At 49.4% G+C, this 71,361-nt stretch overlaps 1 protein-coding gene and 1 long non-coding RNA gene across 2 annotated transcripts; one reads left to right on the top strand and one right to left on the bottom strand.

The window, feature by feature from the left end:
• Window positions 1-43,702: 43,702 nt before the first annotated feature.
• LOC139185723 (uncharacterized) lies at window positions 43,703-51,362 on the top strand. The gene is made up of 2 exons (XR_011569201.1): window positions 43,703-49,411; window positions 51,141-51,362. It is a non-coding gene; the product is annotated as an uncharacterized lncRNA (long non-coding RNA).
• A 4,519-nt stretch (window positions 51,363-55,881) lies between these two features.
• On the bottom strand, window positions 55,882-60,822 carry POU3F3 (POU class 3 homeobox 3). The gene has a single exon (XM_070798389.1). It carries the CDS (start codon window positions 60,788-60,790, stop codon window positions 59,291-59,293), a length of 1,500 nt encoding a protein of 499 aa, XP_070654490.1. The 5' UTR covers window positions 60,791-60,822; the 3' UTR covers window positions 55,882-59,290.
• Window positions 60,823-71,361: the final 10,539 nt, after the last annotated feature.

The following is a 71,361-nucleotide window of genomic DNA, read 5'->3' as shown; positions in this document are numbered from 1 at the left end:
AAGAGTCCAAAATGCAGTACTTGGATGCAATCTCAAAAATGACAGAATGATCTCTGTTTGTTTCCAAGGCAAACCATTCAATATCATGGTAATCCAAGTCTATGCCCCAACCAGTAATGCTGAAGAAGCTGAAGTTGGATGGTTCTATGAAGACCTATAAAACCTTTTAGAACTAACACCCCAAAAAGATGTCCTTTCATCATAGGGGACTGGAATGCAAAAGTAGGAAGTCAAGAAACACCTGGAGTAACAGGCAAATTTGGCCTTAGAGTACAGATTGAAGCAGGGCAAAGACTAATAGAATTTTGCTAAGAAAACTCACTGGTCACAGCAAACAGCCTCTTCCAACAACACAAGAGAAGACTCTACACATGAACATCACCAGATGGTCAACACCGAAATCAGATTGATTATATTCTTTGCAGCCAAAGATGGAGAAGCTCTATACAGTCTATACAACAAACTTAGACAGCATATTAAAAAGCAGAGACAACACCTTGCCCACAAAGTTCTGTATAGTCAAAACTATGCTTTTTCCAGTAGGCATATACGGATGTGATATTTGGACCATAAAGAAGGCTGAGTGCCAAAAAATTGATGCTTTCAAACTGTGGTGCTGGAGAAGACTCTTGATAGTCTCTTGGACTTTAAGGAGATCAAATCAGTCAATCCTAAAGGAAATCAACCCTGAATATTCCCTGGAAAGACTGATGCTGAAGTTGAAGCTCTAATACTTTGGCCACCTGATGTAAAGAGTTGACTCATTGGAAAAGACCCTGATGCTGGGAAAGATTGAGGGCAAGAGAAGGGGATGGCCTAGGATTAGATGGTTGGATGGCATCATTGACTTAGCAGATGTGAGTCTGAGTAAACTCCAGGAGATAGTGAAGGACAGGGAAGCCTGGCATGCTACTGTCTATTGGGTCACAAAGAGTTGGACATGGCTTAGCAACTGAACAACAGCAACGACAAATGTCCAAATAAAACAGAATTTAAGATTTCCCTGGCAGTCCAGTGTTAAATGAAGGAGGAAACAGAACAGGTTGTATCTTGAAAGCAGGACTCCATCTTGGGCCGGACTGTGGACTTTGAGCTCTATGCCCAGTATCTATGGAAATGACATATCCACTGGGAAACCAGGCCTCTGGAAGGAAGAGACCCAGGGCTCTCCATCACCTAAAAGAATACCCTAATTATCTGTGTAACTGAATAGAAGCATACATTCTATAATGCTTATTGGTGAATGACCGCAAGCCTATTAATAATTGTCCACTGTTAACTACCTAGGTTTAATGCAGATGAATCACAAGTTGACTTTGATTGCATCTTTCTTTTTCCTTTGTTCAGACTAGTTTCAGGGAATTTGGGGAGGTGGATTTGGGCACGTACACTTAAGGTATGTAAGGTTTTCACAAAAACTGGTCGGGGTCCTTGGCTAAGAGGAGACTCTGCCTTGGGCCCGCCAGTGTATGAACTGCACTCCACTATCTGCATTGTCCTCCTGGGTGAGTTTGTTTCCCGGAACGCATGGCTACAACAAAGACTCTGCACTGCTAATGCAGGAGGCACAGGTTTGATCCTTGGTCGGGGAACTAAGATCCTGAATGTTGAGAGGGCAATAAATAAACTACAGAATTTAGCACCAGAGGGGTCTAAAATAAACACATTGTCTTTGTGGTGGACTCCGGTTTCAAGAACTCAGAAACTGCAGGCTGGGGGGCCAGTGAGCCTTCCCACAGACTGCAAACCGTGGGCAGAAGCATCTCCTGGGATAACCTGGGAGTCAGATCACATAGCATCACGTCCTAGCTGGAGGGACAGTGGGCAGGAAGCTGAGAACTCCAGTGGATTTTGGCTGCTCCTTGCTGCTCTTTATAGCAAGAGGCCTGGGAGAGAGGGGGACTCAAGCTGGAGGCAGTCGGCTGGCTGGCAGGGATGGACAGGGATTTTGTTCTACAGAGGGCAGGACTAGATGTCAGAAGCCTAAGACCTGGGTTGAGTGAGAGATTTGAGGGAGAAGCCAGCTGTTCCTGTGGATGTAAATAAAGCCCTCATAAGGAAAGTGACCAGCTGAGGAGGGGCTCTTGTGCCCCAGGGTCCTTTTCAGGAAGCTCTGGTGAATTTTTTTTTTCTTTTTGCTAGACACTGAGAGTGAGAGGAGAAGACTAAGGAGCAGAAGAGATAGCAGGACGGAGCAGTGCCTGTCCAGGGTGAAATGCTGGACAGCGGAACACAGCCTCCTTCTTAAGCTCATTGATCTCTGGCACTGAGTTGATGGAGAAGGGGCTGGAATACAGGGCTAGTCATGAAAAACCAATGGCTTAGAGCTTAGAAAGTCTTGGTTGGAACCCTTAGGGACTCTTAGGGCTTAGGAACTCTTGGAGAAATATCAATAAACACAGGAACTCGTGGTAATTGGAGTTATTTGTACCTGGCCTGACCAGAAGCAAATAAACCAAAAAGTGATGGGTTTTTCCAGGTCACTATATTGCCAAAGAATTCAGATGTTTGGCTGGCCAAAACCTGCAACCATTCAGCTCCTGAAGCCACTCCAGGGCCCCGAGAGGGTGCTGAGGGAAGTGGGCCATGAAAGCCCAAGGACAACTTGGACCCCACCTTGGAGGAAAAGGGTGACTGCAGAGGTCAAAGGCTAGGAGCTGGGGGATGGAGTGCTGGCTCTCCCAGATGCAGGCCGGGCTGTAGGTGGATCCACAGTGCACATGCCTGTGAGTGCACACATACACACACACACTCAGCTCCACGCAGGGTAGATCATTCTAGGATTTTTTTTAATGAATGAGTGACCACTGTAAATTTCCCACCTTTCTGTTTTTAAATCCAGGTTATCACAGTTACTCTATTATCGGTTTGCTGCTGCTGCTGCTGCTAAGTCACTTCAGTCGTGTCCGACTCTGTGCGACCCCATAGATGGCAGCCCACCAGGCTCCCCCATCCCTGGGATTCATGCCCTAAAAATAGCATCACAGATCTTTACTGTGTTGCTCTGGAGGCCAGGATGTCAGCAGGACTGGTGCCTCTGACAGCTCCGAGGAGGGGTCTGCTCTGGGTGCCCCTCGTAGCTTCTGGAGGTTTGCTGGTCAACTCTGGCTCACTCAGTGTGGATTCATCACCTGTCCCTTCTCATGTTCCCATGGCCCGGTGCCTAGATGAATATCTACATAAAGGAGGTTGTCGGTTAACACTGGCTGAATGAATGATGTAGGAATTAATGGGTCTCCCAGGTGTCACTGGCGGTAAAGAACCTGCCTGCCAATGCAGGAGATGTAAGAGATGCAGGTTCAGTTCCTGGGTTGGGAAGATCCCCTGGAGGAGGGCATGGCAATCCACTCCAGGATTCTTGCCTGCAGAATCCCGTGGACAGAGGAGCCTGGCAGACTACAGTCCATAGGGTTGCACAGAGTCGGACATTATTGAAGCGACTTAGCACGCACACACTAATCAGAAGCTCACCTGAAGCATCCAATCTTTCTGGATCTTGAGCTCTTCAAGATGAAAATGATTAAATAAAGTCTTCTGCGTGTGAGTATCTTATAAACTGTAAGACATGGCACAGATATTGGATTTACTTGATTATTTGTGTCTTCTATAAGAGTTCTGCAAGTGACGCAGGCCCTGGGTGGTTTTTGCTGCCTGGGGAGGGCTGCCTTGTGGTCAGCACACCCTCCACCATGTGGCCTGAAGTGGTCACTTACTTTAAACACTACTTCATCAGCTAGGAGCTGTGTGGTCTTTGTGCACATTTGCTTTCAATGAAAACCCTGGGAAGGGCTATTTAGCATTTAAAAGACCCTCATCAGAAATGCACACCCCAGGGCGAGTAGTTATAAGGTGTAGACTTTGATCAGGAACCCACATTTCAGAGGCAAAGTCTTCAAATTTTTTCTAAGTCTGCTCTCCGGGTCTGCCAATGAGCACAATAGATGCTGTTAACAGTGTGTCTTTGCTTATCTCTATTGAGCAACATCGGAGAAGGCGATGGCACCCCACTCCAGTACTCTTGCCTGGAAAATCCCATGGATAGAGGAACCTGGTGGGCTGCAGTCCATGGGGTCGCTAAGAGTCAGACACGACTGAGCGACTTCACTTTCACTTTTCACTTTCATGCATTGGTGCAGGAAATGGCAACCCAATCCAATGTTCTTGCCTGGAGAATCCCAGGGACGGGGGAGCCTGGTGGGCTGTGGTCTATGGGGTTGCACAGAGTCGGACACGACTGAAGCGACTTAGCAGCAGCAGCAGCAGCACTGAGCAACATCGAGGTACATGGTTAGCATGAAAGATTGGGGGTCTCCTTTGCCCTTATGTCAGCAAGGCTCTGGAGAGATGTGAGCCCTCGTGCCCCCAAGGAGGACTCTGTCCGCTGAGCCAACTCGGAGGTTGAGGCCAGCCGGGCTGTTGTTGAAACTGAATCCGCCTCTGTACCCCAATGCCAAATTAAATCTTAGAGACAGAGTTTTGGGTAAAATAGAAAGAATGGGCCTTCCTGGTGGCTCAGATGATAAAGAATCCACCTGCAATGCGGGAGCCCTGGGTTTGATCCCTGGGTTGGGAACATCCCTGGAGGAGGGCATGGCAACCCACTCCAGGATTCTCACCTGGAGAATCTCCATGGACAGAGAAGCCTGGCGGGCTACAGTCCACAGGGTTGCAAAGAGCTGGGCACGACTGAGCAACTAAGCACACAGAGCACAGAAAAGAATAGCATTATTGCTTTGCCAGGCAAAGGGGGCCACAGCTGGATAACACCCTCAAAACTGTATGTTCCACCCTGGAGGGGGTAGGGAGGAGTGTTACAGTCAAGGTTCAGAGAGGACGTGGTCAGCTCTGGACAGTCTTCTGATTGGTGGCTGGTGAGGTAAGTGGGAGTCAGCATCATCAACCTTCTGGTTCCAACAGGTCTGGGGTCTCCGTGCCTGTGGGCAGCAGACAGTTAACCGCTCCCACCTGGTGGGGGTTTCAGTGTCTGCAGAGCAGCTCAAAGGTATAGTTGTGTGTGTCCCTTGAGGGGGAAACCAGGACCTGTCCCAAGGCTGGATTATTGTTTCTTGACTGCTCCTCCCTTATCTCTGCAGCCCCTCCCTTCCCTGATTAGCACCTGTTTGAACCTGCTCATTGGAACTCAGGGAAGGACCCGGGAGATGAACAAAGCCTATTTCCTGTCATCAGGAAATGGGGGACACAGAAAGGCTTTGTGCCCAGGGGCCCCACACTGTCTTACACAGCATCGCTGTAAACCCCACACACCAGCCACAGAGCGAAACTCTCAATCAAGTTGAGGACAGATGACAAGGGCTTCCCTAAGCTCATCAGGATGGGCCTCTCTGATGTTTTCATCCTTTTAATACATGCTTTGCCTGAGTCTTGCTTTCTCTGGGGAAAAAAAAAAAAAACGATTGCGGGCAGAAGAAAAATAGCCTTTCTCTACCTTTGATCACTGGCCAGTACTCAGAGTTGCCATATAGCCCTGATGTTGCTTTGACCACTGTACTATCTCTGATTAGTTCACAGAGATGAGCCTGGGCCCTGCTGGCTTGAAGGCAGTGTTACAGGAGCACAGTACACTCCCCCAGACAGGGTACTCTCAACACTAGTGAAAACGAAAAGGTGAAAGTGTTAGTTGGCCAGTCATGTCCAACTCTTTGCAATCCTGTGGACTGTGTAGCCCACCAGACTCCTCTGTCCATGGGGTCCTCCAGGCAAGCATACCCAAGGGGTTGCCATTTCTTTCTTCTCCAGGGAATCTACCTGACCCAGGGATCAGACTCGGATCTCCTGCATGGCGGGCAGATTCTTTACCATCTGAGCTACCAGGGAACGAACTCCACTTGCAAAACGAATGAATTATTACTTAATTAACTCAACCTGCTGTCAGTTTTCTCAGAGAGTGAATCCTGGTAGGGATTTATTTGCTGGAAATAAATCAGATTTCCATCTGGCCTCTGCATTTATGCAAGTCCTCAGCTTGTGACACGTTGGTCCTGAGGCTGGCTGACCTCCTGGGTGACCTTGATGCTCCGCCACGTCCATTGCTTATTGCCGATTGCTGGCCCAGCTGTGTCAGCTACCCCCATGGGCTCTGGAGGTGTGAGTGCCCCGTGCCCCAGGAGCTCAGGCTGCACAGAGAGGCTGGCAGTCTGTCCCCTCCCCAAAGCCACCGTCACCTTAGTCCCCTGAGCCCTGTGTCTCAGGGCGTCTCTCCCCGTTTGTGGCTTGTGCTGCTGGCAGCGTGGTGAGGGTTTGGAACTCGTCTTGGTGGGAGAGAGGAGAGAGATGGTATTTTCTCCTCCCTCTCCAGCCCCCTTTCCAGGGAATTTCAGGCCACAGCTCGCCCCTCCCCTGGCCTTCTCAGTCAGCTGCTGCTGAGTCTACATGCAGCTTGGCTCTCTCCAACCTGTCTTCTCATCACCAGACATCTCCAAATACACTCGAACCCTCACCATGCACACAGCCCAGGCTCACGTTGACATCTCTGGTCCCTAGTGTGATTTGATAGACAATTCTCCAAAAACATCAGACCCAGAAGTCACGTAAAGGATGGGAATTTTCTCTAGTTTTTACTCATGAAAAAGAAGTTTTATTCCTTCATTCTTTCTCCCTTCAACTTCCTTGATATAAACTTCTTCTTTTTAAAATTATTTAGTTAGTTTTTGATTGTGCTGGGTCTTCACTGATGCAAGAGTCTTTTCTCTAGTTGTGGCAAGCGGGGCTATTCTCTAGCTGTGGTGAGCGGGCTTCTCTTTGCAGTGACTTCTCTTGTTGCACAGTACCGGCTCCAGAGCACAGACTCAGTAGTTGTGGTGCACAGGCTTATTTGCTCCATGGCATGTGGGATCTTCCCAGACCAAGGACAGAACCCGTGTCTCCTACATTGGCAGGTGGATTCTTATCTGCTGGACCACCGGGAAATCCTCAATATAAGCTTCTAATGTTTGAGAAGCAATGATCCACTCCTATCATGAATCAACCCAGCAGAGGAGCTAGGACGTGGAGTAGAGAAGGTTTCCTCAAAAATGTCAATAACACAGAACAGAGGCCCCGAGACTTAGCATCAATCAGTGGCCCTCTGTGGAGTCAGCAAGTGGATTAACACCTGTTTTAAGTATGAACCCTAGAATGTGTCAGGAAACCGCTTCTCCGAGTTGTATTGGGACAGAGCCATGGTAACAGATTTGCAAATTCTGGCCAGTATTCTGTTGTCTGACAAATCTAATAAAATAGAGAAGCTCAATGAAATGGCTTTCCTACTAAACAGAACTATCCCAAGAACATATGCTGGGAGGACAAATAAGCATGCAGCTTTGTCAGAAGAGCTCGAACGCAAGTGTGAGGGACACTTTCATTGAGATGTGTGAGGGACAGAAGACAATCTAGCTGTCATTTCTGCATCCTATATAGGTTTCCCCGTGACACTAGTGGTAAAGAACCCACCTGCCAACGCAGGAATATAAGAGACGCGGGTTCAATCCTTGGGTCGGGAAGATGGCCTAGAGGAAGGCATGGCAACCCACTCCAATATTTTTGCCTGGAAAATACATGGACAGAGGAGGCCTTCAGGCTACAGTCCATGGGGTCACAGAGTTGGGCACAACTGAAGCAACTTAGCACAACACAGCACATTGGTTTCAAAAACTGGACATTCATTGTCAATGAGACTCCATTCAAAGAAGGAAGTTCTGTATATATGGACACTTTTTCCTGTTTTAATTAAAGATCATCGAAACATGCTTAGACTTTCTGTTTATATTTGAAGTACTGTTGTTTCAGTTCAGTTCAGTTGCTCAGTTGTGTCCAACTCTTTGTGACCCCATGGACTGTAGCACGCCAGGCTTTCCTGTCCATCCCCAACACCTGGAGCCTACATAAACTCATGTCCATCACATCGGTGATGCCATCCAGCCATCTCATCCTCTGTTGTCCCCTTCTCCTTCTGCCTTCAATGTTTCCCAGCATCTGTGTCTTTTCCAACGAGTCAGCTCTTTGCATCAGGTGGCCAAAGTATTGGAGTTTCAGCTTCAGCATCAGTCCTTCCAATGAATAGTCAGGACTGATTTCCTTTAGGATGGACTGGATGGATCTCCTTGCAGCTCAAGGGACTCTCAAGAGTCTTCTACAACACCACAGTTCAAAAGCATCAATTCTTGGGCACTCAGCTTTCTTTATAGTCCAACTCTCACATCCCTACATGACTACCGGAAAAACCATAGCCTTGACTAGATGGACCTTTGTTGGCAAAGTAATGTCTCTGCTTTTTAATATGCTGTCTAGGTTGGTCATAGTTTTTCTTCCAAGGAGCAAGTTGCTAAGTTTTGTCTGACTCTTTGAGACCACATGAACTACAGCATGCCAGACTTTCCTCTCCTTCACTATCTCCCAGAGTTTGCTCAAACTCATGTCCATGGAATAGGTGATGCCATCTGATCATCTCATCCTCTGCCCTTCTCTTCTCCTCCTGCCCTCCATCTTTCCCAGCACCAGGCAGTATATAAAGATCTGTTAATCCAAATGATTACTCAACTAGAACCAGACATCCTGGAATGTGAAGTCAAGTGGGCCTTAGAAAGCATCACTACAAACAAAGCTAGTGGAGGTGATGGAATTCCAGTGGAGCTGTTTCAAATCCTGAAATATGATGCTGTGAAAGTGCTGCACTCAATATGCCAGCAAATTGGGAAAACTCAGCAGTGGCCACAGGACTGGAAAAGGTCAGTTTTCATTCCAATCCCAAAGAAAGGCAATGCCAAAGAATGCTCAAACTACCGCACAATTGTACTCATCTCACACGCTAGTAAAGTAATGCTCAAAATTCTCCAAGCCAGGCTTCAGCAATACGTGAACTTCCAGATGTTCAAGCTGGTTTTAGAAAAGGCAGAGGAACCAGAGATCAAATTGCCAACATCCTCTGGATCATGGAAAAAGCAAGAGAGTTCCAGAAAAACATCTATTTCTGCTTTATTGACTATGCCAAAGCCTTTGACTGTGTGGATCACAACAAACTGTGGAAAATTCTTCAAGAGATGGGAATACCAGACCACCTGACCTGCCTCTTGAGAAACCTATATGCAGGTCAAGAAGCAACAGTTAGAACTGGACATGGAACAGCAGACTGGTTCCAAATAGGAAAATAGGAAGAGTACATCAAGGCTGTATATTGTCACCCTGTTTATTTAACTTCTATGCAGAGTACATCATGAGAAACGCTGGGCTGAAAGAAGCACAGGCTGGAATCAAGATTGCTGGGAGAAATATCAATAACCTCAGATATGCAGATGATACCACCCTTATGGCAGAAAGTGAAGAGGAACTAAAAAGCCTCTTGATGAAAGTGAAAGAGGAGAGATCATTCTAACATTCTGGGTGTTCTCTGGAAGGACTGATACCAAAGCTGAAACTCCAGTACTTTGGCCACCTCGTTGGAAAAGACCCTGATGCTAGGAGGGATTGGGGGCAGGAGGAGAAGGGGACGATAGAGGATGAGATGGCTGGATGGCATCACTGACTCGATGGACGTGAGTTTGAGTGAACTCTGGGAGATGGTGATGAACAGGGAGGCCTGGAGTGCTGTGATTCATGGGATCACAAAGAGTCAGACACGACTGAGCGACTGAACAGAACTGAACTGACTGAATCCAAATGACAAGAATAAAATAGTGTGAATATTTATCAAGCTGTGTACTTAGGATACAAACGTGTCTTTTCTGCATGTATATTATAAATACCTCTATTAAGAGTTTTAAAGAATAGCAGTGCTGACAATTACAGCTCTCACTGAGACCCTGGGAAATCAACATTATTCACATACATTTTGCTAAAACACTCCTTTCGATCCTATACCCTGCAGCAAGCAGAGCTCCAACGGTTTAATTTCTGGACCGAGTGACTTCTTCAGAGCTGGCAGCCTATGTGTTCTCACTTTGCTTTCCAAGCTCTAATAGACTGGAGAAAAGTGACAGTGGCGTTAATAGCAGCTGGGGACTCGATTCTTTAAAAACCCAACCAGCCCACTCTGCTCTTTACAAAGCACGCACCTCTGGTCTGTGGGCTGGAGGACAAGGGTCAGGTGAAGGGCTACTTGAAAGTAGCCTCTGAGATGCTGGAAATCCTTTGGAAGGTCACCCACCCACCCACTGACCCACACTACTTTTTCTACTCTTCAATTGAGGAAAATGAAATAAAACCATGAATCTTGGGAGTCATAATTCACATACTAAAATTTATTGGGTGAAAATAAGCCCCAAAGATGAGTAATGCTTGAACACGTTCCAGAATCTTCCATCCAGAGCGCATCCGGTAGAGCCTGCCAGGGGGTGGTGGCCTTGACAGGGGGACAGTCACACAACTCAGAAGCAGAGGGAGACTGACATCACTACGTACCCACCCTGTGGGCAGTGTGCATCGCCCTGGAGGTGGAGGGCGGCCTCACATTTACATTCCGCCCTGTGACACCGCAGTCGTGACCCAGGCCACACACAGCCCTCAGGCCCGCAGTGCTTCTAGACCAAGTTAAACCAGGTGTGGACAAGCGTGCTCAGTCACTTCAGTTGTGTCCAAGTCTTCTGTGACCCCATGGACTGTAGCCTGCCATGCTCCTCTGTCCATGGGATTTCCCAGGCAAGAATACTGGAGTGGGTTGCCATGCCCTCGTCCAGGGGATCTTCCCAAACTAGGGATCAAACCCGAGTCTCTTATATCTCCTGTATTGAGGCAGGTTCTTTACCGCTAGTGCCACCCAGGAAGTCCAAGAAAAGAGACTATTTGTAGGGATTTCATTCTTCTATGTATTAGAGAAGCCGGAGAAAGCTACAACAGTGACCACTGCCCAGCCTTGACCTTGACGTAACCCCCAAAGAAAGCCAAGCACCCCAAGGAAGACAAGAACTTCAGCGCCCTCAAGAACTTCCAAATCTCTCCATTACAGCACACTTTTATTTTTATTTTTTAAAAATGTTTTTCTTGATTTTTGGCTACACTATGCAGCATGCAGGTTCTTAGTTCCCTGACCAGGAATTGAACCCATATCCCCTGCAGCTCAGCGTCTTAACCACTGAACCACCAGAGGAGTGCCCTAGAACACATTTTTTGACCTTTAGTTCTCTCTTAAGGACTATCATGTTTTCTTCAGATACTTTATTGTTACCGATAAGAAGTCTTCTGTTTCAAACGATGTCATTTTTAGACCGTCTTGCAATAACAAAAATGGATGGTGAAAAACTCAGTCCAGCACTCGGTTGGACCTTTTTTTCATGTTTATATAACATCAGATAAAGTCAAATCTAATTTTTGCAGAATGAACTGGGCCCAAATTCTTCCATAAAAATAGATTTTTCAGGGAAAACGGGAAATTGACCATTTCCCCAAGAATTTCATAAAGATGTACTCCCTCCTCGTTGAATAATGACTTGAGATTAAGTACTCCTGTAGTCTTTGTTCTTCCCTTTATTAATGAATTAGAATACACAATTGATTTAAAATTAAATAAAATTCTCATAAGCATCATTCACGTCTTCATTACCAGTCACTCGCACTTTGTAAAACTGGATTTCCATTTAAATGGTCTCATGTCAAAATGGGAGCTGAACTGTGGCTGCTGGGGGCTGGGTGGCCGGTGCAGGTGGTGGCCCTGGGGAAACCAGCTCAGCAGGTATGGTGGGCCCCTGACGCCAGATTCTTTTTTTGGCATATTTGTAAAATTCTTTGCTTGTTTTTGGTGCGCTGGGTCTTCGTTGCTGCGTTTGGGCTTTCTCTACTTGTGGGGAGCAGGGGCTACTCTTTGTTGCAGCGTGTGGACTTACTGCAGTGGCTTCTCTTGTAGAGGGCAGGCTTTAGGGGAGAGGGCTTCAGTAGGTGTGGCACACCAGCTTAGCGGCTCCGAGGCCCTTGGGATCGTCCCGGGGCAGGGATCCAACCCGTGTCCCCCGCATTGGCAGGTGGCTTCTTATCCACTGTGTCACTAGGCGAGTCTGACACCAGATTCTTGAGGTGACTCACACAAACCTCAGCCAGTCTTCCCTCTTGACATGGGTGTGTCATCCCCCCCTGGGACCCCTTGGATCCTGCCCAGATTCTCAGGGGACCCTCTGGGCAGTTGGGACTGTGGACAAATTCCCCCCAAAGAAAGTAGCTTGGGAATTCTTTCTCAGGTGGAAGGCAGGGGCCTGGGCCAACCTCCCACACTAGTTGTGTCAAAAATGTAAGAACACAGTGTTACAGGATGAATTCTTTATTTTCCGAAAGTACCAGATTTCAGAGTAACTAAATAATTTCTAGGGTCATTTTTTTCCTCCTAATATTAGTATCACGCGTGAAACCTGGTATTTTGAGATTTTCTGTTACCCATCTGGTTCTCCAGGAATCTTTATACAAATTGTTGTTGTTTAGTCACTAAGTTGTGTCTAAGTCTTTTGTGACTCCATAGATTTTAGCCCACTAGGCTCCTCCATCCATGGGATTTCTCAGGCAAGAATACTGGAATGGGTTGCCATTTCCTTCTCCAGGGGATATTCCCAACCCAGGTTTCAAACCTGCATCTCCTGCATTGGCAGGAAGGTTTTTCTTTTGTTTTACCACTGAAATATTAGGGAAGCTCCCCTTTATAAATTGCAAGTACTTAAAAAAGAAAGAGGAAGAAAGGAAGAAAAAAGAATGTTTTAAAGGCTATACTGATGTTCATTTTGTCAAACAAAATATTTTCTAGTATTATCAGCAGGCTGTAATGAACTTTAATGTCATGAAATAAGTTAAATGCTTTAGCAGAACTGATGTCTCCAGGCAGTGCTTTGGAAAAGACCCTGATGCTGGGAAAGACTGAAGGCAGGAGAAGGGGACGACAGAGGATGAGATGATTGGATGACATCACAAACTTGATGGACATGAGTTTGAACAAGCTCTGGGAGTTGGTGATGGACAGGGGAGCCTGGCATGCTGCAATCCACGGGGTTGCAAAGAGTTGGACACGACTGGGCGACTGAACTGAACTGATGCAGTGCTTACATTAGGGGTTGGTTCTTATCTTTTTTTGCTGGACACAGTTGGCAAATCTTTAGTGAAACCATATTTAAATAGGATTTAGGTCAACCTGAGTGGCTACACTGCTGAAGAAAGGGAGATCCTTCTTACTTTTGCTGGATGGGAGACTATCTCAGCTTCTACTCTGCTTGTAAACCACCATAAACTCATAGCAGATCATGTGGTCACAGTGGACCCAGGCCATCCCTGAGGACCGCTGTGCCAGTGGGTTTGTTAGCTGCTCCTTTCTCCTCAGACAGGGTGGTCACGTGCTCTTAGAAGGTCATTCCAGTCTGCCATCTACGTTTCTGTCTTTAGTTGAAGAATGATTGTTCCCTCTCCAAACCCTCAAATCCGTAATCATGTTCTGAATAAATACATGAGTTCCTGGGGCATTTTATCAACTATGGTTGAGCTTTAGGTATTTCTACAAAAGCATCTTTTTATTTTTTTTTGCCATATCATAAACTTGTATGATGAAAAGAGTTCTGAATTCTCTCTTTTCCCCTCCTCTCTCTCAGCTTCACTTCTAGAGATGACCTTGTTCCAAAGTGTGTTAAATAATGACAGCCCGAGACCAGGAACCAAATGTGCGTAACTGCTTAGGTGGCCGGGCACTCGTGTATTGTTGCAAAGATCCTAAATGAACTATTAGCAAAGACAGATTGCAGTCTATTAAAGGGAAGATCGAATGGGTTCAATCCAAAATTCAGTAATAATTCAATAATAAATCAATAAATATAATTCATCACCCTACTAAATTCATCACCAATCATTTGTTGATCTGAATAAATGCTAAAACATGCCTAAAGAATGATACTCAATTCTGAGTTTTAAAAAACTTTCATGTAATGGCTCTAGATCCACATTTTCTTAACATGATCAAACTACACACACACACTCACACACGTACACACACACATTCATTCTGGTGTCAGCATCATAGTATGGTGCTCAGTGCTTAGTTTTGTCTGACTTTTTCTGACTCCATGGACTATAGCCCACCAGGTTCCTCGGTCCATGGGATCCTCCAGGCAAGAATACTGAAGAGGGTTGCCATTTCCTGCTGCAGGGGCTCTTCCCGACCCAGGGATTGAACCCACATCTCTTACATCTCCTGCATTGGCAAGCAGATTCTTTACCACTAGGGCTGCTTGGGAAGCCCATAGTGTTTTGTGGTAAAACCCCAAAAGAGAACTATTTTTATTACAGTTAATACCAGCTCAAGGGTACTTGTTATTACCAATATTATTTAAAATGTTTCCAGAAGCACTTGTCAAAGAATTAAAATAGCAAAATAAGAGGTGCAAATAGTGAAAATAAGGAGATAATTTATTTCTTAGTTGCAGATTATCTGATATGATTGTGCACCTGGGAAACCCTATTAGGGTTTAAAAAAATTCTTATTTAAAAGCAAAAGAAATAGGTGGCCACCCAGTAAAGAAAAAATTAACAGCTTTTTTTTTTCTGTACAAACAGAACAGAGTAGGGGGAAAGCAGGCAACAACCCTGTGTGCATTCGGCCGACACGTTTTCCTCGAAAGCCTTTTGTGCCGCGCCCCTGGGACACAGCTGCAAGAAGTCAGAGTCTTGTTCTCCAGTAAGTTGTCCTACAATTAGAGGAGATGAAACATAAACAAGCAAACACAGAAATGAACAAATAAGATGTTCAGAGCGTGGTAAGTGCCGGGAAGGAATTCAGGAGAATGAGATGGGATCGTGGGATTCGCGAGGCTGGTGTGACACACAGGGTCTGGGAGGGCTCCTCCTAAGAGGCAGGAGGAGTGAGGAATAGCTGCTCAGCAGAGAGCCAGGGGCGGGGAGGAGCCTCAGGGAGAGAGCTCCGTCTTAGGGAGATGCTGGGGAGGCAGGGCGCCAGGACACGCGGGAGGCGGGAGCTTGTATTCAGTGCTGTAAACGAACTGTTGAAAGTTGAAGTGTTGGAACAGCATTGGCAGGTTCAGAGACACTGACTGTGGGGCGGGTGGGTGGAAAAAGAATAATTTGTTTTGTATTTTTTTTTTTAATTTGTTTTGGGGACTTCCCTGATGGTCCAATGGCTGAGTCGCTGAGCTCCCTACACAGGTGGCCGGAGTTCAATCCCTGGTCACGGAGCTAGATCCCACATGCCATAACTAAGACCAGGTGAAGCCAAGTAAATAATAAACAGTTTAAAAACTTATTTTTGTATTAGAAGAGAGTTGATTTACAATGTTGTATCGGTTTCAGATGCACAGCAGGTGGACGAGGTTAAGACGAAGTCATACTCTTCTGGGCATACACCTGGAGAAAACCGTAATTCCTAAAGACCTCAGTGTTCATTGCAGCACTATTTATAATAGTCAAGATATGGACGCAACCTAAGCGTCCATTGACAGAGGAATGGATAAAGAAGATGTGGTGCATATACACAATGGAATACTTCTCAACCGTAAAACAGAACAAACAGAGCCATCTGCAGAGGTGTGGATGGACCTGGAGACGGTCACACAGAGTGAAGCCAGTCAGAAGAGAAAAACTCACATATAATCTCATTTATATGTGGAATCTAGAGAAATGGTACAGATGAGCTTATCTGCAAGGCAGAAATAGAGACACAGATGTAGAGAACAAGCATATGGAGATCAAGGTGAAAGGGAGGTGGGATGAACTGGGAGATTGGAATTGACACATATACACTAATGACATTATGTGTATTAATAAAATAGGTAACTAATGAGAACCTACTGCACAGAACAAGGAAGTCTACTCAATGCTCTGTGCTGACCTACATGGGAAAGAAATCTAAAAAAGAGGGATATATGTGTGCGTGTGTATATGTATAGCTGATTCACTATGCTGTACAGCAGAAACTAACACAACATCATAAAGCAACTATATTTCAATAAAGATTTTTCTAAAAAAGGTGAGGTCACACTAGATCACATTGGGCCCTAATTCAATAACCAGGAGTCCTTATAAGAAAAGGAAAATTTAGACACACACACGAAAGGAAGAGAGTCACATGAAGACAGAGGAAGAAGTGATAAAGCCACAGGCTAGGCAGTGCCCAGGACCACTGCCCCTGGAAGTCAGGAGGGGGACATAGAACAACTTCTCCCCAGTGGTCCTGCTGACACCTCGATCATGACCTTCTGGCTTCCAGAACCAGAAGAGAACAAATTGCTGTCCTTTGTAGCCCCCTGGTTTGTAACTCATTACTGCAGTTCTAGGGCTGCCGTCTCAGAGAAGGCAATGGCACCCCACTGCAGTACTCTTGCCTGGAAAATCCCATGGAGCCTGATGGGCTGCAGTCCATGGGGTCGCTAAGAGTTGGACATGACTGAGAGATTTCACTTTCACTTTTCACTTTCAGGCATTGGAGAAGGAAATGGCAACCCACTCCAGTGTTCTTGCCTGGAGAATCCCAGGGATGGGGGAGCCTGGTGGGCTGCCATCTATGGGGTCACACAGAGTCGGACACGACTGAAGCAACTTGGCAGCAGCAGCAGCAGGAAGCTAGTACATACATTAATGTATAATATTATGGCACATGGATGTTCATTTCATTCAAACAAAACTCTTCTTCTTTTACCCATGAACATATAAATAAATAGAAAAATTTAAATAACATACATCACATAGCACAATAACAGTAGTGAACTCCGGAGACTAAGAATGAAGGGACTTTGGCTGTTTACCTATGTGTATGGTCTGAATATTTTACAAGCTGCATGAGTGCATGCATGCTGAGTCGCTTTAGTAGTGTCTCATTCTTTGCGACCCCATGGACTGTAGCCCACCAGGCTCCTCTGTCCATGGGATTCTCCTGACAAGAATACTGAAGTGGGTTGCTGTGCCCTCCTCCAGGGGATCTTCCCAACCCAGGAATTGAACCTGCATCTCCTGAATCTCCTGCATTGCAGGTGGATTACTTACCACTGAGCCACTGGGGAAGCTCCTTCTTACATGTTGCATGCCTTGCTTTTATATTAGAATGGAATTTTCAAAGAAAGAAAATGTACAGTGAAAGCCGACCAGAATGCCATGAATGGAATCCGCAAGTTTCAACTGTGTGAAATGAAAGGTGCTGTTTTGAAAGGATTAACAGACCAGGATGACTACAGGCAGCTGGCAAGCTTGGAGCTTCAGGTGTCCAGCTGCTCATTTCTAAACCCATGGTGGCCCCGGCTGAACCTCCTGGCCATGATGGTGACTATGCTGATTAAAGATCCATGGGGCTCATTGCCATTCTGGGGGCTGGGCGGGCTTCCTGGGATAATGGTTCCATCCTTGGAATCTCCCAGTTTGTTGACACCTGCTTTCTGGGTCCAGCTGGGGAGACTGGGCGTGAGATTCAGCCAACACAGGGATGCAGCTCAACTTCTCTCCTCCCCACACCATGGGGTTGACTGCTCAGCTCCCCAGTTCCCCCCTGGAACCATGGAGCCCACAGTCTTGAGAACCTCAGTTTAGCCTGTTTGGGAATTTGGAATCAAAAGAGTCAGGGACCAGTAGCCAAGCTCAGTACACATCTGAGTTTGTGTTTCTATAGGGTGTGCCAGGAAATGTGTGTACCTTATCATATATTGTATCAGGACTTATCTAAAGAATAATGTTGTTGTTGTTGTTAAGTTGCTCAGTCTTGTCCGACTCTTCGAGACCCAATAGACTGTAGCACACCAGGCTTCCCTGTCCTCCACTATCTCCCTGAGCTTGCTCAAACTCGAGTCCATTGAGTCAGTGATGCCATCCAACCATCTCATCCTCTGTCACCTTCTCCTCCTGCCCTCAGTCTTCCCCAGCATCAAGGTCTTTTCCAATAAGTCAGCTTTTCGCATCAGGTGGCCAAAGTATTGGAGCTTCAGTATCAGTCCTTCCAATGACTATTCAGGGTTTATTTTCTTTGGGATTGACTGGTTTGATCTCCTTGCAGTCCAAGGGACTCTCAAGAGTCGAAAGAGTAATATAATATTATCTCTCCAGTCCCACTACGCTAATGTTTTAGATTCACTTTTCACAAATTACTGGTTATCAACTGGATTCATTCTACTGTATTGCTATTTGCCTTATATGCTCATTAATATTGGCCTGGCCCCAAAGTTTGTTCAGGTTGTCCTTTTTTGTAAGGAAAAACCCAAAGGAAATTATTGGGTTGGCCATAAGTTCTTTTTTGGTAAATTTTTGTATATAAATACTAAGTCATGTTCCAGGACCTTTGCTTCATCGACTTCAATTCTGTTTTATGTACTCCTTTACACTGGGCCTGTCAGTGGCATCAGACAGATTCTACTCAGTGGGCTCAGATAATCGTTCAACTTACAATAATGAGTCCAAAGTAACCAGCTCTGGAACATCCCCTCAACAACAGAGGCTGGAAGGCGTTCTGGTAATGTTCCGTTAGGCACCCTGAAACTGGAGAATCCCAGTCGCTGACAACCACTCATCTTCTGACAGAAACATCACTTTTGTAAAGCTTTGTCCTGTTGTTACTGCAGCTCCCCATCCATCCTATTTCATCCTCTAGGCCTTCAGGAATGGTCCCCATCTCAGGAGGCTTAGACATTCGAGATACTTAATTTTATGGGTCAATTTGACTCAGTCAAAGGATGCTGGGAAAGATTGAGAGCAGGAGGAGAAGCGGGTGACAGAGGATGAGATGCTTGGACCGTATCATTAACTCAATGGATGTGAATTTGAGTGAACTTTGGGAGATGGTGAAGGACACGGAAGCCTGGCGTGCTGCAGTCCATGGGATCACAAAGAGTAAGACATGACTGAGTGACTGAACACCAACAAGGGATGTCCAGAGAGCTGGTAAAATGTTATTTCTAGATGCGTCTCCATGAAGGTGTTCTTGGATAAGATGAGCATTTGAACTGATGGACTGAGTGAAGCAACTGGCCCTCCCTGATGCGGCTGGACATCATCTGATCCACCTGGGGCATGAAGACAGCACAAGCCGGAGGAAGAGAGAATTCATGCTGTCTGTCTGCCTGACAGCTTGAAGTGGGTCGTGGGTCTTCTCTGGCCCTCAGACCAGCACCTCTGCCTCTGGCTTCCCTAGATCTCAGGTCTTGGGACTTGGACAGGAAGCAACCCCATTGCTTATAATTGCCAGTTCCTTTTAATAAACCTGTGTGTGTGTGTGTGTGTGTGTGTGTGTGTGTGTGTGTGTGTCTGTGCCCCCACTGTTTCTGTTTCTCTGGAGAATGCTGAGTCACACACCACTCCATAGCCTTGAGACCAAATCCTCCCTATGATTTCCAACCATTCCATTCCCCTGCAGCCCTTCTACAAATCCTTGGGCAAGTGGGACCCAGAGGAAGTATTCGGTCACCCACTGGGCCTAGTGGAAAACCAGAGCAAAGAGGAGAAGCCCTCCGTGCCCCCAGGACCTCTGAGTCCCTCACCAACAACTGGTTTTCCAGAAGAGAGGTTACAGAAAGGAGAGATGGAATTTATTAACCGTCTCCTTGGCCTGTCTCTCCTGATTCTTGTGGGCTCCCCAGACATCGTTAGGCGCCAGATGCCTATGCAAGCGGCCGTTTGCGTGTCTGTGTTAAAGTTGACTTAATTAGAAGAGTTTACCTCGAATCAATGCTTAAATGAATTCTGTTAGTGGCACAACATTTTTGACTACTGTCTATCGCCGTGCCTCATGGCTGGAAAAGGACAGCTCTGAAGTCATGTTTACACGCATTGATGCGCAGTCGGCAAAGAAAATGGGACCGGGGTCGAGTGAACTCCTGTAGGATAAATAGAGATAAATAATTCAGATTCTCATTAGAATAGAGGCACGGGGCTGCGGTGCAGGGGAGCGTCCGCCTTTGTGTGAATTGGAATGCAGTCAGAAGCCAGAGCGTGTAACCTAGCATTAATATTAACATAAATCAGGCACAGGAATTAGCGATACTTCACGAGTCTTCTAGGATAACTGGATTCCTACTATATTGTTTCGTCCTCCTGGGCATTTAAGTAATCGTGTAATAGAAACGTTGAGGTAGTTGAGATATTCTTTCTCTGGCTCTATAAAAGGATTTTTTAACACAATGTCTTTGGTAGACAGTTTTGATAGAATGCATAGAACAAAAAGAAATATGCCTATTTTGGTAATATGGGTATGTTTCATTAGCTCAGCCTGGAGCGATATGACATTACATTCTAAAAGGAATACAATTAATAACAATGAAAGATTTTTAGCTCTCAGATCATAGCTGGAGGAACGGAGCGCAGTGTCAGGGCAATTAAGCGAAGTCACTGTACTACCTTTGTCTGCACACCCTGAACACCACCCTGTCTCAATGTGTTGAATAGTTATTTCTTTAGCATGGAATTTGTAATTTATTTTGATGTTTCCTATAATTCAGACCATTAGAAAAAATGATTTTTTGTCCTCTTTTTTTTTTTTAAGCAGGTGAGAAAAAAACCTTTAAAAATAACAGTCTAGTGGAAATGAACATTTCTTTGGATGGGATTGCTTCTATTTTTCTAGAAGGGAATGAATGACTGTAAGAGAGATGCACCCAGAAACTGCTGGGGATGAAATTGAATGAGATCATCCCACTGGTGCAGCAGGCACATATTTTAAAAACGTCGGAAGCAAGTCTGGTCCATGCTTTACAGAACAACAACCCAGGAAAAGAAGCTGTACTTGGAGACCATTAGAATGATCAGCCAGGATATTATTTTATTCAGTGTTAACCTTTATGTTTTATGTGAAATGACAGTGAAGGTTCTGGAACACTATGATTCCCTGGAGACCCCGTAGCGAATATTTCTTTTATCTCTAAAGAGGTTTCCTCTGCAATGTGGAAGTTGCTCCTAGCTTCCTTCACTGGTCAAGGGAGTCACTTCCCTTCACTTAATAGTCATGTTTGTTGTTGTTGTTGTTTTTTAGTTGTTCAATCGTGTCCAACTCTTTGTGACCCCATGGACTGTAGCCCGCCAGGCTCCTCTGTCCATGGGATTCTCCAGGCAAGAATACTGGAGTGGGTTGCCATGCCCTTCTCCAGGGGATCTTTCCGATCCAGGGATTGAACCCGAATCTCCTGCATTGGGAGGTAGACTTTTAGTGCTAAGCCACCTGAGAAGCCCTTTAACAGGCTCAGCAAAAGATAAAATGGTTTGAAACTTGAAAACTCTGGTTTTTAAAAGCAGAGGATGGAGAGGCTGATGGGAAACCTCTTGTGTGTGTCCTGTCTGCATCCAGCTTTAGGACTCCTGGGTCTGTCTGGGTAAGAGTGAGGTTGCCGGCAATAGGTGGAACAGAGAGGGTGCGGACAGAGAGACAGCGCATGCCAGAGACCCCCACCCATTAGTCCAGCTGCCCCATAATTGATCCTGATGGACTTTTTTTCCTGGCGACAGTCCACCGCCCGTCAGCAGGCATCTGGGCTCAGAGCTTCAGCCGGCAGGGATTAATGCCTGACTCCGTTTCCACTCATGAGTAATGTATTAAAATTTTGTAGCTAATAAATTCTTCATCCGAGAGGCTCCAGGTGACTTCTCACTTCCACGGCGACCTGGTTAATGGAACACCAGCCTGGCCGTGGCTCCTGCCTGCGCCGGGTTCCCAAGGCTTCTGAGTGCAGCTGGCCGGCCTGCCACCTCCCTCTTCCTGTGACCCCCGGTTAGCTGCTGCATATATGCAGACGCACAAGCCTCTTCAGACAATTAAATCACACCAAACTGCCCGGGGACTCGGACCTGCGAGGGCTGTGTGAGCCGGCCCCCCTCCCCTGCTAAGTATTATTGACAAATCCATCAAGGGTAGTGATGCATTGGTTCCCACCTCACCTAGAAGGACACTGGGGCAGCGGTGACATGCTGTCACCGTGGTAACTGCGGCTGAAGTGAACAGCCTGTTAGGAGAGGTGACCTCTGTTGGCAGCGAGCCTAGAGACGTCGCACTTGCCCGGCTGCCATGTCACCAGGACCCCAAGGAGCGGCCCGGCATCCCCCGATTGATTCATTAGGTCCTAAATGTATCGATCGCTCCAATTTGCGGGAATTTATTATATTGATATTGGACTGATTAACATTTTGTGCCAGACTGGTTCGATATGTGCTTGTAACAGCTTTTAATGATTAATTGACTTTTATGATTCCATCTCAGGGCTGTCAGCGAGCTGTGAACTGTGGGCAGGCCCGCTTCTGGGCTGTCTCTCAAGTGGCGCGGGGCAGTGATTGAATACCTAGGAAATTAGTGTCCTTGCTGTCTCATTTTATGAAAGATAAATGCTATGACATTTCACGCAGACCTTAATTTAGAACAGAACTAAGCAGATCATTTCGCAATTTGATCCTAAACAGGTAAATATCACAACTTGTTTAGCATTTCCCAAGTTAAGCGCACGGAAAACAAAGTGGAGCAGTCAACGGGGAGCCAGCAGAAGGTAAAATGAAATCATATGGTCTGGACTGCGCAGCATTTTAATAATCATGTAATTTATGAGGGCTAACATCCGAGCCCATTTTTCAGCCCAGAATATACTCCTCTCATTCATTCGGCGCTCAGCCCGGGGCGCGCCGTTTGGCACTGGTTGAAAAGGTAGCATTTACCTTTACGGCCACAGGCAGCCCTGCGTTATTGCCTGGCGAGTCGAGGAAAATACATTGACTGATTTGCCACAAAAGTAAATAGCAGAGGAAGGGACGGGCTCTCACTTAATATGGGGAGCATCGCAAACAGCACGGGTTACGTGGTGCCTACAACAGCCGTAAACATTATGAAAAGACAGCGGGGGAAGACGAGAGTTTATTGTGTTCTCGAAAGACGGAGGGAGAGGGGCACGTGGGCAAGTGTGCCAGCCCACACCTTCCCACATTCATATTTAAAGCATATTTCCTTCCTTTCATTTTAATTAAAAGACTTAAGTTAGGGAGAAACTGTCTAAACATCATGTCAAATTATTCATGTTTGTACATATAAGGAATGAAATGAAACGGTTCTCCCGTGCACGGCTCTTTTTTCTTTACCCATTCCGGATTCTTCCGTCACGTTCTGCGCCGAGGAAGGACACCTTTTTTTTTGATGTGCAGTTGTCAGTTGCTAATGTGTAACCCAACGTATGCATATCCATATTTTATGGCTCTCGCCTGAGAGATGCGCAAACCCAGAATGCTTGTATTTTCTCCAGCCCTCCGCTGGTGCAAAGCCTGAGAGTCACAGAGTCAGGGGCCCCAGAGACACCAGAAACTCCAGTGGGTAGGTTTGCTCATTTCTGACAGCAGCCCTAGGCCACCCTCTTCCTTGACTTGTAGACCAACGACTTAATTTCATTTCCACTTGTGGATGGACCTACAGCTTTGTCTTTGTTTTCAAGATGTATGTATTTATGTAGGCTGTTCTGCTTCTTTGTTGCTGTGAAGACTTCTCAAGTTGTGGCGAGCGGGGTCTACTCTCTAGGTGCAGAGTCTACTCTCTTGGGCTTCTTGCGGTGGAGCACGGTCTCCAGCCTCATGGGCTTCAGTAGCTGGGGCTCCTGGGCTCAGTATTTGTGGCTCGCAGGCACGTGGTGCACAGGCTTAGTGTCTTCACAGCATGTGATATCTTCCCAGACTAGGGATCGAACCCGTCTCTCCTTCCTGCATTGACAGGCAGATTCTTATCCACTAAACCACTAGGGAAACTTATGTTTTTTGTTTTTGTGATTCCTTCATCCGGTGGAAAGCAGAGCTTGATTGGCAGCCTGGTGTCTGTGTATCTACGTGTACACACCCTTGGGCGGTCTCTGAATGTAGGTAGGTCACCTGCGTGGTTTGAAGCATCGTCAACTCACTGTCCCAAATTCTAAGCCCTGCTTGGCACTGGTTGCCGCTGGCTACAACAGCATCTCGATTGTCTCACCCAGCGCACCAAGTAGAGATGGGCGAGAGCCTTGGAAACCCTCAGTGTGCCGCTCTCCTGTTTGGAAATCGAGAAAGCAGGAACATAATTGCTTTTGTTGGATCACAATCCTGAATAGCAAAAGATGCTTTAAACATCTGCCCTTCCTTTGATTGGCTTTACATCGTTTCTCTTTTTGGCTACTGTTCATTATTCTGCATTATATTCATTACCGAGGTATCACATCCAAGCCAATATTTTCATATGCTGAAGGCTGACTTGGATTCAGGGTATTTCATCGGATCCAGCCCCACACAAACCCGTAATAGACTGTGACACACCACACAGAGATAAATTCTATAGCAAGAACTAGGTTTCATGCCCAAGGATTGTATTCTCTCCGTTGTACCAGAAATACCGGATTCCCAGGCAAGGAGGAGGGAAGTGAGTCTCTCTCCAGTTTCTCCCTTTTGTTGGAAAGGGGAGAAGGAAGAACCTGACTCTGCCCCGAAGTCTCCCCTGGGTTCATGCATTGGGGTTTCCTCCACATGTATGAGTACACAGGCATACAGGCACACACGTGCATGCGTGCTAAGTCGCTTCAGTCATGTCCAACTCTTTTCGACCCACTGGACTGTAGCCTGCCAAGCTCCTCTGTCCATGGGATTTTCTAGGCAAGAATACTGGTGTGGGTTGCCATGCCCTCCTCCAGGGGATCTTCCAAGCTCAGGGATTGAACCCAAGTCTCTTACATCCCCTGCATTAGTAGGCATGTTTTTTACCACTGGGAAGCCAGGCACACACCTCCATACCTCACACTCACCAGTGGTGTATCGGTTCTGCCAAGTCTCCGCCATCAGGGAGGGGGTGAGGTTCGTTGTTTTGGGGTCTCACTGGCATCATAAACTCCCTAATTAGAATTCAGATTTCTTAAACCAGTGAGTTCACCTCACTTGCATTTGTCCAGCGAGGAGAGTTTCCAGGAGTCACTGAATGCTCTATCGCCTCTTTCCTTCCAATCACTAATTGAATAACTTTCTGTATCTATTTTATCTTCTGGTTCTGCTGTCGGATACCTGTTGCCTTATTAGCAGGAATTCCATGAAAAATTTAACTGGAAAAAAAAGTGTCGATTCCCCAAGTGGATGACTGGAATACATTCTCTCCTTATCCTGTGGTTATTAGCTTCCAAAATGCTTACCTTTTAATAAGCATTTTAATTCAGATAGAAGAGGTACAGAAAGTGCGGGAAATAATCTTATTCTAATGCTTTAGGAAAACACCCAAAAGTTCAAGTAGAAAAAAGTCAGTTTCTCATTTTCTAAAGATATTTTTTATCTGGACATTTTATTAGTAAGATCAACCTAAAGAACCACTGTGGCATGGTTTATTTAATAGTCATAGAATATGGTAAGAATCTGTATTTAGATTACTTATATGTAATAGAAATTCTAGTACTGACTATTTTACATTTTTTTCTGGCTGCCCGGTGTAATATGCAGGACTTCCCTGACCAGGGATCGAACCCACATCCCTTGCAGTGGAAGTTCATATTCTTAACCACTAGACCTCCAGGGAAGGTCCTCTAACTTTACATTTTTGATACTAGAATTTTTATTTTAGATTGAAATTTTACTTAACAATTACTGCCTTTAAAATTGATGGTATCATATTTCACAATTGTATGAGGATTTATTATTTTACGAGCTTATTTGTATGTCTCTAATCTCGTTTTGTTTAAACGAGCGAGAACTCTTGAGAGTCCCTTTGACTGTAAGGAGATCAAGCCAGTCAATCCGAAAAGAAATCAACCCTGAATATTCATTGGAAGGACTGATGCTGGGAGATCCAATGCTTTGACCACCTGATGCAAAAAGCTGACTCATTGGAAGAGACTCTGATGCTGGGAAGGCTGAAAGCAAAAAGAGAAGGGGCAGGAAGAGGATGAGACGGTTGGATGGCATCGCCAACTCACTGGACACGAATTTGAGTGAACTGTGGGAGATAGTGGAGGATGGAGGAGCCTGGTGTGCTGTAGTGCACGGGGTTGCAAAGAGTTGGACATGACTGAGCAATTAAACAACAACAATAATGTTATCTCTTATGGCATGGTAATATATATATATACACAATGCTATGTGAAATTATAAGGTTATAGGTGTTAACATATTGATTATGCTAAACATTTGTTGTGGAGGATGGTGGCTCATGTGGTAGAATCTGACTGACCGGGTGGAAATTTTGTTCCTGCCAATTAGTTCCACAGCCTGGAGCCCATTTCTCAGCTTCTCTTTCTTCTTTGTGTGTCCAATGTGGTTTTGCAAAAGTTCCTGTGAGGATTAAAGGAGATTAGGGGTGTACAGCCAGTGAGCAATATGTAACACACAGCACCCACTCAGTGAGTGCTAGGCGCTATTATTAAATTAATCATTCTACAGAGAAGCATTCTCCTCTGAGTTTACCATGCAGTCACGTGGCTTTCATCTAATGATTTAACTTTAAAGACTGCTTTTGTACACTTCCGTGAAAGGGTTCATTTATTTTTTCCCATGATCTTTGTGAGAGACTCAAGCCAAGAATTCCCACTTACAGGTGAAAATTCAGGTCTGTGAGTTCCGCAGTCACACAGTTCATGGTGGGTGGCAGGTCCCCTTCCCCTCATCTCCACCCCGCCTTGCCTCCCCACTCCCCACCGGACCTGCATCCATCAGGGGTCAAGGACAGCGCGTTTGTTCACCTCAGTCAATCCATGTTAAGTCACTTCAATCTTGTCCCACTCTTTCGTGACCCCGTGGACTGTAGCCCGTCAGGCTCCTCTGTCCCTGGGATTCTCCAGGCAAGACTACTGGAGTGGGTTGCCATACCCTACTCCAGGGGATCTTCCTGACCTAGGAGTCAAACCTGTGCCTCTTACGTTACCTCCCAAATACCGGGCCTCCAAGGGGCTGGCTAGGGAGCTGAGCTGTGCTGTTCAGGATGAAATTAACAAACAGGCAATAAGGGGTCTTTTCATGAGAGCATCTGGCCATTTCAGTGAAAAACAGTGTCTGTAACATCTACAAAGGCCAAGGACTCCCAGACCAAAGGCAGCTGGGGGCAGCTGGCCTTCTCCCAAGTGGTCCTGGAGACTCTGCCTCCCCCCACCTCCCACAGGTGTGTGAAGGAGCAGGATACAGGGGCTCCCAGGCCTACTCCAGGGCGGCTGCATCTGCTTGTGGGCTTGGGGTTTGTTTAGGGGGCAGAATGGGCTCACCTTTCCCCCTAAAAGTGATGTTTCCCTGAGGGACTTTATCTAGAGCTTGACCAAAAATTCCCAGACTTCCAACCCAGACTGTGGCTATTCTTCCCGGTCCATCCCTAAGCATCCTCCTCCATTCCTTCCCACCCAACCCTCAAGCATATTCCTTCTTCCAACAGCAGCTGCATTTCAGGGGCCCCTGTCTGTTTCTCTTCAGAGACAATTAGCTTGCTGAAGCTGCAGCTCCAATACTTTGGCCACCTGATGAGAAGAGCCAATTCATTGGAAAAGACCCTGATGCTGGGAAAGATTGAAGGCAGGAGAAGAGAATGACAGAGGATGAGATGGTTGGATGGCATCACCGACTCAATGGACATGAGTTTGAGCAAACTCTGGGAGATAGTGAAGCCTGGCTAGTTGCAGTCCATCAGGTGGCAAAGAGGTGAACACAACTTACCAGTTTAACAATAACAATCAGGACTGATGGAAACTCAAGGGTCATTATTTAAAAAATTTCTTCTGTTCCAGTTGCCCACGTATTTTGGGTAAACAATGTGATACAGCCAGGTTACCGTGAATCTCTTCTCCTGGTTCAGCTCCTATGGATTCTATAATCTATAAGACTTTACTCTCTACCATATGGTTGGTTATTTTCCTTAATAGACTTTCCTGAGCAGCCTTATCAGAAGCGTTCTGAAAAGTAAATTATGTCCACTGGGTCAACTTGGTCTCCAGTTTTATTAATCTGGAAATTATACCTGTAATGCTTCCTGAAAATGCCTGATGCAACAGAAGCCACGAATGCAGTAATAAACATGCAACTTGATGAATTCCTGCCCAGACATCCAAACACAGGCGAAACAGCAGAGCCACAGAAACAACCAACCCGGAATGGGAAATTCTGCCATCCTGCTCCCACCTCTGTTTACTTTACCTGTCACTTCCTATGCCCAGGGCTTCATTTAACCTCAGAGGTACAGTTGGTCCAGTGGATAGACACATTGGAGAGAACACTTGTCTGGGTGGGGTTTTGGGCATTTTTGTAGCCACATTGGGTATGTGGTGTCAGAAACGGGCACAGTCAGGCTGAGAAGCTCCAGGACACAAGGCTGAAGCCCAGGGGGATGCAACTGGAACACAGTCTAGAGGAGGAGTCTAGACTAGAGGAACAGAGTCTGGGGCGGGTGCAGCTCTCACCACAGGTGAGCCACTGAGTGTATTCTGGCAGGTAATCGATGGGGAAGACACTCAAGGAGGGGGTTTGGCAGATGGACAGTCAGCATCAGGAGGCCTTGGCAGCAGGGAACTTGGAAGTGGAAGACATTGTCCAAGAATAGGGCTGGAACAAGTACAGGGTGCTGTGTGGGGACCATCTGGGCATCAGCTGCCTCAGGACTCGGGATTTCTGGGCTGTCTGTCTCCCAGCCTTCCTGTGTTCCCATTCAGGTTAGACCCAGACCTGGCTGGGTAGGGGGACCCTGAATTCACCTGCTGCCTCAGCCCTGCATCTAGGGGCTGGGGCCGGGGTGCTGGTCCCTGTCACTCCCACACCCACCACACTTACCATATTCTTTCCAGGCTGGGGCATGGTCTGGGCAGCACAGCACAGTCCAGAGGTTTGGGGCCAGACCAGGTCCACTTCCAACTGAACTGTATGATCCTAAATCAAAGACTCCCATGGCCCCAGAAACTTGCGATGAAGACAATGTGAGACAAAGCTGGGTCTCTCCAAGTGCAGTCAATGGCCAGACCCCTACATCATTCCCCCACACTTCTGTATTGAGTATTGTGTGTTGTTGTTATTTAGTCCCTAAGTCGTGTTTGACTCTTTGTGACCCCATGGACTGTAGCCCTCTAGGCTCCTCTGTCCATGGGATTCTCCAGGCAAGAATACTGGAATGGGTTGCTGTACCCTCCTCCAGGGGGATCTTCCTGACCCAGGGATTGAATCTGCATCTCTTGCGTCTCCTGCATTGGCAGGCTCGTCCTTCACCACTAACGCCATCTGGGAAGCCTGGTGTGAAGATTAAGTGCAGGTAAACCTCTCAAAGAAACCTGTCCTCTTCTTCTTCTTCTTTTTTTTAAATTGGAGTATAATTGCTTTACAATGTTGTGTTAGTTTCTGCTGTACCACAATGTGAATCAGTTATATGTCTACATATATCTGCTCTTTTTTGGACTGCCTTCCCATTTAGGTCACCAGAGATCGTTGATTAGAGTTCCCTGCGCTATACAGCAGGTTCTTACTAGTTATTTATTTTTTGGATAGTATCAATAGTATATACACACACACACATTGATACCAATCTCCCAGTTCATCTCAACTCCCCTCTTTCCCCCCTGAGGTCCATGCATTTGTTTTCTACATCTCTGTCCCTACCTCTACTTTGCAAATAAGTTCGTCTATACAATTTTTCTAGATTCCACACACATGTGTTAATATACGGTATTTGTTTTGCTCTTTCTGACTAACTTCCCTCTGTATGATAGTCTCTAGGTCCATCCACTTCTCTGCAAATGATCCAATTTCATTCCTTTTTACAGCCGAGTAATATTCCTTTGCATATATGTACTATGTAGAAGCCTGTCCTCTTTGACCTTCATCACCCACCTGCCAGCATATCAATCTGAAGCTTGAGTCTGAGACAGCTGCATCTTTACCACTGAGATCACTGAGTACGCAGGTGACCTGAGGAGCTCACAGGCTGCAACTCCCCTAATTCAGCCCCAGACCAGGGGAAGCACCTGGGGAGGCATTCTGGGCGTGAACTGGGCTTTCTCGGTGCCCGGGAAGGTGCGCAGGCATCTTTAAGTTCTCACCTCTCTCAGGGGGCCTGTCTTTACCACCGACCCTGACAGTGACAAGATGATGGAGTCAGACAGAAGATGAACTGCTCACTCTGCCTGGTCCTGAGTCCTGCAGATGCAGGGACCCCAGGGGAGGTTCAGGCTTCCTGCCCAGCTCCCGAGCCCAGGCTCACATCCTCTATGGGTTTGCTCTGAGCTCATGTATGGACTTGAGTCGCCTGAAGGGAAAATTTTGCTGCTGATGTGTTTCTCTTTATTCCTCAGGAAGGCTGTGTACTTCATGAAGCATGTGCGTGATGTGCTTTAGGCTGTGTCTAAATGATGTATTTCTCCAACCCCAAAGTGCAACATTTAGACGATTTGTACCATATTTTTGTATATTTAGAAACAGCTGGTTGATTGACTGAATTTTTAATTTTTCACAGAAATGTTTGATGTTGGGGAGACTGTGCCTTTTAAGTCTTCAGAGGAGAGGAAAGATTTGTATAAAGTTTCTTTTTCCATAAATATTTTATATTGTGATGAATGACTCTGAGCAGAAACTCCATGATGGACGAGACGATCTTGCCCCACACATCAACTAAAGGTTCATCTTGCGGAGTCCTGGTGCCCACACCCACTTTGGGAGTCTGCCCCTAAATCCTTTAGATTTCAGTTGTCATCAAACCCTTCCATCCCATTTTGGAATTGGTTTTCAAATTCATGTGTGATCATTTGCTGCCGTAATTTAAAATAAGCTGTCCTGAATATTCTGTCAGCTGAGGTGCAAAAAATAGTCCATTACTGGTGTCCTTGCCTTACATGAAATAGACGCCCAATATTTACTCATTAGGTATATATTTGATCAATATTGAATATGTATTAATTTTAATGTACTACAATATTAACATATATTGTGTTACATACTGCTGCTGCTGCTAAGTCGCTTCAGTCGTGTCTGACTCTGTGCGATCCCATAGATGGCAGCCCACCAGGCTCCCCCGTCCCTGGGATTCTCCAGGCAAGAACACTGGAGTGGGTTGCCATTTCCTTCTCCAATGCATGAAAGAGAAACGTGAAAGTGACGTCGCTCAGTCGTGTCCGACTCTTAGCGACCCCATGGACTGCAGCCTACCAGGCTCCTCTGTCCATGGGATTTTCCAGGCAAGAGTACTGGAGTGGGGTGCCATTGCCTTCTCCATTGTGTTACATAGTGAAATACTATTCGTGTAAATTAATATATATTTAATAATATAAAATATATTAAATTGAATTGAATGCATCTCTCAAGGCAAGTAGCTATGGAAAAGCTACTTGATCTAGCTATGATCTACAAAGCTAGCTATGATCTACAAGACTCCGAATATTGAGTATGGCATGCATGTTTAGTCGCTTCAGTCGTGTCCGACTCTTTGTGACACCATGGACTGTAGCCCGCCAGGCTCCTCTGTCCATGGAGATTCTCCAGGCAAGAATACTAGAGTGGGTTGTGGTGGCCTCCTCCAGGAGATCTTCCCAACCCAGGAATTGAACCCAAGTGTCTCATGTCTCCTGCATTGGCAGGCAGGTTCTTTACCACTAGTGCCACCTGGGCAGTCCCCGTTGAATATGAAATAGGTGACCAATGCTTCACTAAGGATCTCATTGTGATATCCACAAAAACCTAGGGGGTGGAGCCCACCCTCTCCAGCTTCCTGGAGGGACGCTAACAGTTCAGAGAGGTGGAGGAAGCCCCTCAAGTTTGCACAGCTCACAGCTGTGGGAGTCTGCAGGTTAAACCAGCCAGTCTGCGTCCAGAGCTCACCCCTTCACCCTCTTTGTGCTCCCTAGAACCCGATTCTCTTAGTCCTCCTGTAGTCAGTCATTCTTGCCCCACTCTGGAAATTTCCCCGGAGGCCCACCTGGCTGGAGGGAGAAGCAGAGCCAGGGCCTGGCCTCCTGTGGCCATGGTGGGCGGGGTGCTCTCTGCCTCCTACGCCTGGCCATGGAGGGGCACACCAGACGGACTCTGTCTCCACACACTCTTGTCAAGGCCCGGGTTTGAAATGATGGGCTCGGAACTCCCCAGAGTCATTGACCAGCTCTGACTCAGCACAGCCAGAGAAAGAAGAGAAAAGGTGTCCTCCACCAGGCTCCAGGGAGCTTCGACAGTTGGGGCAGGTGGCATCACTTCTTTCCCCAGGTGCTTGGGGAAACAGAACCTCCTGGTTCTGGACGTGGAGTTGGGCTAATGAGGTCCCTCGGACATCTGACTGTGGCCACAGGCGGAAAGGACAGGGAGTGGGTGTGAGAGCCCTGAGCATCAGCCACCAGGAAAACACGTGTAAGGAGTGCCCCTTAAAAACCAGGGGTGAACCTGAGCCGGGTGAGGACAGACAGTTCCAGCACTACCCAGCTCCTGATCTCACCTAGCAGCCCCCACCCCACCCCCTTGTTCTGTGTGTGACTCCCCTATGGATTCTGATCAGTCAGTGAATAAAAAGAGAAAAGATGATGCAATAACACATTTGCTATACCTTGTTTTTGTTCAGTTGCTAAGTCGTGTCCAACTCTGAGATCTCATGGACTGCAGCATGCCAGACTTCCCTGTCCTTCACTATCTCCCAGAGGTTGCTCAAACTCATGTCCGTTGAGTTGGTGATGCCATCCAACCATCTCATCCTCTGTTGCCCCTTATTCCTCCTGCCCTCAGTCTTTCCCAACATAATGAGTCGACTTTTTGCATCAGGTGGCCAAAGTAAGTATTGCTATACATTAGGAGTATCTATTCATTAGACATGTTAAACTTCTCCCTTGACCTAAAGACTTGGGAGTTTTGCAAAAATTGACAGCTAATTCCGTTTAATTGCATTTAGGTGCATTTCCTAGGCACTTGCTATGTACCCTGCATGGTGCCAGGTAGTAATATCAAGGTGAGGAGGACTTACCTGCTAGATAATTGAACCACGATGGTGGTCCTTTCAGTGTGGGTCTTGGGCTCAGAATCCTAGCTCATTTTTCAGCTGAGGACTGTATGGGAGGGGAGGGTCCACATGCCTCAAGAAGAAAGGGTCTGGGCTTCCAAGGGACAGGCCTTAGGGACTAGCCATGGGGACCTCCATCATGTCACGTAATGCCTCTGACCTTCACCTATTTATAAAGTAATTCTTCACTTATATTATTTCTTATATAAATACCCTTTTTGCACGTGCATTTGAGGAGTCAGAAGATCATACATGGAAAATATCAGTAGTACAGTCTCTAATTGCTAGTAGGTGTAATTACTGTGACTCCAGCCAAGAGGTGAGGGCCTCTGACCTCTTAGGCTGAACTCCATACCTGTCAAACAGAGCGAGTCCTTGACATTTTATTTTCTAAAGATTTTTTTTTCCCATGGGCCATTTTTAAAGTCTTTATGAATTTGTTACAATATTCCTTCTGTTTCATGGTTTTTAATTTTTGTTTTTTGACGGCAAGGCATGTGGGCTTTTAGTTCCCCAACAAGGGATCGAACCTGTACCCCTTGCATTGGCAGGTAGAGTCTTAACCCCTGGACTGCCAGGGCAGTCCTTTGACAGCTTACTTTTTAAAATTAATTAATTTATTTTAATTGGAGGCTAATTACTTTACAATATTTTAGTGGTTTTCCCCATACATTCACATGAATCAGCCATGGGTGTACATGTGTCTCCCATCCTGAACCCCTCCTCCCACCTCCCTCCCCATCCCATCTCTCAGGGTCATCCCAGTGTACCAGCCCTGAGCGCCCTGACGTTTATTTTTAAAGAGCATTATCAGAATTTGATGAAAGGTCACCGACTAGGACAACTGGAAACAAACATTTTAGGACTCTGCAGCACTGATGCAGAAAGATTTTCCCCCTCTTTTCAGAGGCATCATTCGGGAAGCGCTGACTCAAAGTGTTTGGATGACACTTTCAGGAGAAAGGGGGTGGGGCGCTCAGCCAACACTTGCAGGTGTTATATGGAAACCCCAAATTGGTTACTGTGACTCTCCTGAGATCAGGGAAGGAAGTGGGTGGGTGGACGGGTGGGGAAATAGTGGCAAAACCGGGCTGGAAACCACGAGCTCCATCTGATGAATCTTAGCAAATATTCCTCCCTGTTTCCTTCCTTCTCCTGGGGGTGGGATTTGCATAAGCATTTTCTAGAGTCCAGATAACAAAACCATGCCTTGAGAGACGTTTCACTTTCTCGGCCCAAAATCCAGGCTGATCCTTTCCAAGATGCAGAAATCTTTGATCAACAACAACAAAATATGTACTCACCCTGTTCAAGAAGCTTTCCAAATCGCGGCACAAAGGAGGGGCCGATGTTCGCCCACTGCCCACCTGGCGTCCCAGCCGCCCTTTCATCCCTTCATCCTGGAGTATTTTTCTCACAGCAGAAAGTACTTAGACCTTCCTCATGGACCTTAAGCCTTCACAAAGTATTTAATGTTTGCCCCCGAGGGCGTGTAGACATGTGTCCATTCGGCACATGGATCCAGGCTGCCCCCAGGAAGATGCAGGGGTGTGTTTATCATCAGAGAAGGTGTTTTTTCCAAGACCAGCAATGTTTAGACAGCAGACAGGTTACCTCTGAAATGGATGCACTTTGACAGATAGTGAGTGCTGGCACCTCCTCAGTGTGGGGACTGCTCTGCGCCCTTAGGAAAACGGTGCTGTGTGCCAGCTACAAATTGGCACTTGCCATCTGCCTCTACAAAGATTAAATCACAAGCTGCCACGACCGCTGACCTTCAGCACCCCTGAAAGGAGTTCAGGCGGAAGATCAGGAATGAGGCACTCTGTGATCTGGGAAAAATTGGCAGAAGAGATCTTCAGATAGTTAAATGTTCTCAGGAGAAGATTTTATGAGCCCCATTCTTGCATCTCCTCATATCTAGAAAAGCACTAAAATCCTTCGCAGTGACATCTGCTCTTCAGACTAGCAATAACCTTCATGAAGTTAGCAGAAACCTTCTGCAAAAATGTGTGAATTTCAACGAATATTCAGGGTTGATTTTCTTTAGGATCGACTGGTTTGATCTTGCTGTCCGAGGTACTCTCAAGAGTCTTCTCCAGCACCACAGTTAGAAAGCATTAATTCTTTGGTGCTCAGCCTCCTTTACAGACTCTCACATCCATATATGACTACTAGAAAAACCATAGCTTTGACTTATCTGACCTCATCAGAACCATCTTTCTGGGTGCAAAAAGACCTGGATGTTTTTATTTATCCTTTTCTTCCTTCAGCCTTACCTGGTCTCTCCATAGATAGGATATTGGAACTAAAATGGTGTTCGTCCTGACTTTTAAGATTCCACACATTGATGGCCTGAGTAATCCCGGGAGCTCCTCCATCCTCATCTGATATCCTGTGATTGAAACACTCAGAAATCTGGCTTCAGAAACAAATTCACACTCTAAGTGCTTTGAGAGTTACGTCCACCTTTTCACATGATTCTTTCCTCCTCTTTTCTAAATTGGAATTTAACTTTCTTCCTCTAGGAGGGGACCAAGAAGAAATATCACAGAATGAAATGATAGCTTTGCCAAGTGTATTTAGGACAAGAATTGAATACCAGAACAACAGGTGAAAATGACAGGCAGCAGAAAGCGAGAATATTGAGTATCAGAAAATAACAGCATTTAAATGTAATTCTGAACCTGGCTAGGACCTGGTGGGGACACTATCCCCCCATCAGTTTCCGAGGCAAGGCCTTCACTGAGAGGAGGGGTGACCAGAGTGGCTTCTTTGTGGAAGGCAGGTCTCTCCCTTGGAGAATTGCATGGATTACCCCCTAAATGGATTAAGGAAAAGTCCTGGAGGAAACGTGCTTGCATTTTCTGACCTGCATGCAGTGAGAGGCCCACCCCCAGTGGCCTGGGCAACAGAAAGGCAGGATGCCCTGGTGGCTAATGCACTAGTCACACAGCAGCCCACGAGGAGTGCCTGCCCCCTGGCCCAGCGCAGCCTTGGCCTTGGGGCCTTGTGAGGCAGTTTAAGACCCTGGATTAACTTTGGGCCATAGAAGCTGCACACTGACAGGCTTTTATTTTCCCCTTCCAATTGGGCATGAACTCATGTTGGTCTGTCATTAGGCAGGGCTAGGCTGGGCCGGTCTTCCTCAGTGGGAGCTTTGTGTCACATGCTATCACTTGGAGAAGGTCTGCCAGAGAATAGTCAGAAAGGTTACCCAGCCACTCTGGAGCTGCTCCAGCTCTTTGTTCTCGGCACAGCTCTCTTCTCTTAGCATCTGGAAGACCCTGATGCTGGGAAAGATTGAGGGCAGGAGGAGAAAAGGGACAACAGAGGATGGGATGGTTGCATGGCATCACCGACTCGATGGACACGAGTTTGAGAAAACTCCAAGAGATGGTGAAGGATGGGGAAGCCTGGCATGCTGCAGTCCCTGGGGTCACAAAGAGTCGTACGTAACTGAGCGACTAAACAACAATAACAGAGACTTGAAAAACATACAAACAAACTTTCCCTCTGAAACAGTGTAAATTGCTTAGAAACTTCCCTAACCGCAGATTTTATCTGCTCTCATAATCTTCCAGCGAGTCAATAGCTACCAATTATCATGGACAATAATAAGATATCAACTTGCTTCATTATTTTCCCAGAAGTACAGGTTTTATTTCTTCTTCTCTCATTTTCAAAGAAGGAAGAAAAAGAAGAGCAGTGTAGAGACCCAGTGGAGGGGAGAGAACAGTGACAGTCTAGTGACAGATATTCCAGGGGTGACCATGTCAGGGGATGTTCACCTAGCACTGACCGCCCATCAGAGGCACCCCCAAACCCCGTGGGACCCTGCATGTAAACCCACCCAGAAAACCACCATTGTCTAAAGTTTGCATCAAGGTTATTTTACTGAATTCAGGAAGATGATAGTTTTTATGGACACATTTAAGGCTGTGTCAGAAGAAAGTGGAGGCAACCAGCTGAAGCAAATTTGAAAAAGTATAAAATATATTTGTAGAGATTGCACTCAGATCTATATGTATCATGTACATATACATTTATATATGTGAGAGAGACAGAGACAGAAAGACAGAGACAGGGCATACTGTGACCATTGCAGAGGCAAAAAAGAGGACTGGATACCAATAAAAAAATTTTAAGTGTAATAAGCTAGATGTGAAATTAAAAGGTTATATGTGAAATACATTAGATGTCCTTTATCCTCTAAGAGTCTAAAGCCTCTAAGAAATGATATTTTCACCCTGTTCATGTAATAATTTGCTTACGATACACTGTGCTTGCCTCATTGACTTTTCAGAGTGTTTGAATGATAACCCTGATTCTAATTCCACAGTCTCTGCTCAGGGCACAGCACGGCCTTGTATTGGTTTATCTAGTACAGTAGCACCAACCCATCCCTGCCCAGACAGAGAAACTCTGTCCAAATCCTCGGCCATGGGAAGAGGCAGGAGTTGTGCCCACCAGCATCACTCTGGACCACAGTGACGGCCACCGGGTTTTCAGAGGATGCAGCCAGCCAAACGCACCCTGATCTTTAAGAGAAAAGAGGAAAACAGGGTGGAGAGGTTGTTCTTCTCTGGGTTCTGTACCCACTCCTTGGTTCAGAACAGAGAACAAATCAGAAAGGAATGAATGGTGCTGCCCAAGAAACAAAGCAGCGAGTTATGCAAACGCTTCTTAGGGAAGGAATGGATGACACCAGCAATGAATACAAAGGTGATCAGAGACCTGGGCAGGGAGCTCGGTGGGGCACAGAATGTGCAGTGGTGCAGGCAGGAAACGTGAAGGTGCAGAGGGTGGGGGGAGGGGGGAAGCTGGGCTGCTCCCCCGGAACACGGTGCCCCTCCAGCCAGTCCCACAGAGTTAATCGTTGTACAGACTGTGCTCCGTCCAAGCAGAACCTGGAAGTGGAGCCAAGGGAGCTTTCTTCTCCCGTCACGTTGGAGGGCATTGTTGCAGGATGAAGGCGAGAAGCTGGCAGGAGGAATCTTTCCATCCTCCTGGCTGGGGAGTGAACAGGTGGCCCCAAATCTGTCTATGTTGAGGGGTGGGGATGGAGGTGGGTGGGGAGAGGATGAATCTTAAAATATAATGTCCTGAAAATTCAATCCCAACCTCATAAAGGAAGGAGGGGATAAGCTGCAAGGCAATGTTCTCAAAAAATTTCCACCGAAATATCACTAATGTCAGAAGAAACCACACGTGCCTTGAGCTGGAAGGAGGGCCAGGTCCCAAGCCACCGTCACCAAGCAGAAAATGCAGCTGAAGTCTTGGTTTGGGGTTTTAAATCACAGGATGGTTCTGTATGCTGGGTTTGATCTAAAGGTATAGTTTGAAATTATCTGTCAGTTAAATGACTTGACTTGTCCCCTAAAGAATCATGTGGTACTCTGATGCTCCAGGGGGACAGATGGCTGGTCTTGGGACCCTGATGCATCACCTACACCCTCGGCAGATGTGAAGTGAACCCTGGCGGCCACCACACAGGACCCTGTGGTGAACACAGGGCACAGAGGCTGCGGTGGCGGGAGGAGGTCCCGTGGACAGGAGGGGACCCGTCCCCTCTCCCGGAGGATGCCCCTCACTTCCTGACCTTTGCCACATTCTGCTCACCAAAGGCTAGGCAGTCATCTTGAAGTGTTCTGGCCCAAATGTGGGGAAAACTTCCTTTTGGGGATTTCTCTTAGCCTGGCTGAGATGTGTAATGTGATTTTTTCCCCAAAAAACATTTGAAAAAAAAATGAGAGAATAGCAAATTATGTATAAGAAACACAAAAGGCCAAAGGGACTTCCCTGGCAGTCCAGTGGTTAAGAGTCTGAACTTCCACTGCAGGGGGCAAGGGTTCAATCCCTGGGCGGGGATCTAAGATCCTGCACGCCACGCAGTGTGGCCACAACTCCCAGCAAACAAAAGGCCGCTTTCTCACCTCCTCTACGTGCTCTCACTTGAGACAACCACGCCTCATCTCAAAGGCCGGCGAGGCTGGGCAGCCACCTCACCTCCTCACCAGCTCACGTTGCTTTCAAGGACCCCATCTCCTGGACACCCAGGGGAGAAGGACCCCAGGGCTTGGGGACCTGATGCAACTTAAGACACAAACACATGTTTTTATGTGCCGTGTGTGTGCACTGTGTGTGTTGTGTATGCATGTGTGCAGTGTGTGCGCGCACTGTGTTGTGAGTGTGTGTACTGTGTGATGTATGTGTGTGTACAGTGTGTGGTATGTATGCATGCGTGTACTGTGTGTGTTGTGTCTGCACGTGTGCACTATGTGTGTTGAGTGTGTGTGCACTGTGTGTTGTGTGTGTACTATTATGTTGTGTGTGCGTGTGTGTACTGTGTTGTGTGTTTGTGTACTGTGTGTGTTGTGTGTGCGTGTGTGCGCTGTGTGTGTTACTGTATGTGTTGTGTGTGTGTATGTGTGTGATGTAACACACACACAAATCATGGGACGCAGTGCAGTGAATCCTGTGCTCCAACAGAGCTCAAACCTGTCTTTGCCGCCCACCCCAGAACCGTCCCAGTCGGTAATTCGATCGGAGAGGTCTATTTTTCTTCAGGAGATGGTGAGGACGGAGTGACTGGCAGATTAAATAATCCCAACCCTTAGACGAGATGCCAACTCCTATATCCAATACCTGCCTCAGCCCTGTATTCTATCAAGTGTAAAAGAAGACTGGATCTGCGCACTAAATGCAGCCCTCACAGAATTCTAAGTGCAAAGAGTCAGTGCAGCCTCATCAGAAAAGCAGAACACAGAATAAAAGAACCAAGCTTCCACTGAGAGTATGAAAGAGGCTGAAAATAGTTTGGTGTAATTATTTCACCATAGTCCATACTGAGGTATAGGCAGGTAGACAATATTTATAAAACAAAATTGATGATATGTCTTAGGCTTTCTCTATATCACCAGGAAGAAATTGGCAGAGAGGAAAAAGAATCCACTTAGTTGGAATCATTCATCCTTATTTCCAGACCAGATCTTACAAGTGAATTCAGTCTCTGAAATCTGGGCAAATCGCAGGATTTTGTTTTCACTCTGACCTTTGGAATCTGGCTCATTAAGGCTGGGTCTGTGAGCCCAGTGGACCATCCTCCTACTAAACTGACCTACTAGAAGCCAGCCAGTTCAGCTAGACAACCAGCTACTAATCAGCCAGTGTCTGGTTAATTTTTACTGCTCATGAGTTTCCAGGGTTTTTAACAGCCTGCATGCAGGTGCTGAAAGGAACTTTTGCCTTTCTCTTTGTCCTGCCCAGTGGGGACAGGAAGAACAGCCTTCCGTGGGAAACACAGATGAGATTCAGTGACAGTAAGTAAGCTCCAAGGCTGTGGCCTCCCTGCCAAGCCACTGGCAGAGGGCACAGCCAAGGACTGCCCGCTACACCAGGTACCCCTTCAGTCTCTCTGCTGGGGCTGGAGCAGGACGTGGAGATGTGGGTGGCATTAGTGACATGGTGCCATTAGTGGAGATTGGGGATCATAAGAAGACACCCAAATTCCCCCACAAGTCCTGCCTGTGGTCTCCCGGTGTACAGGAAGGACACTCTGCGGGGTAACCGTGTGTTGAGGATATACTTTGGCTGTCTCCCCTGGCAGGGTCATTGGAGGAAGAGCTCATCACTCAGTAAACAGAGAAGGGAGATGCTTATACTTAATAAGCCATTGCAAATGGAAAAAGCAGGCTCCTACCCAATGAGATTCTCTCTGAAAACAAATGGCTTGGATCCAAACACCACAAAGCCCTTTCAGAATGCCCTCAGTCCCAGTGGCCCCAGGACATAATCCCCCAGCATCTTCTCTTTCACACGGAAGCAGCTTTAACAAGGGAAGAGAGAACGACTATGTGTGCATGAGTGTGGCACAGTCATGATTTTTTTTTTCTTTGTCTTAAGTTGTGGAGCCCCTGATGGGCAGTGAGTGCATCCTTCTCTCTGGGGAGCAGCCGCTCCAACTGAAGGAGAGGGCCAGACGCAGTGACACCAGCGCCTGCACATCAGCCTTCCCAAAGGGTGTGCTCAGGCTCCTCCCTCCATAACCCCAGCATCACCACTGAGCTCTGGCCCTGCAGCAAGGGGCAGGGTTGGCCTGGCGGCAGAAGGCAAGTGGTGGTCTCTGCCAACACTGGCTGCTCTGGTTTCTCTCGTCTGTGTCCTGGGCCAGCCCTCCTGTTGGATAAAAGAAACAGTGTGGTTCAGTGGTCAAGGTGGAGCTTGGGCAAGAGCTGGGGCCTCCGACCCCGGCACCACAGTCCTTGCCACTGATTATCATATGCCCACGCTAGATATTTTCACTTAAAATGTGGGCAATTAAAATACTGACCTGTCTCCACAGCCTGTAATGTTAAAAGGAAGTGGAAAGGAGGACGCGGCACTTTCTAAATACACCACAGAAAACTTCTAAATAAGCCTGGCTGAGCACACCAGCGACCAGGGCCGAGCGAGGCAGCGTAAGCAGAGGTTGCCCTGCGGGGAGACAGTTCCCAGCCAGGGGGTCGGGGTGGACCAGCTGCCCTCCTCCCTGTATGCTAGCTATTTCTCAGCCCTCTCTCAGGAAAAAGGACTTCAGGGGTTTCCACCAGCCCCAACACATGGCCAGTGTGGGGGACACTGGTGTTTCTTCCAAGTGGAATAAACCAAAGAATCCAGGAAGAAGACAGACACACTTTCTGTCTTCCCTCCTCTCAACTTAAGAGGTGCTGAATCTCTGGTCTCCTTCTGGAAACAAAGAAAAGAATAGGGCTCACTCATACAATGGCCCTTCCATTTTTCCAGCTTGTGATTAGAAAGGGAGGTGATTAGAAATGATTATAAATGGTGTTAGGTCTGTGTGCCCCTCTCTCTTGGGCATTTTCTCCAGATTGTACAACTGGACTCAAAAATGAAAGAGTAGAGATTTGAAATAGTCATCAGGGTGTTTCCACTCTGCTAAAATCCACAGTCAATTTTCCTTATTAGTGTTACTTCATTAGGTTTGTGAGTGTGCACGCATGCTGAGTTGCCTCAGCCCTGTTCAACTCTTTGTGACCTCCATGGCTTATAGCCCCCCAGGCTCCTCTGTCCATGGGATTCTCCAGGCAAGAATAGTGGAGTGGGTTGCCATGCACTCTTCCAGGGTATCTTCCTGACCCAGGGATCAAACCTGCGTGTCCTGAGTCTCCTGCATTGCAGGCAGATTCTTTTCCCTTGAGCCACTGGAGTAGGCACCACAATCAATCATGATTCAGCCTTAACAAGAATGAGTTCTGACACAAGATACACCAGGAACATTAAGTGAAATAAACCAGTCACAAAAGGACAAATACTGTATGCTTCCATGTATATGAGGGACTCAAAAGTCATCAAATTAATGGAGACAGAAAGTAAAGGTGGGTGCCAGAGGCTGGGGGAGGGACTTCGTGTTTAATGGGTACAGAGTTTCAGTTTCTGACAATGACAGTGTCCTGTGAGTGGTGGTGGTGCTTGTACAACAGTAGGAATGTCTTTAATGCCACTAAACCGCACACTTGAAAATGGTGAAGACCGAGAATTGCATGTGTCTTTTACCAGAATAAAAACTGTCCATCTGACGTCATTGTCTACTCTCACTACATTCTTGGGGGGTGGGGTGGGGGGGAACAGGCATTCCAGTCCCCAGGAAGGGTGGGAGAGGCCTCTCAGTCCTTCACCATCTCTGGGCTTGGATCCGAAGATCCTCTGCTTTTCCTGGGGTCTACATTCCAGCCCCTCTGGTCTCATCACCAGGGCCAAGCCAGGGGTCTCACTCAGGCTGCCCACCCCCCTTCCCGCCTCTGGCCCTTTGCTTCAAGGTATGGAGACAGGTCACCCACACTGGAAACATCCGGGCAGATGGCAGCTAAGGGGTCTGAGGAGAGGGCGGTTTGGGCCTTGACAGCCACCCCTGCTCCCTTCCTGTCCTCCCTTCGAAGCTGTTCAGGAACGCCAGCCCCTCTGCCAACTTTGAGACTCTGCGGAAATCCCCTGAGCGGACAGAAGCGCACGGCCACCACGTGTACCGCCCACAATCGCGGGCCTCCAAGGTGGCCTGGAACGTTCAGGAGGGGCCAAACCTTCGCAAGCTCCAGCCGACCTTCTGGGGTGCTGGCTCTCTCTCCTCTGTCGCTCCCTGTGCCCGGCTTCCCGCGCCCTCTCCAAAGGCCCATGCAGGACTCCCCACTTGTTAAGTCTTCTCCAAACAGCAGCTCCCGAAAAGCAGCCGCCTGAAGCTCCCCAGAGGCCCTGCAAGACCAAATCGCCCTCCATGACGCATTTTTGTTTTGTAGCCGTTATCCTCTCCCATAGCCCTTCCCCCATCCCTCTGGAAGCTTCTTCGGCTGCAGACCTCTTCATTATGTGGCTGTTTCTTTCCGGAACCTGGTGCTCCCTCCGGGGACTCCTTGGTACTTTCCATCGCTGGCCAAAAGGAGAATGAGAACGCGCGAAGGGCACCAGGGCCCTATAAGGCAGGTGCGAGACGATCCTCCGCCTCCTGTGGCCTGGGGCGCACAGAAGGGAGGACAAGGCGCAGGGGACGGTCCCGAGATCGCAGACGGCCGCTGCACCCCCCGGCCCCCGATCCCGGAAAGTGGGCTTCGGGGGGGCTCCGGATTGCCGAGCCAGTGTGCGGTGCGCGCGCCGGAGGTGGCGTCCGGCCGGCACGGGAGGAGGCGGGGAGCGCCCGCCCGGGGCCGCGCGGCCAGTCTCCACCTCCGTTCGGCCTCAGCTGCGGCTGCTCCCGTTAGATGGCGCTCGAGGCTTTCCGACCGCTAGCGAAGGTGCGCGGGGCCGGGCACACAAAGCCCCGTGGGCCGGGGGCGAACGCAGCCTGCCGGCGAGGGCGCGCGAGGCCGGGCCCCCGCGGCCGCACGCAGGGCCCTGAGCGCGAGAGGGGCGCTCCCGCAGGGACCTCGGCGCGCCGGCCTCAGCGTCCACCTCTTCGACCCTCCGCCCACTCGGGCTCGGCCCCGGGGTCCGGCTGCATTCCCGGGAGAGAAGCCGCGAGGCTGGCGGGGGCTTCGGGGCGCGGGGCGCGCGAGTGGGACCTGAGGCCCAGACACTAGCCCCCAAATCGCCCCAGCCCGCTGCTCCTGGACAGGCCGGCCGGCTCTCCGTGAGTCCGGCCTCTGCTTCGCGGGGCAGCAAGCAGGCAGGTGCGGGGTTGGTTGTTGTTGGAACCGTCCGCTGAAATTGTGGTTCGAGAAGAGGTTTAATAACGTCCACTGAAATTGTGGTTCGAGAAGAGGTTTAATAAACTTCGTGCGTGCGCATCTCCAACAGCGCCGGGCAAACTTTCTTACTGCCCCCGGTGCCGGTGGATCCCGGGGAGGAAGCTCCAACAGCCTCCTTAAAAAAAAAAAAAAGAAAGAAAGCAAGCAAGCAAGCCCCGGGGACTGGCGCGTGAGATGTTTCGGTCAATGTCTAAGTAACTGTAGGGGGGATTACGGAGCAAGCTTTCTTTCCGCCAAGTTCAGCTCTCCTACCACCCCCTCCAAGAAAAGTGACTCGCTCGCGCTCTCCTGTCCCCTAGGCCCCTCCTCGTGTCTCCTGAGCGAGCCCCGCCGTGGAGAGGGGTGCATTTCTCGGAGTCGGAACGCGCAGCACCGAGACCTCCTTTGTGCCTGCCCTTGGCTGTGAACTTTCCCGCGCGGCGGGTTCTCCTTTAAGAAAATAGCGATCTCCATGAATATTTAATGCAGCGCGAGGGCCGTCCGGGCAGAGGGGAGCCCCGCGCCCGGGTCCCCACGGCCGCGACGCGGACCGGGGGGCCAGGGGCGCGAGCCCAGCCGGGGCGCGCGGCCCGGCGCGTTCATTTCCATAAGAAAGCCGGCGGCGCGGTCGGAGAGAGGATCTGGCCCCCGGTCGCCCTCCCCTGGGGACCCGGTTTTCTGCTAGAAGCGGGCTCGGGAGCTCAGAGTCCCAAGTGTGCGCTTTGGTCTTTGATGCTATCGACAAAGTGTGGTTTCAGATGTTGCCCCGGCTGAGGCCGGTTTCCTGTCTGTGTGTGGAGTGGATGGAAGGACCGCGCCGGGTGAGTCCAAAGCGGGGAGCGGGCTGCAGGCCCGCGGACGGAGGTGGGGGCGGCGCCTGGCGGAGGAAGTTCTCCGGCCGCAGGGTTCTGAGAAGGGGACCAGGTGGAGACCGAGACCCCCCGCACAAAAGAGCGTTTTGGGGGTGGTGGTGGAGGGGGAGGTGATGAGGGACGAGGGGTCGCTAAGCACCGCGCCCAGGCGGCCGCTGGTGGGAAGGTCTGGCGCGCCTCGCCGCCGGGTCCCTCTGCAAAGACCCAGGCAACTTCGCCTCGCCGCCGCTGACCCTCTTCCTGCGAAGGAATAAAGTGAACTTGCTTAGATCCTCGATTTTGCTGGCGGTTCAGTTGTTTCTGCTTTGGTATTGAGTTTGTTTCTGCCTTTTAGTATTAGCAGCCAAGTGTCCTCAATTCTCAAGTGTGTGTGTATATTTATATATTCTGTAGTGTGAGTGTATGAAACCCCCTAGGTACTTTATGATATATACATATATAATACACATATATATATGTGTATATGTGTGTGTTCTATAGTGTGTGTATATATATGTATTCTTTTGTGTGTATATATATTCTATAGTGTGTATATATATTCTATTGTGTGTATATGTATTTTATTGTGTATATATATATATTCTACAGTGTGTGTATATGTATATTCTATAGTGTGTGTGTGTGTATAAAACACACACATAAATATATATATGAAATCTCCTAGGTACTTGATGATCTCATCTGGATAAATTAAAACCCAGATCTGTAATGTTTATTCTTAGTTTACAAAAGGCAGGGAAAAAATGTGTGAGACACATGTCTGCAAATATATCACAAGTACTTTCCTTCTGCTTGAAAAAGTTGCTGCAAGTGTCTTCTCCTTCGCTGATCCTGGACCTCTTCTACTTCTGGGGGAAACTAAATCTGGTCACCAATAAAGCACCCATCCGATCAAGCAATTAAATACCAATTATGACTACTAATGACTGTATACTAATGACTGGAGTTGAGGACTCCAAACCCAGCTCCAGGTAATCAAGCCGTTTCAAAATTCTGCTACCTCAGATCTTTACAGCACGCCACCCCAGTAAAGGAGGTAAGAAGACAGATGATGTTCTCAAAGAGTTCTCCAGGAGGTAGACATGGTCGAATTTATTTCTTTCTGTAAAGCCGATGTTTACTCCTGGTAGATAACGGAGTCTTCATTTCTGGCCGAATGAAGTGATGCAAAGTGTAATTGATGGTGGTGTTTATTTGGTGAGGATGCAGAATTGGGGGTCAGGCTAGGAGGGGAGGATGCGTTCTCTCTCCAGTTACTCTAGTAAATGCTGAGAGCCCTGGACGATTTTAAGAAACAAGTGTTTTAAATCTTTACCTGGGGTCATGGATATCAAGATGGCTGGGAGTTGAAGAAATGAGGGATGGTGAACTCAGAGGGCAAAGGAGAAATAAGGAACTTGGTCCAGGTTTCAATTTTTCTTTTTGCTCATGGGTTCGCATGGTTTTAGCCTGAGTGACTGTTCAAAAGAAAAGTTGAGTGAAACTCATCTGTTTGGTGAAAAAGCTACTGGGACTGAGGATGGTTCACGAACCTCCTTGCCTCTTTAAGGACACCCTCTTCTTATCCCAAATGGAAATCCATGCTTAGTTCTGGTATGGGAGGGTGCGGCATGGATGGAGGGAGGGAGGGAATGTATTGCTGTTGGGAATCCATAGTGAGAGGACAGGGCAGCTGGCAGGGGCCCTGAGCAGCCACCATGAGGCAGGCAGGCTCAGCCAGGGGGCAGTTGGAAGTGTCCCTCCCCTCTGCTCCTTGCCAGGAGTTCAGCCCTTTGAGCCTGCCTGTTGGGGACTCTGGGAGAGTTGGGGCAGTGAATGTGTTAAGGACATCTCCCCAGCTCCTTGCTGGCTCCTGGCGAAAGCCAAAGCAGCAGCATACACCTGGTTCTGATGTCTTTACCAGGCTGGTATAACGCCCAGGCCGCACGCGGAAACCTGAGCTGCTTTTGACCAGCAAACTCCTCGGCTAAGGAGCATAAACGTGGGGATGGTTTCAGAGAGTGCCTGGCTGCCCCTGCTCTCCCTGTGAAGCACGTGACTCCACCCCATTCTATTCTGTTAGAGTTAATTGCCCTGCAGTGAGGATATCTCACACCTCAGCCCAGGAATACAGCAGAGAAAGGATCCCCCACAGGTAACTGGATGGTGCAGGGTCAGCTTGGACAACTGATGGGTCCCCAAACCACATCTGAATGAAATGGGCCTGTGGCATGCCTCGCTGGTGGCTCTTTTTGCCCAGCTCAGGCTGTCAGCCGCCCCTGTGGTTCCAAGTAGAGCTGCAACCACCCCTGGGAGTGGGCAGCTGATCCCAGAGGTAGATCTTAACAGGACAGCTCCACAGTCAACAACTTATTTCCTGCTGACTCTGAGACTCCCAGGGAAGAGGGGGCTAGAGGCTGGCATACAGCTCCCAGAATCCAGGCAGTGTGGGCCCTGCCTACCACAGGGCCTGGCAGCGGGGTAGCGAGCAGGCCAGGGCTGGGGAACATGGCTCAGGAAATCTCCTGTTCCCTTTGCTGGGGTCGGCTGCACACAAGTCCGAAACAGCAAATATCTGTGAAGAGGGGTGTGAGTGGAGGCTGGTGCTGGCCCTGTGTCCTGCCAGGGTCCCAGGGCTCCATGCTGGAGGAAAGCTCCCCCAAAGGTGGCCTGGGCAGATTCCAGAGGCCATTTGGTCCTCCCTCCACCCCACCACTCCCACCTTACCTCACAGAAGGCCGGCATCATCTAGGTCTGAGAGAACTTGCTTTCCCAGGAAACCTGGTGGTAGGGGATTCTGGTGAGAATTGGAGGCAAGTTTTTTCACTTTACTGACAAATTGTTTGAAAAGTGACATAGAAAGAGGATAGCAAACACGTTACTCACATAAGGCTCCTTTGGTGTCAGAAAACTGCCCCCCTGCATAAGCCTCCACTAAATGGAGGTTAGCAGAGGGAAGGAGTTTGCTCTGTCTCCTCCACCCAAGTCAGTACAATTGAATTTTGTTCTTGAAAACAGTGCTGGAAACTTTCCCCAGCCAGACCCACCTAAGTTTCATCAAGGTTTCTTGTCAGCCACTCTAACCCACTCCCATCTCCTTTTCCTTTCTTGTTTGTGGCTGAAAGTTGCATTCGAGGAGGGTTTATACAATGTTGTTCATGTCAGCAAGCCTCCCCTTCCTCTCCTCTCTCACCCATCCCCCTGGATGGAATCGAAGCTGGAAACCACACACACACAGAAAAGATTCTCTGTAAAATTTTCTGCTATTCTTCCCGACTAGAGGAGTTGACAAGACTAGACACATTAAGTTGCAGAAAATACAGTGGACTGATCAGCCAAAATGCATCTCATTTGCACTTGTATGTAGCCAGGGGTAGGAGCCAGTGTCACTCACTGCCTCCAGCCCTCTCGCCATGCTGGGCTGACTGGCTGGAATTTCCGAGCGGGCCCCACTGCAGGGGCCGTTCATGGGGTCGCAGCCCCAGCCCAGCCTAGGCCAGCGGGAGGAGGTGAGGGTGGTTTGAGGCATCTGGAGGCCTAGCCTGAGGGCTGCAGCCAACTTTGGCAGATCCTCTGCTCTGGGCGGCTTGGGGGCTGGGAGACCTGGAAAGGTGGGTGCTGGCCACTGGGTGCTCAGGTCGGCAACCATTCCCAGTAAAGAGATGGCCACTGGCCACTTATCCACATATTACATCGCCTCCCACCTCTGTCCCAAGGTTCTGCCTTCATCACCCACTTTGTGCTCATCCACCCACGGGTGGAGGGACAGCTCTGTGCGTGCCAGGTTCTTCCACCTGTTTCTGTGTCCTGAACTGGGACCCTGAGCTTTTTCTCTCTTCCTGCCTGTCTCATTCTCAGCCCCTCCACCACCCCCCACCGAGTTCCCAGGGAAGCCAGTGGGGACAGTTAGGGTGAAGTCACAGAACTCTGAGGTATTCCCACTCTCCAGCCAGCCACCCACCCACTTTCCAGTGCTGCCTTGAACTGTTCCAGATCCTGGGGCTAGGGCACAACGTTGGCAACCCGTGTGTTCTGCCACCCCCACCACCAGCAGCTGGAGGCCCAGGCTGCGCTGGGGTGCAGGGTCACCGCCAGGGCTCCGCACGGCCAGGCTCAGGCCTCAGGAAAGGCAACCTGCCCCAAGAGCGTGTCCTGAAGGCGTCCTTTCCACAGTGTCCCGCTGGCTTCCCTTGCAAGGCCCTGGTCACTCAACCCCCAGAGCTCCCTGCTCCAGTGCTCATCTGGCCAGGCAGGGAGGCGTGCTGGGCCTAGCCACCTGGCATCCAGGCACCCCTGGGCCCCACCACAGCCCATCGCCTTCTCAGACAACCAGGTGCTTGCTCAACAAGACCAGCGCTCGCCCACCCGCCCGGGAACCAGCCTGCGGCGGCCTGCAGGAGCACGAGGCCGAGGTGGAGAATCCGTGCAGCGGGCCCCGCGCCATGTACAGCCCCGGCACGTCCACAGAGCCCCAGGAACCATCAAGGGACTCCCGTCTCAGCAGCTGGGGACACGCCTGTAAGGTGTGCAATCCTTTGGAGATCCCTGGTGCTACTTTGGCACGAATCCTTTGTTACAGCTTCGGCAGCCTGCTTGCCTGTCAGCAGTTCCCGCTCCTGGGCCCCTCCACCACCCCCTGTTCCCTCCTGCAGAGAGGGCTGGGTGCAGGGATGCTGCCCGGACCAACTGTCCTGCTCCACAGCCCCTCCTGCCAAGTGCTTGTCCCTCGGTTACATCTCCCCTTGGTGCTTGGGGCAAATGAGCACGGTTTGCACCACCTTCGCCTTTGTGGCGAGGTTCTCCCAGAAAAACAGGCTTTCTGAATGTGACCTCGGGCGGCAGCAGGCAACTTCCCGCTGCTGGTGAGAGAGCTGCTCTCCTGCCCCAGGCCAAGGTGATTGGGTGCACGCCTCAGGGCCATGGGCAGGGGGTAACCTGCTCTCCCACAGTCAGGATTTGAGGATCCTGACGAAAAGGGCAGGGTAAGGATAACACGGCTGGGACCTAACTTGGCTCCTAAGGGCTCCAGGGCCACCAGGGCCTGGTGTTCCTAGGTAGGAAGGTTCTCCTCCAGCCCCCAGATTAGGCACAAGTTCTCTTTAGCCTGAATACAGCTAGAGGCAGGGTGTTTAAAGGATGCTCCAGCACAGGCACAGAGGACGTGCAAGCTATGACTGTTTCCATGCACATGGGCTTGCACGCATCGTCGTACGAGGCCACACTTTTCCCATCTCTCAGAGTTTTTCCATTTAATCTGTCTTAATTCCTTTTTCTTTTTTTCTGCCTACACATAGTCACCTGGGTGAGGGCCTATCCGCACAGAAAGTTCTGTGCATTATGTGACACACGTACCCAGGGATCCCTTTGGTTACCAATTTGCTCCAGTCAGCCAGCAATTGGCTTTCTGGCTGGGAGGAGGGGGATGCGAATAGAGGTGGAGGCTTCGTTCCCTGGGGGGCTTCCCCCGCCTCCTTGAAGCCCCAGTTCAGGCCTAGAAACAAGAGTAGGTAACTGATCCATCTTTGGTCTCTCTCTTCATGTCCACCCACCTCGCCTACAGACCTGCAGGCCTTCCTTTTTGATAACCAGAGGACAGCTTATGAATTCAGGTACACAGGTAGGGAGCGCTGAGCTGTGAGGCACTCCCCACCACTGAAAATCAAAACTCCCTCTTTAGGTGTGGGCTGCAGGCTTGAGCCTAGAGTCTCCACCACCTCCTCTCCCCTCCCTGGACCTCAGGCTATTTGCTTAGCCTCCCTTTCTTGTTAAAATAGTTCTTGGAAGAGCTAAAGATGTCAGGTTCGAAGCATTTTAAAGCCCTGTTGGGAAAAAATCTTGTAGGGGTATAAAACACAATCAGCAGGATAGCCTGAGCAAGTTTGAAAGATTTTTTTCCCCAAATGTTAATAAAAAATTGTTTCTAGGTGTTGTTTTGTTCACGGATTGTTGTAACCTATACAGTCTCAAGCCCAAGCTAATAAGATGTTTGTTTTCATATTGTTAGTTTCTGAGTGATACTGTACTCTGTACTTTCTAGCTAGACCTAATTTATTTTTCATTTTAAACTCTGACGGAGAGTTTTCAACCTTGGAAACATGAGTGAAGAATAGACTCTCTCCCTCCGAGATTGTCACAGGGGCAGAGTGGAAGGACCCCTTCATACCTCCAGGTTGCCCTGCTTGAACCTGGGTGGACTGAGGGTGGCAGGTGCGCAAGGGAAGCTCTCTGAAACGAGTATCTCTTCTATTTCAGTGTGCAGTGTTCCAGTCAACTAAATGGACTTGCCTTCAGCCAGGAGGGAGCCAGTTCTGCAGGACAGAACTAATATTGGGTCTCCCAGGAAGCTCTTCATCAAAACAGCCCTTGTCCTTTTGTTTTTGTTTCTGAATTAAAAAGATGCCTTTGCCTTCCTCTCCGTATTCACCCCCTGATTTTGTAGCCACAATGAAAAGTGGAAATCAGTTCTGTTCTTTATATCCTCTGTTGTCGTCCCTTTTTGGGGGCCTCAGGAAGCTCCAAACCCACCTCGGTGTGTCCTGTGCTTCTGATCTTTACTCACTACTCCCTGGGTCACCCGGAGACTCACACTTGGTTCTTCCTCCCCTTGGGTATCACCTCTCTCCTAAAGGATGCTCCTCTCCCAGTTCGCTGGGGAAGGAGCTCTCTTAGAGAAAGCATCCCCAGTTAATGAAGACCAGGGATAAGAAAACAGAACCAGCACCAGCCACAGGTATGACTGGACAGGAAGGGTCGAGGGCAGCAGGCACATTGCCACAGACATTTCTAAAACTCTGGCAACTAAGTGAGGTTTACAGTCAGATTTTGCTCAAGTTATTTAAAGTTTAGTTTTGTTCACAAGCACACGCGTGCACACACACCCCAACTAGGGTTAAATTACCAGTACAGTTTCACTGGGCAACTCTGGTGACAGCAACCACTGCCAACAAACTTAATTTTCTGAAGAGTAGAAACACATACACACAAAGGCCTCTCCATGTCTTTTAAATGATATTTTATACTATTTAACATCTCCACAGACAGGAATTGGCCCAGACACTACTGCTTCTTTTCTTAGGAACAGGTAAACTAACCATTCTTCCTCCCCTCCCCCAGACCCAGATATTTTTAAAAGCTAAAATTTCTCTTTCCAAAGGCAGGAGAAGGAACAAATTCCATTAATGAATTACGTACCAGGAATGTGGCTTGTCCAGGGCAATTATATTTGTAAATAAATGGCTTCCTGTTTATTATGTACGTTTTCCTGAGGACTCTGATGCCTCTGGGCACTTAATATAGCAAATATTCAACTTTTGGTTTAATTTCCACTTTAAAAAAATATTCATTAGAAAGAAATCGGGTTAAATTGAGGCAGCTGTGATCCTGCAGGGTCCAGGCTGACCAAGGAAAAGTGATCTCTCAGTTCTCACTTTCGCTAAAGTGCGATGGGGAGGGGGATAGCTCCCTGGGAATGCTGCTGGAATTAATAAGGGGAGTTTCACTTTTGCCCACCCCGCTTCCCGGCCGCCCCCCATCTTTTCAGAGCCGACCACTGCCTCCTGCGGCAGCTTCAGAGGCGAAGGCGGCGCGATCCTCCTGGCTGGCGGCCTGGACACCCATCCGCCGCTCAGCATCCCCTGCTTCCCGGCATCGCGCTCGCCCACCGCCCGTTTTGGGTCGCCGCGCTGGCCCGGGACCCTCCGCCCCTGGAGGGGACCGCGACGCGGCTGACCCCAGCCTTCGTGGAGCGCCCGCCTTCCCCACTCCCGGCCAGGCGGCCCAAACTCTACCAAGCGCCGGCCTCCCGCCGAGCATCCTGCGCCCCGGGACCGCCCCGCTGACCTCAGCTCCCCCTCCTTCCTCGGACTGTAGCCCGGGGCTGGACCCCGTGCATCCCCTCCTTACGAGACACCTTTCGGGAAGGGACATGCCGTGCCTACGATGGAAACCCCAGGCCCTGGTCTCTGGCGCAGGCCCAGTCCTTGGAGACCCGGGGTCCAGCTGCGTCTTTACTTTTCCTCCAGGGCCCTTGGGCGCGGGGACTGGAGAGGGTCGGTCAGCAGGCCCTGCGCTCAGCCCTCTCAGCTCCACCGTCACCGAATTCTGGGCAGAAGAGGCCGGGCCCAGAAGGAAAAATCTGCAAACTTGTAGGACAGGGATTCAGACCTTCCTTTCCATCCTGTGCTTTCCCAGACGTGGTGTCCAGGCCCCCGGAGCCTGAGCTACGTTGAGCTCCGAAGCCCCCCAGCCCTCCCAGGAAACTTCCACAAGTTTCTATCTCTATTGGTTCTCAAGTTCTCAGGTTTTCTCCAGCTACTGGTTTTGCCGATTGCTCAGCCAACTGTCCTTCGTCTCAAGGGCTCCCGAGGCCCGAGTTGCTCCAGAATTATGATATTAATTGTTATTATCTGGCTGGGGACGGAGCGCAGCATCAAAGGATGGGGCTAGGGAGAGAGCAGAAATGTTGATGAAGTGGGATATTTCGACCTGTTTCCAAAAGTTTCAGATGACAATGATCAGTAACCCCAACAGACAACTCCATTAAAAAAAAAAAAAAAAGAATTTACTACTGCTCTTGAAAAGCCGTTATTTTTTACATCGCTTTTAGGAAGATAGATGAACAAAACATAGCGTTTCAAGCCATTTTGATCTGTAATTAAATGGCAGGATCGGTTTGTATTCTCCTACGGCTTTTACAGAAGTTGCAGTGATCCAAAGTCGGGCTGCTGTGTCAGAGTGGCATTTTTATTAATGAGAATACAAAAAGCTTGCATATTCTTAGCCCTGCTTGAATTTAGTTGCTAAGCAACCGGTGTATGGTAATTCATCCGCGAAATTTAAATCTTTGAGAAAGGATCGTGCGTTTTGCTGAATGGTCGCCACGAGGAAAACAGCTTGTGGGACTGTCCGCAGCTGTTACGGCCGGACCGCCGGGCAGAGCCGGGCCGGGCAAGGTCGGGCCACCCCCGGCCCCCACGAGCGCCCCCGCCCCACCCGGGCGCCGGGCCCCTGCGCTGCGTTCCCTGGGGACGCTGGGCGTCTGAAGCCCGCGGCCTTGTGCCGGGCATCACCCTCCTGCGCTCCTCGGAGCCCCACCTCCACCTGAGGCCGGTCCTAGATCCCAGGGTGGAGAGGCCGGGTCGCCGCCACGCAGCCCCCTCCCCGCGTCCCCTCCCCGAGGCCGGCGGCCTGTGCACACCCGGCCGCCGCGGGGCTGCCAGTTGCCCTCTTCCCAGACCCCTCTGAGGTCACTTCCAGAAGGACTCTTCCTCGAGGAAGCCCCGACTCAGAAAGAGGGCTGGAGGCCCGGAGCCCTCCAGAAGGCCAGGCGGCCGCCGCCGGCCGGCAGTGACATCACTGGTTCCTGCTCGCAACGCTCGCGCCCACATTTTAGGAGACAGGAACAAACACGGATGTGAAATCAAGAATGAAAGAGAGAGTAATCTAATTAATAGGCCATGAGCCAGGCTAACAAAATCAAAGAATCTTATTACACAAGTAGCCCTCTCGCTATCTCCGCCGCCCCCGCCCCCACCGTCTCTTCCAGCCTCCGCACTGCTTCCTCTCCTAGTCTGGAAAGTTCTGGAGGCAAACCCTGAGCCCCTCGATCTCCTTGGAACAGCCGCTGTGAGCAACTGAGATGACCAAGCCACCGAGAGAACCTGGACAGCTGGAGGGATGCCCCCCACACTTCCTACAAGTATCACTCTCAACAGCAACAACAACGAGGATTACAACCACCATCACCATCACCACACCTGTACTGAGACTTCTGCTGTCAGGAACAGGACTAGGAGAGTCTGCACTCAGAAACACTTTAAGAGGATCTATTTACCAAACAAAACACAGAACAAAATTACTTTTTCTGTATTACCTTGCTTCTGATCACAGAGAAATTCAAACTTTCAACATTTCCTTCAGTGTCCTTCGCCACCACAGGCGTCTGAGCACAGCCAGGTACTAGGTTTTGCCACTGATACATAGCATCTGTTCTAGTAGGTCCAGGCAGCCACGTGCAATTCATGAAAGAACTGGATTCTCTCATTTCTATCCTTCTGCCTTGAAAAAAACCAGGTCCACCTCCTAAATAATTAATTTCAAGTCTGCATCCAGTGCCAATACTTGTTGCATGCATTTTAGAGTTTGATTAATTACCCTGGAACTTGGGCAAACTAAACTCCATGTGGAGAGAATGTTTCTTCCTTCAATTTAGTTCTGAAAGCTACAAGTTATTGATGGATCTCACTCTATTTACATACAAATTGGTGCAAATATGCCCATCTCTTAAAATGCATTTTTGTATAAATATATAAAAGTGTCATTTTTGATTTAGCTTGAAGAGGTTGATCATTTATTATAAAAATAAACGAATAAATACAACAATATATTGTTGCTTCCAACAGGATAAATACTTTACAAATATATAATTTAAAAAACAAATTTAATTGTTAAAATTATTTAAAATATTACACTTATCGATAAAACTATCAATAGCATATACTGCATTTAATATTAGAACCGATTATTCTCTGAATGTTGAAAACCATTCATACAAAACAGATTATGAGCATGGTGATGAGCAAACACTGTGAGCTACAGGAAAGCAGAGGGAATCTCTAAGATCAATAATGAATAGTTCTGTTTTGGAACAAAGAAGTAGTCCTTGGGTAAGTACTTAAAGCAAAAAAAAAAAAAAAGGCAGAGCAACAACAGCAAAGTGACTATTTTAAATACACCTTGAATGATTTATCGCCCATACTTGCAGGGGAAGATGGCTGGGTGAATGAGATGGCTGTGGCTTGGACAACTGATCAGAAACCACAGGAGACTGCAAACTATAAATGGGCCTAGCTCAGGATTAGCCAGATTGATGGAACAGAACTTTGTCACTCCTCTGGGTTGGAAGGGGAGGTGGGGGTGGGTTGAAATGGAGGAAACAAACGGACACTTGACGAAGCACAAGACACTTGCGCTACAAAGGAACACAATGACCAAATTCATTAAAAAGATCTGGTGATATATAACAATGTTTTCATTATTTACATGTGTAACAATATAAGCCTTAGCACAAAACTGATCAGTTGTATCTGCCCTCTTTTGTTTTCCAACCATGAATTTCATTTTGTAAATACATTCAAAAGGTTGATTTTTTAAAAAAATATGGAGTGCAAGCATGAGCTCACTTTAAAAAATACAAAATAATGAAATAAAATGGACTATCATTCCCAGCTTCTCTAAATTCTTCTACCTCTAGAAGAGCTTCTTCCAAAGTAAACAGCAATGGTTACTTTTTAATAGAAAACAGTGTGAAATCCAATGTTAGTTCTTTTGTTATCAGCCAGATCAAGTAAGCAAATGCCTTCTAACCTTTGAAATAGACCCATTCTCTGTCTGATCAACCACTACCAGTCCTGGAGGGAAAATAGGATTTCACCTCATGGGCCAGCAGCCTCCACCCAATATAAACAACCACACCCAATCCTCAGCTTTCCAATAAGGCCTTCTGTGCTTGCCCCTGCACACAGACCCTCAAAAATTGATGAAGTTTGTGCCCTCCCCGCCACATCTCTCCTAGGTTGTAAATCTGGGCACAGAGATTACAATAGCAAGAGAAATAGGAACCGAGAAGGCAAAGAAAAGTAAATTGTGGTTTCTTGTTTTCATTTTTTTCCTGCCCTCTGTTTAATAAATATGGCCTTTTTCAGATTTCACAAATCAAAATGATTGTGATTTTTAGTACGATTTGGTGTTTAAAATAATGCAACCCAATACATGGCCATCTGGCTGGGCTTGATTTATGAAAGTGACACAGGGTCTGTCTGGAAGAAATAACTATTCCTTGTTGCTCACACAGTTTTCTTTTTTTTTTTTTTAAACTCCTGCATTGATGTTACAGGGAGACGGAGTAGATGAGAGAAGAGGAAAAAAGTGAGTGACAGCTCAATGATATTAGGGGGAAATTAATCTATAAAAATCATTGCTTTATCACCCCTAAATACTTGTTTTTAAAAGTATGATACAAAAGGACTCAACAGAGACTTCTTCGTCTTGTTACTTACAACCTGAGGCATTACACTTTCACTTTCCCATGTTGTAAATATTGATATGTTAACTTGATAAATGTGACCGCTCGGCAGGATGTATCTAGAGAATGATCAGGAAATGAAAACCCCCAGCACCAGTAAAGAAAATACAGAATCATACTGGGGAAAGGCCAAAACACAGAAATCTAGACTCTGAAGTCTAAGCTGGTACTCACACTGAGGGTAATGCAGTGTGGACCATAATCAGGATGTTAGAACAATATTCTTCCATTATAAGAAAAACAAAGCAAAACCCTCCCCAAACGCCTTAATAATTTAAAATTAATTACATACAGTTATTCATGGGAAGTAAGTGATACAAAAATATTTCATCGACTTGTAAGCTATTCTTCACAACTGTTAGTCTTCAGAAAAAAGAGGAAAGAGATATAGTAATATGGTGATGGGGGAGCGGGGAGGAAATGAGTAGAAAAAGAGAGGCTAAACTTTGGTGGTATGGGGCAGACTGTATTAACCACTAATAACCAATTGGCACATTTTTTACTGGGGATGTAGTCCAACATTCTGCTAAAGATGATAAAGGACACAGGTATCTATGGGCAAAGGACTAGCATTTAGACATTCTCACCTAAAAAAAAAAAAAAAAACACTAAAATTGAGTGTGTGGGGGGGAATATTGTGAAATTAACAGGCTAACAAGGAGGGACTACTATGTCAATGACTATCTGTTTCTGTCATCGTCTTTTATTCTAGATTTGCAAATATGCCTTAGGTGGAACAGACTCTGCTCCCTCAGCGCTATCCCTTAAGGAGTTGCATTAGTAAAAAAATATTTTCTAAAGGACTTTCTTTCCCACACAGTGTTTATGCATCAGACACAGACTATTTCATTCTAACAAATTTATTTTCTCGATCAGCTCTTACGGAATCACTACTCAAATTAAATTACAATCAAATAATCACATCAAAAGATACCCTTATTACCTAGCAACTGTCCATATTTTCATTTCATTTTGATTTGTGCTCGTCTGAAAAAAACACGTAATACAAGATCTGGGGAAAAATAAATTACCGTTTTGCAGCAGTTCATAAGTATTCTGAATAAAATATTAAAAGAAGTCATTTAATGAAAATATAAAGCAAATATTTTTAGATCAACAACGGATCTAACAATTCTATATTGCCGTCTTTTGAAAAGTCTGTTTATTAAAACCTACCAAAAACACTGCATGGAAAGGGCAGTATTATATAAGCACATCCACAGCACCCATTCAATCAAAGTTGGCAACGGAATGAAGGCAGGAGTCCGGAGAAGTGCTGTCTTTCTAAATCCCTTGATCTGAGTCAGTCCAGAAATAAAAAATAAAAAATATTAATAAAAAAAATATTAGCGGTGGCATCTTTAGGCGTCGTCCACCGGAGCGGCAGCAGATAAGGCCGGAGTTGATGGCCAGGCCTCACTTGGCGCCCAGTCCGCCCGGCCGGGCCCGGATGCGCCGGGGCCTCTCTCACTGGCCGGTGGACATCTCCTGCTCCCTCGCCCGTCCCTGTCCCTCTGCTCTCTCTTGATACTTTTATTTCCAAGGTTACTTTGACGATAGGTATTGTTTTTCTTTTGGCTTTACTATCAGTTTGTTAATTTCAGAAGCTGTGAATACATGTGTGTGTGTATATATATATATATATATTTCTTGTTTTCTGCAGAGTGTTCTTTTTTTTTTCGCCTTCCCATTTCATAGTCAATTTGTTTGTCCCCAGATGACTTTAATATGGACAAGAATCACGGGGTCGGGAGCACAGAGTCACCCCTGATTAAAGCCGGTGCCCCAGCAGGCCTTCAGGTCGCTCTCAGGAAACAAAGTTACGGTGGATCTCTCCAGGCTGGAGGGGGCCCTTTGGAGAGAGGGGGTGGAAGGGAAGGGGATGCTTTGAAAAAAAAAAGAAATTTTTTTTTTAGAAGAGAGGACGAAGCAGGTGCTAAGTGCTATCCACCGTCGCCGTGTAGGATTTCTCAGGGTGGGAAAAACCTCGCGAGTGCAGTTTTGGTGCGCTTGGCATCTCCACCCTTCTTTTAAAAGAAAACCAAGAAAACGAACCACCACCACAGTAGAAAGAGACCTCAGGATCGCCCCTTTTTCTCTCGGTTTTGTCATCTACGTGTATATAAAACTGTCTGGGCATTTGTAGGCTTTGTTTGCTTGCTTCGCCCCTCCTTCCTTGGACTTCAAACAGCGTCTCCTCGGTGCGCCCCTCTCCGTTCCCCCGAGGGCGGGCAGACCTGTCTTTGGGCGGAGGGGAGGGCGGCGCGGCCCGGCCCGGCGCAGCGGGGGCGGCGGGGTGACAGCGGCGGTGCCCGGGCCTTCACTGCACGCTTGTCTGCAGCCCGTGGTGCGGCGGCGGCGTGTCGGCACTCACCGGGCCCACCTGCGAGTACACGTCGTCGGGCGTCTGCTGCTGGATCCCGGGCGGCGTCATGCGCTTCTCCTTCTGCCTCCGGTTGCAGAACCACACCCGCACCACCTCCTTCTCGAGCTGCAGGCTGTCGGCCAGGTTTGTGATCTCCTGCGCAGAGGGCTTGGGGCACTTGAGGAAGTGGCTCTCCAGTGCGCCCTTGACGCTCACCTCGATGGAGGTCCGCTTCTTGCGCTTGCGGCCCTGCGCCGCGATCTTGTCGATGCTCGTGGGGCTGCCGGTGCTCGAGTCCGCCTCCTCCAGCCACTTGTTGAGCAACGGTTTGAGCTTGCACATGTTCTTGAAGCTCAGCTGCAGGGCCTCGAAGCGGCAGATGGTAGTCTGCGAGAACACGTTGCCGTACAGGGTGCCCAGTGCCAGCCCCACGTCGGCCTGCGTGAAGCCCAGCTTGATGCGCCGCTGCTTGAACTGCTTGGCGAACTGCTCCAGGTCGTCGGACGTCGGCGTGTCCTCGTCCGAGTGCGGATCGTGGCTGTTGAGTCCGGGCCCCGCGCCGCCGCCGCCGCCGTGGTGGGGGGGCCCCTGCGCGTGGTGCGGGTGCGGCGGGTGCGGGTGCGCGTGGTGGTGATGGTGGTGATGGTGCTCGGCCAACTCGGGCGTGTCCCCGCGCACCAGCCCCGGGTGCACCAGGCTCTGCGCGCCGCCGCCCCCCGCGCCGCCCGCGCCGCCGCCGCCCCCTGGGCCCGGGGGCGCGCTCAGCATGCCGTTCACCGTGAAGCCCCCGGGCTGCGAGTAGAGCAGACTCTGCGGCGGCGGCTGCTGGCCGCCGGCCATGGACGGGAGATGCGCGGCGGCGGCGGCGGCGGCGGCAGCGGCGGCGGCGGCGGCGGCGGCCCCCCAGCCCCCGGGGTGGCCCTGGTGCGGCGGCGGCGGCGGCGGCCCGAGGTGCGGCGGCCCGCGGTGGTGCAGGGCGGTGCCCGCGTGCAGGTCCTCGCGCCCCGCGCCGCCCTTCACGTCGGGGCCCTGCGGCGGCGGCGGCGGCGGCTGCTGGGGGCTGCCGGCCATGCCCACGGCGCTGCCAGACCACGGCGAGCTGGCCTCCACGGCGGCGGCGGCCGCGGCGGCGGCGGCGGCGGCGGCGTGGGGCAGCGCGGTGACCCACTGGTGCGCGTGGCTCAGCATATGGCCACCGTTGCTGGCGGCCATGGCCCCCTGCATGAAGTCGCTCTGCACCATCTTGACGGAGGCCGGGTCCCCTCGGTAGGCGCCCGAGGTCACGGCCGCGCTGCCCGGCTGCATGCCGCCCCCGCCGCCCCCAGCCCCGCCGCCCCCGCCCCCTGCCCCGCCGCCCCCGCCCCCGCCGGCCCCCGCCGCGTCCGAGTGGACGATGGAGCCGGCCGCTAGCAAGCTGTTCCCCGGCAGGTAGGGGTTAGAAGCCGCCGTGGCCATGCCGCTCCGCTCCCGCCACCCCACCGCCGCCACCGCCGCCGCCGCCGCGCCCCCCCGCCTCCCGCCGCCTCCCCCCGCTCCGCCCCCGCCCCCGCCCCGGGCCCCCGCCGGCCCCGCCGCCGCCGCCGCCGCGGCCGCCGGGTGCAGCTGCAAGGCCGCTGGGCAGGGCGCGGGGGTCGTTGGCCGGCCTTGGTCAGCAGCCGCCGCCGCAGGAGCCGCGCTCCGGGGAGGGGGGCTCGCTTCTCGGCGGGGCGCGCTCCGTGGCCGCCCCCCTCAGGGGGGGTCGTGGCCGCCCCCCAGCCCCGGCGCGAGCGGCTCGCTCCAGCGAGGCTCTCCGGGAGGGGCGCGGGCCTGCGCCGGGGCTCTTCGGGCCGGGCGCACCGACCGGTGCTCCTCCTCCTCCGGTCCTCGGGCGAGCGCGGACTCTGCCCGGGGCGCAGGGCCCGGTCCACCTGCTAAGTGGCGACTTCACGGGAGGCAACAAAGAAAAGAAGCCGCTCCTTTCTGCTGGACCACAGCGCGGACGACCGGCCGCTCCTCGCCAGCTCCTCGGGAACGCCCTTCGCTCGTCTCCCCTCGGAGAAGGAAAACTTTTTTTGTCCTTGAAGGCGTGGTGGTGCTGGCCGCTCGCGTGCCGAGCAGAGACGCGGGCTCCCGCTCTCCCCCTCCGGTCCTCTCGGCTCGACTTTGCTCTGTCCTAGGAAAACTTCTCGCGCTGGTGCATTGCTCTGAAGTTGCTATTGCCGGAGCTCTCGGTTGCCTCTGAAACAAGAGTCCTCTTTCATTCTCCTCACGACAGTCACAGTCTGATGGGACATCTTTCCTTTTGGGCAGAGAGTAGGAGACAAGTATAACAAGGAAAAAGCTGCAGAGGCGAAAACACGAGGTCCCGTTTCTCTGTTACCTTGCTGCTGACGGTTGGGGTTGGTGTTTTATTTTTTTCCCAGCAGAGGTCTGGAGGAGGATGAGGAGGAAGAAGAAGAAGAGTGCATTGGTGGAGATGGAGGTGTGTGTGTGCATATAGGGGATCCTTGATACACAACCAACTCCAGTGGGCACGACGCACGGCGCGGAGGCTGCACCGACGGCGCGCGCGCTGGCCGTGCCGGAGCGGAGTTGCCGGGGGAGCTCGCCGTGCGCCCCGGTTCGCGCGCTCTCCCTAGCTCCTTCCCTCTCCCTCCCTCTCTCTCTCTCTCCCTCTCTCGCCCGCCGGTTCGGCTCCGATCTGACAGTCCTCTCTCTGTCCCTCCCTCTCCGAGCGGGGACTGTCGAATGTTTACCCTCCGCCGCGAGCGCGCACCCACCACCACACTTTCCCAAACACAAGGAAGTCGAGCACCGGGGCCCCCGCTGATTGGCTACCCGCTGGGTGACTGGCAGCCCCGGAATGACTGGCTCAGGACGCGCGGCCCCCCTTCCGGCGGTTCCGATTGGTTGCTTTTTAATTTAGGCAGAGCGTCGTAGAAGCTGGAAATCTGTCGTTCCCCCTCCCTTATCCTCCCCAAGCCGCCTCCCTCCCGCTCGCCACTTTCTCCTCCCCGCCCCTCCCCCGCCGCCCCCTCCCCCGCCGCCCCCTCCGCCACATCTTAACTCTTAGTGTCCGGCCGAGACGTTAGCCATCCCTCCTGGGCTCTGGGCAGCGCAATAGGTCTGGGAAGGCGGGAGGGAAGAAAGGGGAGAGACGGCGGGGGTGGGGTAGGGGGGGGGCCAAGCAGGGGAGGGAGGGAGTCAGAAGGAGATCGTAGAGGGAAAAATCGCGAAAAATAGCAACCTCCACAGTCCACCTGGTACTGCGTTATGCCGCCCTCCCCTTCCCCCACCGCATCCCGGAGATTCGTACCGCGCGCGGCAAGGACGCGCCATTCACGCTAATACCTATAGGCAGCCGTGTCCCCAGCGGTTTCAAAGTTTCCTTCTCCCTTCACTGGCCGTCCCCCGTCCCTACCGAGGCGGGGGTGGAAAGAGGGAGCTCGCGGCGCCGAAAGACCGGGTAGCAGCCACGCTCCTTGGAAATCAGCCACCGCGACTTTCCGCAGCCGCTTCGCGCCGGCGGCGGCGGCCCCCTTTGTTTAAGGTCTCGGATGCCATCGCCTGGGAGACCGGCAGCCCGGGACCGGCGCGGGGCCCGCGCGTGCGAGACGGACCGCAGCCCGCCGCGCGCTCCCCACCCCGCCTCTCCTCCCCCGCCCCTCCGCCGGGATTCCTGCGAGGAGCGCGCGTGCCCTTGCGAGTCGGGGGTGCCCACGGGCGGCGGAGAGATCGGCCGACCTTCCCCCCTAGACACACCGTAAGTGTGTCCCCCCCCCCACCCCCGCCCCGAGGCGTCGGGAAGCCTGCCGCAGCGGGAGCGGCCTAGGGGAGCGGGCCGCCAGCCGCGCCCTCCACCGCTCACATCGGGTGTGGGTGCGGGTGTGCGTTTCTTTATTTCGGTGCGGTGGCTGTTAGTGGTATTTGGCCTGGGCTCACTATTCTTAGGCACGGTGGGGGCTTTCTCTGTCTCTCCGGCCTCGGATGGTCTGCGGCGCGGCTGGGGCTGGCGGCGGGGAGCGCGATCGCAGTCTAGCCCGGCGGAAAGAGTTAAGGGGGCCGGGAGGAGGGGGGGGAGCGCGCGGGGTGGGTGGGAGGAGCGGGGGTGGGGGACGCGGCCGAGCGGAAACGCTGCACAGAGGAGCCTCAGCGAACCAAGAAAAAAGAGAAAGTGGCAACGAAAACAAGGGCAAATTGAACCCTCCTCGGGGATTTCCAGTGAACTAACCCGACTCGGACATTCAATAAATACATCGTCCTTAATGAGTGTGCGTGCGCGTGCACCCCGCACCCGGCCGCCCTGGACGCAGACGCGGAGCCGCCGGGGTGCTGGGGGCTGCCCTTCTCCGGCGAATAATTCCTCTGCCGCGCGCAGTCAGTTTCGGTGGCGGGGGTGGGGGCTTGGTTAGGTCCGGAGCTCCCCAGCTTAGCCGCAGCCTTGAAGCCCTTGCGAGGTCTCGTGATGAATGGTGGGCGCGGAGCACTTGTGTGTGATGTGGTCCCTCTCCTGTGTGCAGGGGGAGAGATGCCCTCCTAGGTGGGTTTTAGCGGATCCATTATTGCGAAGATATAGACCTGAAGGGCAGCGGTAACCAAACCCCAGACAGAACGGATTTTTACCTCTGCGTCCCCTTAAGGTTCCCTTTCCTATTTATGTATGCGTGTATGTATATATGGAAGATGGAACACAGATTTCATTCAATAAATCTGAGATCTCCAGGTGCAGGCGTTTGAATAGTCGGTGCCAGCACCCCGTGTTTTCTTTTCCTGCCGATTTTGCTTGGATCCGACTCAAAAACCGAGAGAGTCTCGTGGTTTTGTTTACACTGAATGGGGAGGGTAGGAACAGAGCCATGGGGCCCCTTTCATTAATATACAGTGAGGATTTTGTCTAAATTACCGCTATGAATTTCACAGTACACGCTTTCAAAAGCAGTCTCAGGTGGCCTGATGAAACGGGAGAGCGCCTCCGCAAACACATCCACTTTCTTTCTTTTCAAGGAGGGTGTGTGCGCGTATGGGAAGCCCCCCAAAACGCCGTGCTCCTCGAAATCAGAAATGCACTTCTGTTGCGAGCTGGGTCCCCTCGGTCCTCCGCCTCCGCGTACTTAGTTCTCCAGTCGCTCCCCAGCCCCACCCATCCGCCCCCTCCCTCTGCCGAGTGTGATTGTTTTGTCTGGAAAAAAAAAAAAATCCAAAGTATATAACAAGGGGAGAACAGTTAGTGCTGACTTTCATTTGCATACATTTTCATATATTTTGGTGAAAATAATAGACGAGTGGAGAGCCGGGCTTAGAGGAGTCAGAGGAAAGAGAAGACTGAGGAGGTACCGCTTCTGGGGAGTTGAGAATATGTCTTTTCCCCCCACCAGTCACCTTATTTATTTTTTTTTAAATAAAACCTCTTCCTTTATTTTAATATCTAATCCTGGAAGTTTGCTCGGTAAGTGTTTTTCATTTTCTTTCCCTGCGTTCTCGTTTCTGCCCCTCCTTTCCGTTTTCGGTAGGCTCTCGTAGGCTTGGGGGCTTATTTTCAGGGCTTGGGACGAGAGAGAGCTCACGGGCAGCTGTTTTGAAGGAAGGAAGAGGAACAGTGTTGGGGGGAGAGTTCAAAAACCCAGCCCTCCGAAAATATTACATAAAAGGTGGACTCCTTCCAGGGATCGCCACAGCAAGGCACTTCACTTGTTTTTTTTTTTTTTCCTGGGAAGGAGGAGGAGAGTGCTATTAATTTTAATTGTTGATTGTTAGGGAAATACGAAGGCCCCAGAAAAGAAGTGATGATGAAGCACGCAGTAGTATACATATTTCTTGCTTTTGGATTTCTTACCACCCCGCCTCCCCACCCCCACTAGAGAATCTGGGCTAGAGGGGAAGAAGCCCTGTAGCTAATGCTGATGTATTGAACTATGTGTGCCTGCCTGGGACTGGGGTGGGGGATTCCTGCTGGGAGAAGAGGGGTGGAGTAAGGGGGGGGGGGGCTTGGCAAAGGGAGGGCAGAGAGGTGGAGAAGAAGGAGCAGGGGAGGAAGAAGAGGCAGGAAGTCGGTGCCCCCCTGGTTATCGCCGCGTCTGGCGAGCAGGCGGCACACTGCAGCCTTTCCACTCGGTAGTGAAAGTCCATCAGAAGGAGGGTGATCAATCAAAACTAACCAGGACACCCTACACTTTATTCCCAAAGGAGGCTGGAGCTTTAGTGGCTTACTGTGTTTGCTATTCTTGACAGCTGCCCTTGCTTCCCCCCACCCCACCCCCTTGCCTCTGGTCCCTGGCTTTTAGTAAAAATGAAGGGTACAGTTACTTGCTAGTTGCAGATAATTAGAGAAAATTGGATGGTGGAATTAGCTAGGCCAAGTCCAAGCCCGTGTGAGCACCTTACTTTAGTGAAATGGGCTGGAGAGGATGCTAAAAGATTCTTGGTTTTGTTCTTTTTAGAGGAAGGCGAGCCTCTGGAGTGGTGGGGGGGGGGGGGGCGGGGCGGGGTTAGTAGCCTCAAATAGCTGGAATATGATTGCACTTTTGTCTCCAGAACACCTTGCAATTGGAAATTTGTAATTTCTCTGGAAACAGTTGATGCCAAATCAATGAAATGGTTTGTCAGGAGGGAGGAAGAGGTTTCAGTTGGGGAGGGGTAAGGATCGCCAGTTTTCCACTCCCTGTTTGCGTGCTTGGCAGCGTCGCTTTTGACTGAGGTTAACTCTCTGTGCTCCATTGGACCAGATGCCATATAGAGCTGCTCCCTGAAGATCATTTGTTTCCTTGATGGGGAACATTTCTGAGCAGAGTATATTGGTTGCCATAGAGAGAGAAAGAAAAGGAAGAACACTGGCCACATTAAGCTATATGTTTGTGCACTGGGCTTTAGATAAAAGGACCGTGGCTCAGCCAAAGAGAAGAAGCCAAGCTAGAGATTTCTAGCGCCACCAAAACTAGCTTTATTTTGTTTTGGACTTTTACAGTTGAAACATATAAGCTAATTTTATTGGTTGTTGTTAATTTTATATGACACGGTTTACTGAACAAAATAAACTTTGGAAGTGCTCGGGAGTCGAAGTGTTGACTTGTCAGCAGGGGGCGCACTGACTCGTCTTAGCAGGTACGCTGTAAAATGTAGCTGTTTTCAAAAGCTTAACTTGCCAAATGCACAAATGGTCCCTACCTTTCTATGCATATTCACAACCAGGAGCGAATTCACTGCATAACACAGGGCCTTAAAATAGGGGGACAATGACCTCCCCATCTCCCTCCCACTCAGCCCCATCTGTGAAATGGCCTGAGAAAGGAAAACCGGCTTAAAACAGTATTCCTCCATGTCTTTCTGTGAAGAGGATATAAGTATGGAAAACAGAGTTGGGCAGTGAAAGCAGAAACGCTTTGCAAAATTCCTAGGGATATGCGGTAACCTACTCCATAGGTTACCTTTCAGGTTGTATTTTTGGGGAAACAGTCAAGAAGAGAAAGATGTATTCTAAAGGTATTATCTATTAAATGGTGAACAATCTTCTACTTGAGGCAGGCTTTGACTTCTAAATAAAACCCCAGCTCCTGGAGACTTAGTCCAGGCTTCCTGAATCTCTTTTACTCCATTCGATATATAACGGCGCCTTTAAATCTTGGCATCTCCTCTGATTGTGGCAAGATTCTGAATTTATCCTTGAAAGGGCTTGTTAGGGAAAAGGAAATACGAAATAGCCGACGGTAAGAGGTCACTGTGAGCTTGGAACTTTTTAGCACAATACGACTTAATGCAGTTGCAGAAAAGTTTTCACAGAGCTCAGGGTTTCCGCCCTAGAGATTTTTAGATACAGCCAAGGAAGACTGAACTTTATTGTGGTGAAGGATGAAAAGATTCGAGGAAAACTTCCTGAAATAGTGAAGGGCAAATGCTCCCCGGTTCTGAGAAATTAGTCAGTTTGTCACTAACAGTTTTCCCAAGGAGATTTGGAAAGCTTGACTCAGAAAGGGGAGCTGTGAGTGACTGGAAGTGAGAAGCTGGTTTCCACGGTTCAGCAGCTCCCGGCACCTGTGTGTCACCGAGCCTGGAGAAGGGCCCCGGGCTGGGGGCTCTGCAGGAGGGGGAAAGACACCTTATTCTTTCGAACTTGACTCTAAGCCAGCCAGGATCCAGCCAGAAGTTTTTCTTTGAAACTAACTTGCGAAAGTCAAGGTTTGGATGTAAGTGGTATTTCATCTAGGAGGGTTGGAAATTATGTGAGTAACATATGCAAGGGAGCACTTTGAAAAATATTTTAATTCCAGGATTTTTATCCGCCAGCTCTCACATTTAGAGTCAGGAAATGTACAGGCAGGTTTGTGCAAATAGCACAAAGTAGAAGATGGAAGAAACGTGTAATCTGAACCCAAACATTGCTTTTTCTTCAGCTCTCTGGACATTTCAGACAAAAGATTTCTGGGGGAGATCCACAGGCACTGGACCAGTGCCTCAAAGCTCTAGGTTATTTTGCATGCCCTGAGCTGCTGAATGCATTTTTTAAATTACTAAGGAAAAAGGCAGGTTTTCTATTTAGCCGGGCATTTTGCAAAACAATGGTTAAGAACTCTATACATATTTGGAACATGATTTTCGGTATCACTTTTCCTGAGATCTGGGATCGTTCCTATCTTGGCTGCTGCGTATGTTCCTTTTTTGCAAAGTTACTTTTTAAAAAAGCCTGTAACAAAAGAAAAGCTTGTTTCTCATGATATCTACATTCTTAGGTTATCTAAAGTAAAGGAAATAGAAAATAATAATTCTGGGTAAAGCAACAAGTTAATTCAAGAACTGACATATTATAGAGACCGTAACATTCCGTAACGATTTGGAGGTGAAAACAATCAAGCTGGATATGAATTAAGATCCAAAGAGTCAGGCCAAGCTATAGACTTTTAATTGTTGGGGATAGTGAAATTGCTTTTGCCAAATGAGAGAATGAAGAACACTACCTGGGTCAAGTGTACAAAATTCAAAGTGGGTATTTACTCACTTGCTCCCATTTGAGAGCGATAAAGTGCTCCTTCGGATACCGTGGCAGTATAGAAGCACACTGCCATTAGCATTTACAAATTAAAATGTTCTACATACTCTCTACCCACACCGAGTGCTGTATACAAAGGAAAGGGTTCTTCAACAGTAGCTTTTGGGTGGAGACGAGCATTTGTCGCCTGGCTTGGCGGTGGGTGAGTTATTTCTCCATCTTGCCAAATTCTTGGAAGCGTCCCAATGGCTCCCCCTTGTTCTTCTTCATATCACTTTGATAACTGACTGATCTGATCTGTAGGAAAGGAGCAAGCACTTGGTTCTCTTAGACAGGCTGGAAGGAGCAATGATCAAGTCAGACACTTGTGCTCTCTCACCCTAAAGCAAGAAGCTTTACTTCTGATGCCTATAGGAAAGCTTTAAACTACAGACTATCTCAGATTGTGGGACCTAAGTTAAGAACGCATGATAAGTTGGCAATCGAGTATATGCTTTAAAAACAGCCCGTTTCCCACAGTTTGCCCACGGTAGCTGCATTCATGCACCTGCCAAGTCTGGTAATGAAAGCTACCAATCGCTAGGGAAGCCGTGGCTGACACTACATGATGGACTATTCTGGCCTGTCCCCCTTCAACCCCCGCCCCCACAATGTTCTTCTTAGAATTTAAATTCGAAGGGCTAGGTAACTGAGAGCCCAGCTGATGGACTGGAGTGACGATGATGATTTATTAACAAAAACATGTGGGTAGGTCTAGCTAGAAAACTATTCCAAGGTCAACTTGGTGTTTTTGTGTCTGTGTTTTGAAAAACAAAATATTAACTCGGCTTTGCCAGGGGGGTGGTTGGATCCCCACCCACCCCCCCAACCCCAAGCTTGTGGCCTTAACAGAAATAATTCTCTTTCTTGAGGACACCCTTGGCCCAGAAACCCCCAAATTCCCTATACAACTTCTTCTGAGTTGGAACTAGGTAGTCCGCTGATGGATGAGTCTTTGTGGCACACTAGGAAACCATTCTTGCACTTGGGTGCCTCTGGGTGGTTTTTTTTTTTAATTCGATTTTTTTTGACACTTGAACTTAGCTATTGTCTGAGGAGCTGGGTGCAGATCACAGCTCATCAGGCTGGAGGCTGCTCTTTTGGGCATTTTCCCCAAATGCTGCTTCTGTAGCACGTTCTCTCCTGTGAATATGAAAACTCCCGCTTCACTGCCCTGTTCTCTCCCTACCCTGGACCACCAGCCTTAGGGGGTCTTCAAGAAAGGTCGGCTGTTTTGTTCACTTTTAGAATATAGTCCCAGTCGTCATAGTATCTGTTACTTCAGATACTCCTTGGTTTGCAGCAATATCATTTCAGCACTGAAATATCTGGCAAAGAGTCTTTGGCTGTAGAACTTGCTCACCGCAGCTTCATGCAAACTGGGGCTGGTTAGTCCCCAGTTAAAAGTTTTGTGTTTGCTTACAGTTTTGAAGGCCCACCTCCTCCCCCCAGATTTCGAGGTAGGGAGCTTGGTTGCCCAGTAGAGCCTAAGGAGAGGATCCCAAGCTCACAGTGCTGCTGGACAGACGTCAGATTTTAATTTAATATTATATCAGAATGCAGAAAACCTCCGGAAGTCAAGATATGTATTGTCCAAATGGCTTAGACTGTGTTCCCTTTATTTGAAATTCACATCGCAGAAATGAAACAAAAATTCACTTGGAAAAACAGTGACAATTAAAGTCTCCTAAACCTGAAAAACTCTAGGATGTCAGCGCTGGGATCTGGCAAGCGACTCCTTTGCAGGGTTAGGAAGCCAGACTGGGGCGTTCCCTCGGAAGGTTCGCCTTGGGGACCTCTCTTCCCGGCGGCAGGGTATGCCTGCCCGCCCCCTGCTGTGATGTGCGACCCTGCGAAGCTGCTTCTCTGGCAAAGGCAGCGGCTGGTGGGGGTCCCAAGGCCGAGCTCCGCTTCCTTAGACTGAATGTTATTTTATTGAGAGCACCGTTTGCATAATAAAATGAAGGGGACCCACTACTCCCCTTGTCTCCATAAACACTGTCCTCAAGGACTTTGAGACTGTTATCTGAACACCCAGAGCGGCCTTCAGAAGTCGAATTAGCCTTGCTTTTCTAGGGAAAAAGAAAAATGGAAAGCGATTAAAAGCAAAAGGGCCGGGGAGAAAGAGTAGGGTAGAACAAGTGGGGTTGGGGAGCAAGCGGGAGGGACGGAGAAGAGCCGGTCCAGCCGCACCGGGGGCGGGGGGTTGGGGTGGGAAGGGAGACCAGAACGGGTGCGGGATGGAGCGCAGGGAAACGCTGAGTCACCCTAACCGGTCACCGGGGACACCGCGGCGACCTGCCGCAGCCCGGGGAGGGCTGGGCATCTCCTTAGAGGCCTCCTTCCCGCCGCCGCCGCCGCCGCCGGAGCCTGGCCGTGGAGCTCGGCGCCGTCCGCCCGCCTTTGTCACCGGCTCGGTGCACGGCCGCGAGCTCCCGCGGTGGGCTTTGTTCTGGCGGAGCAGGGTAGGACCCCTCGCCCCGCCGCGCCCCCGCCCTCCGCGAGCTGGGGACGGTGGGGGTGGGGACCGGGCGCCGGGGACGGGGACCCGAGGAGCGTCGGCAGACGCCTCGGAGCCCGTGATTTCTTCCTGCGCTCCTTTCGTAATTGAGCTGTTCTCCTTCGGGGCGGGGGCCGGGCGGCGCCGGAGGAAGGGGAGCGGGAAGGGGGCGCCCGCTCTCGGCCAGCCGCAGCGGCGAGCGCAGGTCCCCGCGCATTCGCATTGTGTGCGTGTGGGCACGGCAGGAGGGATGCGGGTGTCTAGGAAGGAGGGGAGCCGCAGAGGCTCGGCCCCGGGTTCCAGCTTTCTGGCAGCGGCGGGGCGCCTCGGGTCGGCGCCTGGTTCTCCCCTAAGATCTGCTCTCGAAGTGCTTGGGGGCCGCGCGTGGGCGCTGTGGACGCACCCTGGGTCCGGGGGCTGCCCACGCGGAGCGCGCAGACTCCCCGGTCGCCGAGGCCTGTGGCTGGGGACAAAGAGGCAGACTGCCGGAGCGAGCGGAGGGCGGGCGCTCACAGGATCCAGGCGCGCACC

This window comes from Bos indicus, chromosome 11, assembly GCF_029378745.1.
Source record: "Bos indicus isolate NIAB-ARS_2022 breed Sahiwal x Tharparkar chromosome 11, NIAB-ARS_B.indTharparkar_mat_pri_1.0, whole genome shotgun sequence".
Taxonomy (NCBI): Eukaryota; Metazoa; Chordata; class Mammalia; order Artiodactyla; family Bovidae; genus Bos; species Bos indicus.
This window is presented reverse-complemented; position numbering and strand designations above follow the sequence as displayed.

Excerpts from the sequence above, each read along its gene's own strand:
- POU3F3 (XM_070798389.1), bottom strand. The coding sequence starts at position 60,790 with ATGGCCACGGCGGCTTCTAACCCCTACCTGCCGGGGAACAGCTTGCTA.